This window comes from Hydractinia symbiolongicarpus, chromosome 12, assembly GCF_029227915.1.
Source record: "Hydractinia symbiolongicarpus strain clone_291-10 chromosome 12, HSymV2.1, whole genome shotgun sequence".
Classification (NCBI taxonomy): Eukaryota; Metazoa; Cnidaria; class Hydrozoa; order Anthoathecata; family Hydractiniidae; genus Hydractinia; species Hydractinia symbiolongicarpus.
In genome coordinates this window covers 176,323-248,411 of record NC_079886.1, presented here as the reverse complement: position 1 = coordinate 248,411, position 72,089 = coordinate 176,323, and the positions used below count along the sequence as shown (strand labels likewise).

The 72,089-nt window shown below is 35.5% G+C and overlaps 1 long non-coding RNA gene across 1 annotated transcript; it reads right to left on the bottom strand.

Annotated features, from left to right (window-relative positions):
• Positions 1-26,746: 26,746 nt before the first annotated feature.
• Positions 26,747-32,148, bottom strand: LOC130621852 (uncharacterized). Its single transcript, XR_008980944.1, has 3 exons — positions 31,992-32,148; positions 31,596-31,790; positions 26,747-27,622 (listed from the first exon to the last, which is right to left on the bottom strand). It is a non-coding gene; the product is annotated as an uncharacterized LOC130621852 (long non-coding RNA).
• Positions 32,149-72,089: the final 39,941 nt, after the last annotated feature.

The following is a 72,089-nucleotide window of genomic DNA, read 5'->3' as shown; positions in this document are numbered from 1 at the left end:
TGAGACGCTGAATAAAAGAAGTTTCATCGCCGGGAAACGAAAACCCGCGATTTCCCGTAAAACCCGTACTCGGCCCGTATAGTCAAAAGTAGACAAAAAAGTACCCATGGAGTAAACTGATTTCCCGAATGATTTTTTAAATTATTTTTTCACCACTAAAACGCATGAGACTTGTAGTTTTCAAAAATGTTTTTATTTTTGATGAGACGCTGAATAAAAGAAGTTTAATCGCCCGCATACGAAAACCCGCGATTTCCTGTAAATCCCGGGCTTGGACCCTATAGTCGAATGTATACAAAGAAAGTACCCTGTGAGTAAGCTAATTTTCAGAACAATTTTTTAAATTATTTTTTCACCACTAAAACGCATGAGACTTGTAGTTTTCAAAAATGTTTTCATTTTTGATAAGACGCTGAATAAAAGAAGTTTAATCGCCGGCAAACGAAAACCCACGATTTCCCGTAAATCCGGTACTCGGCCCGTATAGTCAAAAGTATACAAAGAAAGTACTCAAGGAGTAAACTCATTTTCCGAACGATTTTTTAAATTATTTTGTCACCACTAAAACGCATGAGACTTGTAGTTTTCAAAAATGTTTTCATTTTTGATGAGACGCTAAATAAAAGAAGTTTAATCGCCGGCAAACGAAAACCCGCGATTTCCCGTAAATCCCGTACTCCGCCCATATAGTCAAAAGTATACAAAGAAAGTACCCAGCTAGTAAACTCATTTCCCGAACGATTTTTTAAATCATATTTTCATCACTAAAACGCGTGAGACTTGTAGTTTTCAAAAATGTTTTCATTTTTGATGAGACGCTAAATAAAAGAAGTTTAATCGCCGGCAAACGTAAACCCGCGATTTCCCGTAATTCACGGACTCGGCCCGTATAGTCAAAAGTATACAAAGAAAGTACCCAGAGAGTAAATTCATTTCCCGAACGATTTTTTAAATTATTTTTTCACTACTAAAACGCATGAGACTTGTAGTTTTCAAAAATGTTTTCATTTTTGATGAAACGCTAAATTAAAGAAGTTTAATCGCCGGCAAACGAAAACCCTCGATTTCCCGTAAATCCCGTACTCGGCCCGTATAGTCGAATGTATATAAAGGAAGTACCCAGGTAGTAAACTGATTTCCCGAACGATTTTTCAATATATTTCTGCACCACTAAAACGAATGAGACTTGTAGTATTCAAAAATGTTTACATTTTTGATGAGCCGCTGAATAAAAGACGTTTAATCGCCGGCAAACGAAAACCCGCGATTTCCCCTAAATCCGGACACGACCCGTATAATCGAAAGTATACAAAGAAAGTACCCAGGGAGTAAACTCATTTCCCGAACGATTTTTTAAATTATTTTTTCACCACTAACACGCATGAGACTTGTAGTTTTCAAAAATGTTTTCATTTTTGATGAGACGCTGAATAAAAAAAGTTTAATCGCCAGCAAACGAAAACCCGCGATTTCCCCTAAATCCGGACACGACCCGTATAGTCGAATGTACATAAAGAAAGTATCCTGTGAGTAAACTCATTTGCAGAACGATTTTTCAAATTATTTTTTCACCACTAAAACGCATGAGACTTGTAGTTTTCAAAAATGTTTTTATTTTTGAGAAGACGCTGAATAAAAGAAGTTTAATCGCCGGCAAATGAAAACCTGCGATTTCCCGTAAATCCCGTACTCGGTCCGTATAGTCAAAAGTATACAAAGAAAGTACTCAGGGAGTGAACTCATTTCCCGAACGATATTTTAAATTATATTTTCACCACTAAAACGCATGAGACTTAAAGTTTTAAAAAATGTTTTCATTTTTGATGAGACGCTGGATAAAAGAAGTTTAATCGCCGGCAAACGTAAATCCGCGATTTCCTGAAAATCCCGGGTCGGCCCCTATAGTCGAATGTATACAAAGAAAGTACCCTGTGAGTAAACTCATTTTCGGAACGATTTTTTAAATTATTTTTTCACCACTAAAACGCATGAGACTTGTAGTTTTTAAAAATGTTTTCATTTTTGATAAGACGCTGAATAAAAGAAGTTTAATTGCCGGCAAACGAAAACCCGCGATTTCCCGTAATTCCGGGCTTGTCCCATATAGTCGAATGTATAAAAAGAAAGTATCCTGTGAGTAAACTCATTCCCAGAACGATTTTTCAAATTATTTTTTCACCACTAAAACGCATGAGACGCTGAATAAAAGAAGTTTAATCGCCGGCAAACGAAAACCCGCGATTTCCCGTATTTCCCGTACTCGGTCCGTATAGTCAAAAGTATACAAAGAAAGTACTCAGGGAGTAAACTCATTTCCCGAACGATATTTTAAATTATATTTTCTCCACTAAAACGCATGAGCCTTAAAGTTTTAAAAAATGATTTCATTTTTGATGAGACGCAAAATAAAAGAAGTTTAATCGCCGGCAAACGAAAACCCGCGATTTCCCGTAAATCCGAAACACGACCCGTATAGTCAAAAGTATACAAAGAAAGTACTCAGGGAGTAAACTCATTTCCCGAACGATATTTTAAATTATATTTTCACCACTAAAACGCATGAGACTTAAAGTTTTCAAAAATGTTTTCATTTTTGATGAGACGCTAAATAAAACAAGTTTAATCGCCGGCAAACGAAAACCCGCGATTTCCCGTAAATCCCAAACACGACCCGTATAATCAAAATTATACAAAGAAAGTACCCAGGGAATAAACTCATTTCCCGAACGATTTTTTAAATTATTTTTTCATCACTAAAACGCATGAGACTTGTAGTTTTCAAAAATGTTTTCATTTTTGATGAGACGCTAAACAAAAGAAGTTTAATCGCCGGCAAACGAAAACCCGCGATTTCCCGTAAATCCCGTACTCGGCCCGTATAGTCAAAAGTATACAAAGAAAGTACTCAATGAGTAAACTCATTTCCCGAACGATATTTTAAATTATTTTTTCACCACTAAAACGCATGAGACTTGTAGTTTTCAAAAATGTTTTCATTTTTGAGAAGACGCTAAATAAAAGAAGTTTAATCGCCGGCAAACGAAAACCCGCGATTTCCCGTAAATCCTGTACTCGGCCCGTGTAGTCAAAAGTATACAAAGAAAGTACTCAGGGAGTAAACTCATTTCCCGAACGATATTTTAATATATATTTTAACCTTTAAAACGCATGAGACTTAAAGTTTTCAAAAATGTTTTCATTTTTGATGTGACGCTAAATAAAACAAGTTTAATCGCCGGCAAACGAAAACCCGCGATTTCCCGTAAATCCCAAACACGACCCGTATAATCAAAAGTATACAAAGAAAGTACCCAGGGAGTAAACTCATTTCCCGAACGATTTTTTAAATTCTTTTTTCACCACTAAAACGCACGAGACTTGTAGTTTTCAAAAATGTTTTCATTTTTGATGAGACGCTGAATAAAAGAAGTTTAATCGCCGGCAAACGAAAACAAGCGATTTCCCGTAAATCCCGTACTCGGCCCGTATAGTCAAAAGTACACAAAAAAAGTACCCAGGGAGTAAACTGATTTTCCAAATGATTTTTTAAATTATTTTTTCACCACTAAAATGCATGAGACTTGTAGTTTTCAAAAATGTTTTCATTTTTGATGAGACGCTGAATAAAAGAAGTTTAATCGTCGGTAAACGAAAACCCGCGATTTCCCGTAAATCTGGTACTCGGCCCGTATAGTCAAAAGTATACAAATAAAGTACTCAATGAGTAAACTCATTTCCCGAACGACTTTTTAAATTATTTTTTCACCACTAAAACGCATGAGACTTGTAGTTTTCAAAAATGTTTTCATTTTTGATGAAACGCTAAATTAAAGAAGTTTAATCGCCGGCAAACGAAAACCCGCGATTTCCCGTAAATCCCGTACTCGGTCCGCACAGTCAAAAGTACACAAAAAAAGTACCCAGGGTGTAAAATCATTTCCCGAATGATTTTTTAAATTATTTTTTCACCACTAAAACGCATGAGACTTGTAGTCTTCCAAAATGCTTTCATTTTTGATGAGACGCTGAATAAAAGAAGTTTAATCGCCGGCAAACGAAAACCCGCGATTTCCTGTAAATCCCGGGCTTGGCACCTATAGTCGAATGTATACAAAGAAAGTACCCTGTGAGTAAACTCATTTTCAGAACGATTTTTTAAATTATTTTTTCACCACTAAAACCCATTAGACTTGTAGTTTTCAAAAATGTTTTCATTTTTGATGAGACGCTAAATAAAAGAAGTTTAATCGCCGGCAAACCAAAACCCGCGATTTCCCGTAAATCCCGTACTCTGCCCGTATAGTCGAATGTATATAAAGAAAGTACCCAGGGAGTAAACTCATTTCCCAAACGATTTTTTAAATTATTTTTTCACCACTAAAACGCACGAGACTTGTAGTTTTCAAAAATGTTTTCATTTTTGATGAGACGCTGAATAAAAGAAGTTTAATAGCCGGCAAACGAAAACAAGCGATTTCCCGTAAATCCCGTACTCGGCCCGTATAGTCAAAAGTACACAAAAAAAGTACCCAGGGAGTAAACTGATTTTCCAAATGATTTTTTAAATTATTTTTTCACCATTAAAATGCATGAGACTTGTAGTTTTCAAAAATGTTTTCATTTTTGATGAGACGCTGAATAAAAGAAGTTTAATCGTCGGCAAACGAAAACCCGCGATTTCCCGTAAATCTGGTACTCGGCCCGTATAGTCCAAAGTATACAAATAAAGTACTCAATGAGTAAACTCATTTCCCGAACGACTTTTTAAATTATTCTTTCACCACTAAAACGCATGAGACTTGTAGTTTTCAAAAATGTTTTCATTTTTGATGAAACGCTAAATTAAAGAAGTTTAATCGCCGGCAAACGAAAACCCGCGATTTCCCGTAAATCCCGTACTCGGTCCGCACAGTCAAAAGTACACAAAAAAAGTACCCAGGGCAGTAAAATCATTTCCGGAATGATTTTTTAAATTATTTTTTCATCACTAAAACGCATGAGACTTGTAGTCTTCCAAAATGCTTTCATTTTTGATGAGACGCTGAATAAAAGAAGTTTAATCGCCGGCAAACGAAAACCCGCGATTTTCTGTAAATCCCGGGCTTGGCCCCTATCGTCGAATGTATACAAAGAAAGTACCCTGTGAGTAAACTCATTTTCAGAACGATTTTTTAAATTATTTTTTCACCACTAAAACCCATTAGACTTGTAGTTTTCAAAAATGTTTTCATTTTTGATGAGACGCTAAATAAAAGAAGTTTAATCGCCGGCAAACCAAAACCCGCGATTTCCCGTAAATCCCGTACTCGGCCCGCATAGTCAAAAGTATACAAAGAAAGTACCCAGGGAGTAAACTCATTTCCCGAACGATTTTTTAAATTATTTTTTCACCACAAAAGCGCATGGGACTTGTAGTTTTCAAAAATGTTTTCATTTTTGATGAGACGCTAAGTAAAAGAAGTTTAATCGCCGGCAAACGAAAACCCGCGATTTCCCGTAAATCCCGTACTCGGCCCGTATAGTCGAATGTATATAAAGAAAGTACCCAGGGAGTAAACTCATTTCCCAAACGATTTTTTAAATTATTTTTTCACCACTAAAATGCATGAGACTTGTAGTTTTCAAAAATGTTTTCATTTTTGATGAGACGCTAGATAAAAGAAGTTTAATCGCCGGAAAACGTAAACCCGCGATTTCCTGTAAATCCCGGGTCGGCCCCTATAGTCGAATGTATACAAAGAAAGTACCCTGTGAGTAAACTCATATTCAGAACGATTTTTTAAATTATTTTTTCACCACTAAAACGCATGAGACTTGTAGTTTTCAAAAATGTTTTCATTTTTGATAAGACGCTGAATAAAAGAAGTTTAATCGCCAGCAAACGAAAACCCGCGATTTCCCGTAAATCCCGTGCTCGGCCCGTATAGTTAAAAGTACACAAAAAAGTACCCAGGGAGTAAACTGATTTTCCAAATGATTTTTTAAATTATTTATTCACCACTAAAATGCATGAGACTTGTAGTTTTCAAAAATGTTTTCATTTTGGATGAGACGCTAAATAAAAGAAGTTTAATCGCCGGCAAACGAAAACCCGCGGTTTCCCGTAAATCCCGTACTCGGCCCGTATAGTCAAAAGTATACAAAGAAAGTACTCAGGGAGTAAACTCATTTCCCGAACGATATTTTAAATTATATTTTAACCACTAAAACGCATGAGACTTAAAGTTTTCAAAAATGTTTTCATTTTTGATGTGACGCTAAATAAAACAAGTTTAATCGCCGGCAAACGAAAACCCGCGATTTCCCGTAAATCCCAAACACGACCCGTATAATCAAAAGTATACAAAGAAAGTACCCAGGGAGTAAACTCATTTCCCGAACGATTTTTTAAATTCTTTTTTCACCACTAAAACGCACGAGACTTGTAGTTTTCAAAAATGTTTTCATTTTTGATGAGACGCTGAATAAAAGAAGTTTAATCGTCGGCAAACAAAAACCCGCGATTTCCCGTAAATCTGGTACTCGGGCCGTATAGTCAAAAGTATACAAATAAAGTACTCAATGAGTAAACTCATTTCCCGAACGACTTTTTAAATTATTTTTTCACCACTAAAACGCATGAGACTTGTAGTTTTCAAAAATGATTTCATTTTTGATGAGACGCTAAATAAAAGAAGTTTAATCGCCGGCAAACCAAAACCCGCGATTTCCCGTAAATCCCGTACTCGGCCCGTATAGTCAAAAGTATACAAAGAAAGTACCCAGGTAGTAAACTCATTTCCCGAACGATTTTTTAAATTATTTTTTCACCACAAAAGCGCATGGGACTTGTAGTTTTCAAAAATGTTTTCATTTTTGATGAGACGCTAAGTAAAAGAAGTTTAATCGCCGGCAAACGAAAACCCGCGATTTCCCGTAAATCCCGTACTCGGCCCGTATAGTCGAATGTATATAAAGAAAGTACCCAGGGAGTAAACTCATTTCCCAAACGATTTTTTAAATTATTTTTTCACCACTAAAATGCATGAGACTTGTAGTTTTCAAAAATGTTTTCATTTTTGATGAGACGCTAGATAAAAGAAGTTTAATCGCCGGCAAACGTAAACCCGCGATTTCCTGTAAATCCCGGGTCGGCCCCTATAGTCGAATGTATACAAAGAAAGTACCCTGTGAGTAAACTCATATTCAGAACGATTTTTTAAATTATTTTTTCACCACTAAAACGCATGAGACTTGTAGTTTTCAAAAATGTTTTCATTTTTGATAAGACGCTGAATAAAAGAAGTTTAATCGCCAGCAAACGAAAACCCGCGATTTCCCGTAAATCCCGTACTCGGCCCGTATAGTCAAAAGTACACAAAAAAGTACCCAGGGAGTAAACTGATTTTCCAAATGATTTTTTAAATTATTTATTCACCACTAAAATGCATGAGACTTGTAGTTTTCAAAAATGTTTTCATTTTGGATGAGACGCTAAATAAAAGAAGTTTAATCGCCGGCAAACGAAAACCCGCGATTTCCCGTAAATCCCGTACTCGGCCCGTATAGTCAAAAGTATACAAAGAAAGTACTCAATGAGTAAACTCATTTCCCGAACGATTTTTTAAATTATTTTTTCACCACTAAAACGCATGAGACTTGTAGTTTTCAAAAATGTTTTCATTTTTGAGAAGACGCTAAATAAAAGAAGTTTAATCGCCGGCAAACGAAAACCCGCGATTTCCCGTAAATCCCAAACACGACCCGTATAATCAAAAGTATACAAAGAAAGTACCCAGGGAGTAAACTCATTTCCCGAACGATTTTTTAAATTATTTTTTCACCACTAAAACGCATGAGACTTGTAGTTTTTAAAAATGTTTTCATTTTTGATGAGACGCTAAATAAAAGAAGTTTAATCGCCGGCAAACGAAATCCCGCGATTTCCCGTAAATCTTGTACTCGGCCCGTATAGTCAAAAGTACACAAAAAAAGTACCCAGGGAGTAAACTGATTTTCCAAATGATTTTTTAAATTATTTTTTCACCACTAAAATGCATGAGACTTGTAGTTTTTAAAAATGTTTTCATTTTTGATGAGACGCTGAATAAAAGAAGTTTAATCGTCGGCAAACGAAAACCCGCGATTTCCCGTAAATCCGGTAATCGGCCCGTATAGTCAAAAGTATACAAATAAAGTACTCAATGAGTAAACTCATTTCCCGAACGATTTTTTAAATTATTTTTTCACCACTAAAACGCATGAGACTTGTAGTTTTCAAAAATGTTTTCATTTTTGATGAGACGCTAAATAAAAGAAGTTTAATCGCCGGCAAACGAAAACCCGCGATTTCCCGTAAATCCCGTACTCGGCCCGTATAGTCAAAAGTATACAAAGAAAGTACCCGGGGAGTAAACTTATTTCCCGAACGATTTTTTAAATTATTTTTTCACCAATAAAACGCATGAGACTTGTAGTTTTCAAAAATGTTTTCATTTTTGATGAGACGCTAAATAAAAGAAGTTTAATCGCCGGCAAACGAAAACCGGCGATCTCCCGTAAATCCCAAACACGACCCGTATAATCAAAAGTATACAAATAAAGTACTCAATGAGTAAACTCATTTCCCGAACGATTTCTTAAATTATTTTTTCTCCACTAAAACGCATGAGACTTGTAGTTTTCAAAAATGTTTTCATTTTTGAGAAGACGCTAAATAAAAGAAGTTTAATCGCCGGCAAACGAAAACCCGCAATTTCCCGTAAATCCCGTACTCGGCCCGTATAGTCAAAAGTACACAAAAAAGTACCCAGGGAGTAAACTGATTTTCCAAATGATTTTTTAAATTATTTTTTCACCACTAAAATGCATGAGACTTGTAGTTTTCAAAAATGTTTTCATTTTGGATGAGACGCTAAATAAAAGAAGTTTAATCGCCGGCAAACGAAAACCCGCGATTTCCCGTAAATCCCGTACTCGGCCCGTATAGTCAAAAGTATACAAAGAAAGTACTCAATGAGTAAACTCATTTCCCGAACGATTTTTTAAATTATTTTTTCACCACTAAAACGCATGAGACTTGTAGTTTTCAAAAATGTTTTCATTTTTGAGAAGACGCTAAATAAAAGAAGTTTAATCGCCGGCAAACGAAAACCCGCGATTTCCCGTAAATCCCGTACTCGGCCCGTATAGTCAAAAGTATACAAAGAAAGTACTCAGGGAGTAAACTCATTTCCCGAACGATATTTTATATTATATTTTCACCATTAAAACGCATGAGACTTAAAGTTTTCAAAAATGTTTTCATTTTTGATGTGACGCTAAATAAAACAAGTTTAATCGCCGGCAAACGAAAACCCGCGATTTCCCGTAAATCCCAAACACCACCCGTATAATCAAAGGTATACAAAGAAAGTACCCAGGGAGTAAACTCATTTCCCGAACGATTTTTTAAATTATTTTTTCACCACTAAAACGCATGAGACTTGTAGTTTTCAAAAATGTTTTCATTTTTGATGAGACGCTAAATAAAAGAAGTTTAATCGCCGGCAAACGAAAACCCGCGATTTCCCGTAAATCCCGTACTCGGCCCGTATAGTCAAAAGTACACAAAAAAGTACCCAGGGAGTAAACTGATTTTCCAAATGATTTTTTAAATTATTTATTCACCTTTAAAACGCATGAGACTTAAAGTTTTCAAAAATGTTTTCATTTTTGATGTGACGCTAAATAAAACAAGTTTAATCGCCGGCAAACGAAAACCCGCGATTTCCCGTAAATCCCAAACACGACCCGTATAATCAAAAGTATACAAAGAAAGTACCCAGGGAGTAAACTCATTTCCCGAACGATTTTTTAAATTATTTTTTCACCACTAAAATGCATGAGACTTGTAGTTTTTAAAAATGTTTTCATTTTTGATGAGACGCTGAATAAAAGAAGTTTAATCGTCGGCAAACGAAAACCCGCGATTTCCCGTAAATCTGGTACTCGGCCCGTATAGTCAAAAGTATACAAATAAAGTACTCAATGAGTAAACTCATTTCCCGAACGACTTTTTAAATTATTTTTTCACCACTAAAACGCATGAGACTTGTAGTTTTCAAAAATGTTTTCATTTTTGATGAAACGCTAAATTAAAGAAGTTTAATCGCCGGCAAACGAAAACCCGCGATTTCCCGTAAATCCCGTACTCGGTCCGCACAGTCAAAAGTACACAAAAAAAGTACCCAGGGTGTAAAATCATTTCCCGAATGATTTTTTAAATTATTTTTTCACCACTAAAACGCATGAGACTTGTAGTCTTCCAAAATGCTTTCATTTTTGATGAGACGCTGAATAAAAGAAGTTTAATCGCCGGCAAACGAAAACCCGCGATTTCCTGTAAATCCCGGGCTTGGCACCTATAGTCGAATGTATACAAAGAAAGTACCCTGTGAGTAAACTCATTTTCAGAACGATTTTTTAAATTATTTTTTCACCACTAAAACCCATTAGACTTGTAGTTTTCAAAAATGTTTTCATTTTTGATGAGACGCTAAATAAAAGAAGTTTAATCGCCGGCAAACCAAAACCCGCGATTTCCCGTAAATCCCGTACTCGGCCCGTATAGTCGAATGTATATAAAGAAAGTACCCAGGGAGTAAACTCATTTCCCAAACGATTTTTTAAATTATTTTTTCACCACTAAAACGCACGAGACTTGTAGTTTTCAAAAATGTTTTCATTTTTGATGAGACGCTGAATAAAAGAAGTTTAATAGCCGGCAAACAAAAACCCGCGATTTCCCGTAAATCTGGTACTCGGGCCGTATAGTCAAAAGTATACAAATAAAGTACTCAATGAGTAAACTCATTTCCCGAACGACTTTTTAAATTATTTTTTCACCACTAAAACGCATGAGACTTGTAGTTTTCAAAAATGTTTTCATTTTTGATGAGACGCTGAATAAAAGAAGTTTAATCGTCGGCAAACGAAAACCCGCGATTTCCCGTAAATCTGGTACTCGGCCCGTATAGTCCAAAGTATACAAATAAAGTACTCAATGAGTAAACTCATTTCCCGAACGACTTTTTAAATTATTCTTTCACCACTAAAACGCATGAGACTTGTAGTTTTCAAAAATGTTTTCATTTTTGATGAAACGCTAAATTAAAGAAGTTTAATCGCCGGCAAACGAAAACCCGCGATTTCCCGTAAATCCCGTACTCGGTCCGCACAGTCAAAAGTACACAAAAAAAGTACCCAGGGTGTAAAATCATTTCCCGAATGATTTTTTAAATTATTTTTTCATCACTAAAACGCATGAGACTTGTAGTCTTCCAAAATGCTTTCATTTTTGATGAGACGCTGAATAAAAGAAGTTTAATCGCCGGCAAACGAAAACCCGCGATTTCCTGTAAATCCCGGGCTTGGCCCCTATAGTCGAATGTATACAAAGAAAGTACCCTGTGAGTAAACTCATTTTCAGAACGATTTTTTAAATTATTTTTTCACCACTAAAACCCATTAGACTTGTAGTTTTCAAAAATGTTTTCATTTTTGATGAGACGCTAAATAAAAGAAGTTTAATCGCCGGCAAACCAAAACCCGCGATTTCCCGTAAATCCCGTACTCGGCCCGCATAGTCAAAAGTATACAAAGAAAGTACCCAGGGAGTAAACTCATTTCCCGAACGATTTTTTAAATTATTTTTTCACCACAAAAGCGCATGGGACTTGTAGTTTTCAAAAATGTTTTCATTTTTGATGAGACGCTAAGTAAAAGAAGTTTAATCGCCGGCAAACGAAAACCCGCGATTTCCCGTAAATCCCGTACTCGGCCCGTATAGTCGAATGTATATAAAGAAAGTACCCAGGGAGTAAACTCATTTCCCAAACGATTTTTTAAATTATTTTTTCACCACTAAAATGCATGAGACTTGTAGTTTTCAAAAATGTTTTCATTTTTGATGAGACGCTAGATAAAAGAAGTTTAATCGCCGGAAAACGTAAACCCGCGATTTCCTGTAAATCCCGGGTCGGCCCCTATAGTCGAATGTATACAAAGAAAGTACCCTGTGAGTAAACTCATATTCAGAACGATTTTTTAAATTATTTTTTCACCACTAAAACGCATGAGACTTGTAGTTTTCAAAAATGTTTTCATTTTTGATAAGACGCTGAATAAAAGAAGTTTAATCGCCAGCAAACGAAAACCCGCGATTTCCCGTAAATCCCGTGCTCGGCCCGTATAGTTAAAAGTACACAAAAAAGTACCCAGGGAGTAAACTGATTTTCCAAATGATTTTTTAAATTATTTATTCACCACTAAAATGCATGAGACTTGTAGTTTTCAAAAATGTTTTCATTTTGGATGAGACGCTAAATAAAAGAAGTTTTATCGCCGGCAAACGAAAACCCGCGATTTCCCGTAAATCCCGTACTCGGCCCGTATAGTCAAAAGTATACAAAGAAAGTACTCAGGGAGTAAACTCATTTCCCGAACGATATTTTAAATTATATTTTAACCACTAAAACGCATGAGACTTAAAGTTTTCAAAAATGTTTTCATTTTTGATGTGACGCTAAATAAAACAAGTTTAATCGCCGGCAAACGAAAACCCGCGATTTCCCGTAAATCCCAAACACGACCCGTATAATCAAAAGTATACAAAGAAAGTACCCAGGGAGTAAACTCATTTCCCGAACGATTTTTTAAATTATTTTTTCACCACTAAAACGCATGAGACTTGTAGTTTTTAAAAATGTTTTCATTTTTGATGAGACGCTAAATAAAAGAAGTTTAATCGCCGGCAAACGAAAACCCGCGATTTCCCGTAAATCTTGTACTCGGCCCGTATAGTCAAAAGTACACAAAAAAAGTACCCAGGGAGTAAACTGATTTTCCAAATGATTTTTTAAATTATTTTTTCACCACTAAAATGCATGAGACTTGTAGTTTTTAAAAATGTTTTCATTTTTGATGAGACGCTGAATAAAAGAAGTTTAATCGTCGGCAAACGAAAACCCGCGATTTCCCGTAAATCCGGTATTCGGCCCGTATAGTCAAAAGTATACAAATAAAGTACTCAATGAGTAAACTCATTTCCCGAACGATTTTTTAAATTATTTTTTCACCACTAAAACGCATGAGACTTGTAGTTTTCAAAAATGTTTTCATTTTTGATGAGACGCTAAATAAAAGAAGTTTAATCGCCGGCAAACGAAAACCCGCGATTTCCCGTAAATCCCGTACTCGGCCCGTATAGTCAAAAGTATACAAAGAAAGTACCCAGGGAGTAAACTTATTTCCCGAACGATTTTTTAAATTATTTTTTCACCAATAAAACGCATGAGACTTGTAGTTTTCAAAAATGTTTTCATTTTTGATGAGACGCTAAATAAAAGAAGTTTAATCGCCGGCAAACGAAAACCGGCGATCTCCCGTAAATCCCAAACACGACCCGTATAATCAAAAGTATACAAATAAAGTACTCAATGAGTAAACTCATTTCCCGAACGATTTCTTAAATTATTTTTTCTCCACTAAAACGCATGAGACTTGTAGTTTTCAAAAATGTTTTCATTTTTGAGAAGACGCTAAATAAAAGAAGTTTAATCGCCGGCAAACGAAAACCCGCGATTTCCCGTAAATCCCGTACTCGGCCCGTATAGTCAAAAGTACACAAAAAAGTACCCAGGGAGTAAACTGATTTTCCAAATGATTTTTTAAATTATTTTTTCACCACTAAAATGCATGAGACTTGTAGTTTTCAAAAATGTTTTCATTTTGGATGAGACGCTAAATAAAAGAAGTTTAATCGCCGGCAAACGAAAACCCGCGATTTCCCGTAAATCCCGTACTCGGCCCGTATAGTCAAAAGTATACAAAGAAAGTACTCAATGAGTAAACTCATTTCCCGAACGATTTTTTAAATTATTTTTTCACCACTAAAACGCATGAGACTTGTAGTTTTCAAAAATGTTTTCATTTTTGAGAAGACGCTAAATAAAAGAAGTTTAATCGCCGGCAAACGAAAACCCGCGATTTCCCGTATATCCCGTACTCGGCCCGTATAGTCAAAAGTATACAAAGAAAGTACTCAGGGAGTAAACTCATTTCCCGAACGATATTTTATATTATATTTTCACCATTAAAACGCATGAGACTTAAAGTTTTCAAAAATGTTTTCATTTTTGATGTGACGCTAAATAAAACAAGTTTAATCGCCGGCAAACGAAAACCCGCGATTTCCCGTAAATCCCAAACACCACCCGTATAATCAAAGGTATACAAAGAAAGTACCCAGGGAGTAAACTCATTTCCCGAACGATTTTTTAAATTATTTTTTCACCACTAAAACGCATGAGACTTGTAGTTTTCAAAAATGTTTTCATTTTTGATGAGACGCTAAATAAAAGAAGTTTAATCGCCGGCAAACGAAAACCCGCGATTTCCCGTAAATCCCGTACTCGGCCCGTATAGTCAAAAGTACACAAAAAAGTACCCAGGGAGTAAACTGATTTTCCAAATGATTTTTTAAATTATTTATTCACCACTAAAATGCATGAGACTTGTAGTTTTCAAAAATGTTTTCATTTTGGATGAGACGCTAAATAAAAGAAGTTTAATCGCCGGCAAACGAAAACCCGCGATTTCCCGTAAATCCCGTACTCGGCCCGCATAGTCAAAAGTATACAAAGAAAGTACTCAATGAGTAAACTCATTTCCCGAACGATTTTTTAAATTATTTTTTCACCACTAAAACGCATGAGACTTGTAGTTTTCAAAAATGTTTTCATTTTTGATGAGACGCTAAATAAAAGAAGTTTAATCGCCGGCAAACGAAAACCCGCGATTTCCCGTAAATCCCGTACTCGGCCCGTATAGTCAAAAGTACACAAAAAAGTACCCAGGGAGTAAACTGATTTTCCAAATGATTTTTTAAATTATTTATTCACCACTAAAATGCATGAGACTTGTAGTTTTCAAAAATGTTTTCATTTTGAATGAGACGCTAAATAAAAGAAGTTTAATCGCCGGCAAACGAAAACCCGCGATTTCCCGTAAATCCCGTACTCGGCCCGTATAGTCAAAAGTATACAAAGAAAGTACTCAATGAGTAAACTCATTTCCCGAACGATTTTTTAAATTATTTTTTCACCACTAAAACGCATGAGACTTGTAGTTTTCAAAAATGTTTTCATTTTTGAGAAGACGCTAAATAAAAGAAGTTTAATCGCCGGCAAACGAAAACCCGCGATTTCCCGTAAATCCCGTACTCGGCCCGTATAGTCAAAAGTATACAAAGAAAGTACTCAGGGAGTAAACTCATTTCCCGAACGATATTTTATATTATATTTTCACCATTAAAACGCATGAGACTTAAAGTTTTCAAAAATGTTTTCATTTTTGATGTGACGCTAAATAAAACAAGTTTAATCGCCGGCAAACGAAAACCCACGATTTCCCGTAAATCCCAAACACCACCCGTATAATCAAAGGTATACAAAGAAAGTACCCAGGGAGTAAACTCATTTCCCGAACGATTTTTTATATTATTTTTTCACCACTAAAACGCATGAGACTTGTAGTTTTCAAAAATGTTTTCATTTTTGATGAGACGCTAAATAAAAGAAGTTTAATCGCCGGCAAACGAAAACCCGCGATTTCCCGTAAATCCCGTACTCCGCCCGTATAGTCAAAAGTACACAAAAAAGTACCCAGGGAGTAAACTCATTTCCCGAACGATATTTTAAATTATATTTTCACCACTAAAACGCATGAGACTTGTAGTTTTCAAAAATGTTTTCATTTTGGATGAGACGCTAAATAAAAGAAGTTTAATCGCCGGCAAACGAAAACCCGCGATTTCCCGTAAATCCCGTACTCGGCCCGCATAGTCAAAAGTATACAAAGAAAGTACTCAATGAGTAAACTCATTTCCCGAACGATTTTTTAAATTATTTTTTCACCACTAAAACGCATGAGACTTGTAGTTTTCAAAAATGTTTTCATTTTTGATGAGACGCTAAATAAAAGAAGTTTAATCGCCGGCAAACGAAAACCCGCGATTTCCCGTAAATCCCGTACTCGGCCCGTATAGTCAAAAGTACACAAAAAAGTACCCAGGGAGTAAACTGATTTTCCAAATGATTTTTTAAATTATTTATTCACCACTAAAATGCATGAGACTTGTAGTTTTCAAAAATGTTTTCATTTTGAATGAGACGCTAAATAAAAGAAGTTTAATCGCCGGCAAACGAAAACCCGCGATTTCCCGTAAATCCCGTACTCGGCCCGTATAGTCAAAAGTATACAAAGAAAGTACTCAATGAGTAAACTCATTTCCCGAACGATTTTTTAAATTATTTTTTCACCACTAAAACGCATGAGACTTGTAGTTTTCAAAAATGTTTTCATTTTTGAGAAGACGCTAAATAAAAGAAGTTTAATCGCCGGCAAACGAAAACCCGCGATTTCCCGTAAATCCCGTACTCAGCCCGTATAGTCAAAAGTATACAAAGAAAGTACTCAGGGAGTAAACTCATTTCCCGAACGATATTTTATATTATATTTTCACCATTAAAACGCATGAGACTTAAAGTTTTCAAAAATGTTTTCATTTTTGATGTGACGCTAAAAAAACAAGTTTAATCGCCGGCAAACGAAAACCCGCGATTTCCCGTAAATCCCAAACACGACCCGTATAATCAAAAGTATACAAAGAAAGTACCCAGGGAGTAAACTCATTTCCCGAACGATTTTTTAAATTATTTTTTCACCACTAAAACGCATGAGACTTGTAGTTTTTAAAAATGTTTTCATTTTTGATGAGACGCTGAATAAAAGAAGTTTAATCGCCGGCAAACGAAAACCCGCGATTTCCCGTAAATCCCGTACTCGGCCCGTATAGTCAAAAGTACACAAAAAAAGTACCCAGGGAGTAAACTGATTTTCCAAATGATTTTTTAAATTATTTTTTCACCACTAAAATGCATGAGACTTGTAGTTTTCAAAAATGTTTTCATTTTTGATGAGACGCTAAATAAAAGAAGTTTAATCGCCGGCAAACGAAAACCCGCGATTTCCCGTAAATCCCGTACTCGGCCCGTATAGTCAAAAGTATACAAAGAAAGTACCCAGGGAGTAAACTCATTTCCCGAACGATTTTTTAAATTATTTTTTCACCAATAAAACGCATGAGACTTGTAGTTTTCAAAAATGTTTTCATTTTTGATTAGACGCTAAATAAAAGAAGTTTAATCGCCGGCAAACGAAAACCTGCGATTTCCCGTAAATCCCGTACTCGGCCCGTATAGTCAAAAGTATACAAAGAAAGTACCCAGGGAGTAAACTCATTTCCCGAACGATTTTTTAAATTATTTTTTCACCACTAAAACGCATGAGACTTGTAGTTTTCAAAAATGTTTTCATTTTTGAGAAGACGCTAAATAAAGGAAGTTTAATCGCCGGCAAACAAAAACCCGCGATTTCCCGTAAATCCCGTAGTCGGCCCGTATAGTCAAAAGTATACAAAGAAAGTACTCAGGGAGTAAACTCATTTCCCGAACGATATTTTATATTATATTTTCACCATTAAAACGCATGAGACTTAAAGTTTTCAAAAATGTTTTCATTTTTGATGTGACGCTAAAAAAACAAGTTTAATCGCCGGCAAACGAAAACCCGCGATTTCCCGTAAATCCCGTACTCGGCCCGTATAGTCAAAAGTACACAAAAAAGTACCCAGGGAGTAAACTGATTTTCCAAATGATTTTTTAAATTATTTTTTCACCACTAAAATGCATGAGACCTGTAGTTTTCAAAAATGTTTTCATTTTGGATGAGACGCTAAATAAAAGAAGTTTAATCGCCGGCAAACGAAAACCCGCGATTTCCCGTAAATCCCGTACTCGGCCCGTATAGTCAAAAGTATACAAAGAAAGTACTCAATAAGTAAACTCATTTCCCGAACGATTTTTTAAATTATTTTTTCACCACTAAAACGCATGAGACTTGTAGTTTTCAAAATTGTTTTCATTTTTGAGAAGACGCTAAATAAAAGAAGTTTAATCGCCGGCAAACGAAAACCCGCGATTTCCCGTAAATCCCGTACTCGGCCCGTATAGTCAAAAGTATACAAAGAAAGTACTCAGGGAGTAAACTCATTTCCCGAACGATATTTTATATTATATTTTCACCATTAAAACGCATGAGACTTAAAGTTTTCAAAAATGTTTTCATTTTTGATGTGACGCTAAATAAAACAAGTTTAATCGCCGGCAAACGAAAACCCGCGATTTCCCGTAAATCCCAAACACGACCCGTATAATCAAAAGTATACAAAGAAAGTACCCAGGGAGTAAACTCATTTCCCGAACGATTTTTTAAATTATTTTTTCACCACTAAAATGCATGAGACTTGTAGTTTTTAAAAATGTTTTCATTTTTGATGAGACGCTGAATAAAAGAAGTTTAATCGCCGGCAAACGAAAACCCGCGATTTCCCGTAAATCCCGTACTCGGCCCGTATAGTCAAAAGTACACAAAAAAAGTACCCAGGGAGTAAACTGATTTTCCAAATGATTTTTTAAATTATTTTTTCACCACTAAAATGCATGAGACTTGTAGTTTTCAAAAATGTTTTCATTTTTGATGAGACGCTGAATAAAAGAAGTTTAATCGTCGGGAAACGAAAACCTGCGATTTCCCGTAAATCCGGTAATCGGCCCGTTTAGTCAAAAGTATACAAATAAAGTACTCAAGGAGTAAACTCATTTCCCGAACGATTTTTTAAATTATTTTTTCACCACTAAAACGCATGAGACTTGTAGTTTTCAAAAATGTTTTCATTTTTGCTGAGACGCTAAATAAAAGAAGTTTAATCGCCGGCAAACGAAAACCCGCGATTTCCCGTAAATCCCGTACTCGGCCCGTATAGTCAAAAGTATACAAAGAAAGTACCCAGGGAGTAAACTCATTTCCCGAACGATTTTTTAAATTATTTTTTCACCACTAAAACGCATGAGACTTGTAGTTTTCAAAAATGTTTTCATTTTTGAGAAGACGCTAAATAAAGGAAGTTTAATCGCCGGCAAACAAAAACCCGCGATTTCCCGTAAATCCCGTAGTCGGCCCGTATAGTCAAAAGTATACAAAGAAAGTAATCAGGGAGTAAACTCATTTCCCGAACGATATTTTAAATTATATTTTCACCACTAAAACGCATGAGACTTAAAGTTTTCAAAAATGTTTTCATTTTTGATGAGACGCTAAATAAAACAACTTTAATCGCCGGCAAACGAAAACCCGCGATCTCCCGTAAATCCCAAACACGACCCGTATAATCAAAAGTATGCAAAGAAAGTACCCAGGGAGTAAACTCATTTCCCGAACGATTTTTTAAATTATTTTTTCACCACTAAAACGCATGAGACTTGTAGTTTTCAAAAATGTTTTCATTTTTGATGAGACGCTAAATAAAAGAAGTTTAATCGCCGGCAAACGAAAACCCGCGATATCCCGTAAATCCCGTACTCGGCCCGTATAGTCAAAAGTATACAAAGAAAGTACCCAGGGAGTAAACTGATTTCCCGAACGATTTTTTAAATTATTTTTTCACCACTAAAACGCATGAGACTTGTAGTTTTCAAAAATGTTTTCATTTTTGAGAAGACGCTAAATAAAGGAAGTTTAATCGCCGGCAAACAAAAACCCGCGATTTCCCGTAAATCCCGTAGTCGGCCCGTATAGTCAAAAGTATACAAAGAAAGTAATCAGGGAGTAAACTCAATTCCCGAACGATTTTTTAAATTATTTTTTCACCACTAAAACGCATGAGACTTGTAGTTTTCAAAAATGTTTTCATTTTTGATGAGACGCTAAATAAAAGAAGTTTAATCGCCGGCAAACGAAAACCCGCGTTTTCCCGTAAATCCCGTACTCGGCCCGTATAGTCAAAAGTATACAAATAAAGTACTCAATGAGTAAACTCATTTCCCGAACGATTTTTTAAATTATTTTTTCACCACTAAAACGCATGAGCCTTGTAGTTTTCAAAAATGTTTTCATTTTTGATGAGACGCTAAATAAAAGAAGTTTCATCGCCGCCAAACGAAAACCCGCGATTTCCCGTAAATCCCGTACTCGGCCCGTATAGTCAAAAGTATACAAAGAAAGTACCCAGGGAGTAAACTCATTTCCCGAACGATTTTTTAAATTATTTTTTCACCAATAAAACGCATGAGACTTGTAGTTTTCAAAAATGTTTTCATTTTTGAGAAGACGCTAAATAAAGGAAGTTTAATCGCCGGCAAACAAAAACCCGCGATTTCCCGTAAATCCCGTAGTCGGCCCGTATAGTCAAAAGTATACAAAGAAAGTAATCAGGGAGTAAACTCATTTCCCGAACGATATTTTAAATTATATTTTCACCACTAAAACGCATGAGACTTAAAGTTTTCAAAAATGTTTTCATTTTTGATGAGACGCTAAATAAAACAACTTTAATCGCCGGCAAACGAAAACCCGCGATCTTCCGTAAATCCCAAACACGACCCGTATAATCAAAAGTATGCAAAGAAAGTACCCAGGGAGTAAACTCATTTCCCGAACGATTTTTTAAATTATTTTTTCACCACTAAAACGCATGAGACTTGTAGTTTTCAAAAATGTTTTCATTTTTGATGAGACGCTAAATAAAAGAAGTTTAATCGCCGGCAAACGAAAACCCGCGATATCCCGTAAATCCCGTACTCGGCCCGTATAGTCAAAAGTATACAAAGAAAGTACGCAGGGAGTAAACTGATTTCCCGAACGATTTTTTAAATTATTTTTTCACCACTAAAACGCATGAGACTTGTAGTTTTCAAAAATGTTTTCATTTTTGAGAAGACGCTAAATAAAGGAAGTTTAATCGCCGGCAAACAAAAACCCGCGATTTCCCGTAAATCCCGTAGTCGGCCCGTATAGTCAAAAGTATACAAAGAAAGTAATCAGGGAGTAAACTCAATTCCCGAACGATTTTTTAAATTATTTTTTCACCACTAAAACGCATGAGACTTGTAGTTTTCAAAAATGTTTTCATTTTTGATGAGACGCTAAATAAAAGAAGTTTAATCGCCGGCAAACGAAAACCCGCGTTTTCCCGTAAATCCCGTACTCGGCCCGTATAGTCAAAAGTATACAAATAAAGTACTCAATGAGTAAACTCATTTCCCGAACGATTTTTTAAATTATTTTTTCACCACTAAAACGCATGAGCCTTGTAGTTTTCAAAAATGTTTTCATTTTTGATGAGACGCTAAATAAAAGAAGTTTCATCGCCGCCAAACGAAAACCCGCGATTTCCCGTAAATCCCGTACTCGGCCCGTATAGTCAAAAGTATACAAAGAAAGTACCCAGGGAGTAAACTCATTTCCCGAACGATTTTTTAAATTATTTTTTCACCAATAAAACGCATGAGACTTGTAGTTTTCAAAAATGTTTTCATTTTTGATGAGACGCTAAATAAAAGAAGTTTAATCGCCGGCAAACGAAAACCTGCGATTTCCCGTAAATCCCGTACTCGGCCCGTATAGTCAAAAGTATACAAAGAAAGTACCCAGGGAGTAAACTCATTTCCCGAACGATTTTTTAAATTATTTTTTCACCACTAAAACGCATGAGACTTAAAGTTTTCAAAAATGTTTTCATTTTTGATGTGACGCTAAATAAAACAAGTTTAATCGCCGGCAAACGAAAACCCGCGATTTCCCGTAAATCCCAAACACCACCCGTATAATCAAAGGTATACAAAGAAAGTACCCAGGGAGTAAACTCATTTCCCGAACGATTTTTTAAATTATTTTTTCACCACTAAAACGCATGAGACTTGTAGTTTTCAAAAATGTTTTCATTTTTGATGAGACGCTAAATAAAAGAAGTTTAATCGCCGGCAAACGAAAACCTGCGATTTCCCGTAAATCCCGTACACAAAAAAGTACCCAGGGAGTAAACTCATTTCCCGAACGATATTTTAAATTATATTTTCACCACTAAAACGCATGAGACTTGTAGTTTTCAAAAATGTTTTCATTTTGGATGAGACGCTAAATAAAAGAAGTTTAATCGCCGGCAAACGAAAACCCGCGATTTCCCGTAAATCCCGTACTCGGCCCGCATAGTCAAAAGTATACAAAGAAAGTACTCAATGAGTAAACTCATTTCCCGAACGATTTTTTAAATTATTTTTTCACCACTAAAACGCATGAGACTTGTAGTTTTCAAAAATGTTTTCATTTTTGATGAGACGCTAAATAAAAGAAGTTTAATCGCCGGCAAACGAAAACCCGCGATTTCCCGTAAATCCCGTACTCGGCCCGTATAGTCAAAAGTACACAAAAAAGTACCCAGGGAGTAAACTGATTTTCCAAATGATTTTTTAAATTATTTATTCACCACTAAAATGCATGAGACTTGTAGTTTTCAAAAATGTTTTCATTTTGAATGAGACGCTAAATAAAAGAAGTTTAATCGCCGGCAAACGAAAACCCGCGATTTCCCGTAAATCCCGTACTCGGCCCGTATAGTCAAAAGTATACAAAGAAAGTACTCAATGAGTAAACTCATTTCCCGAACGATTTTTTAAATTATTTTTTCACCACTAAAACGCATGAGACTTGTAGTTTTCAAAAATGTTTTCATTTTTGAGAAGACGCTAAATAAAAGAAGTTTAATCGCCGGCAAACGAAAACCCGCGATTTCCCGTAAATCCCGTACTCAGCCCGTATAGTCAAAAGTATACAAAGAAAGTACTCAGGGAGTAAACTCATTTCCCGAACGATATTTTATATTATATTTTCACCATTAAAGCGCATGAGACTTAAAGTTTTCAAAAATGTTTTCATTTTTGATGTGACGCTAAAAAAACAAGTTTAATCGCCGGCAAACGAAAACCCGCGATTTCCCGTAAATCCCAAACACGACCCGTATAATCAAAAGTATACAAAGAAAGTACCCAGGGAGTAAACTCATTTCCCGAACGTTTTTTTAAATTATTTTTTCACCACTAAAACACATGAGACTTGTAGTTTTTAAAAATGTTTTCATTTTTGATGAGACGCTGAATAAAAGAAGTTTAATCGCCGGCAAACGAAAACCCGCGATTTCCCGTAAATCCCGTACTCGGCCCGTATAGTCAAAAGTACACAAAAAAAGTACCCAGGGAGTAAACTGATTTTCCAAATGATTTTTTAAATTATTTTTTCACCACTAAAATGCATGAGACTTGTAGTTTTCAAAAATGTTTTCATTTTTGATGAGACGCTAAATAAAAGAAGTTTAATCGCCGGCAAACGAAAACCCGCGATTTCCCGTAAATCCCGTACTCGGCCCGTATAGTCAAAAGTATACAAAGAAAGTACCCAGAGAGTAAACTCATTTCCCGAACGATTTTTTAAATTATTTTTTCACCAATAAAACGCATGAGACTTGTAGTTTTCAAAAATGTTTTCATTTTTGATTAGACGCTAAATAAAAGAAGTTTAATCGCCGGCAAACGAAAACCTGCGATTTCCCGTAAATCCCGTACTCGGCCCGTATAGTCAAAAGTATACAAAGAAAGTACCCAGGGAGTAAACTCATTTCCCGAACGATTTTTTAAATTATTTTTTCACCACTAAAACGCATGAGACTTGTAGTTTTCAAAAATGTTTTCATTTTTGAGAAGACGCTAAATAAAGGAAGTTTAATCGCCGGCAAACAAAAACCCGCGATTTCCCGTAAATCCCGTAGTCGGCCCGTATAGTCAAAAGTATACAAAGAAAGTACTCAGGGAGTAAACTCATTTCCCGAACGATATTTTATATTATATTTTCACTATTAAAACGCATGATACTTAAAGTTTTCAAAAATGTTTTCATTTTTGATGTGACGCTAAAAAAACAAGTTTAATCGCCGGCAAACGAAAACCCGCGATTTCCCGTAAATCCCGTACTCGGCCCGTATAGTCAAAAGTACACAAAAAAGTACCCAGGGAGTAAACTGATTTTCCAAATGATTTTTTAAATTATTTATTCACCACTAAAATGCATGAGACTTGTAGTTTTCAAAAATGTTTTCATTTTGAATGAGACGCTAAATAAAAGAAGTTTAATCGCCGGCAAACGAAAACCCGCGATTTCCCGTAAATCCCGTACTCGGCCCGTATAGTCAAAAGTATACAAAGAAAGTACTCAATGAGTAAACTCATTTCCCGAACGATTTTTTAAATTATTTTTTCACCACTAAAACGCATGAGATTTGTAGTTTTCAAAAATGTTTTCATTTTTGAGAAGACGCTAAATAAAAGAAGTTTAATCGCCGGCAAACGAAAACCCGCGATTTCCCGTAAATCCCGTACTCAGCCCGTATAGTCAAAAGTATACAAAGAAAGTACTCAGGGAGTAAACTCATTTCCCGAACGATATTTTATATTATATTTTCACCATTAAAACGCATGAGACTTAAAGTTTTCAAAAATGTTTTCATTTTTGATGTGACGCTAAAAAAACAAGTTTAATCGCCGGCAAACGAAAACCCGCGATTTCCCGTAAATCCCAAACACGACCCGTATAATCAAAAGTATACAAAGAAAGTACCCAGGGAGTAAACTCATTTCCCGAACGATTTTTTAAATTATTTTTTCACCACTAAAACGCATGAGACTTGTAGTTTTTAAAAATGTTTTCATTTTTGATGAGACGCTGAATAAAAGAAGTTTAATCGCCGGCAAACGAAAACCCGCGATTTCCCGTAAATCCCGTACTCGGCCCGTATAGTCAAAAGTACACAAAAAAAGTACCCAGGGAGTAAACTGATTTTCCAAATGATTTTTTAAATTATTTTTTCACCACTAAAATGCATGAGACTGGTAGTTTTCAAAAATGTTTTCATTTTTGATGAGACGCTAAATAAAAGAAGTTTAATCGCCGGCAAACGAAAACCCGCGATTTCCCGTAAATCCCGTACTCGGCCCGTATAGTCAAAAGTATACAAAGAAAGTACCCAGGGAGTAAACTCATTTCCCGAACGATTTTTTAAATTATTTTTTCACCAATAAAACGCATGAGACTTGTAGTTTTCAAAAATGTTTTCATTTTTGATTAGACGCTAAATAAAAGAAGTTTAATCGCCGGCAAACGAAAACCTGCGATTTCCCGTAAATCCCGTACTCGGCCCGTATAGTCAAAAGTATACAAAGAAAGTACCCAGGGAGTAAACTCATTTCCCGAACGATTTTTTAATTTATTTTTTCACCACTAAAACGCATGAGACTTGTAGTTTTCAAAAATGTTTTCATTTTTGAGAAGACGCTAAATAAAGGAAGTTTAATCGCCGGCAAACAAAAACCCGCGATTTCCCGTAAATCCCGTAGTCGGCCCGTATAGTCAAAAGTATACAAAGAAAGTACTCAGGGAGTAAACTCATTTCCCGAACGATATTTTATATTATATTTTCACTATTAAAACGCATGAGACTTAAAGTTTTCAAAAAAGTTTTCATTTTTGATGTGACGCTAAAAAAACAAGTTTAATCGCCGGCAAACGAAAACCCGCGATTTCCCGTAAATCCCGTACTCGGCCCGTATAGTCAAAAGTACACAAAAAAGTACCCAGGGAGTAAACTGATTTTCCAAATGATTTTTTAAATTATTTTTTCACCACTAAAATGCATGAGACCTGTAGTTTTCAAAAATGTTTTCATTTTGGATGAGACGCTAAATAAAAGAAGTTTAATCGCCGGCAAACGAAAACCCGCGATTTCCCGTAAATCCCGTACTCGGCCCGTATAGTCAAAAGTATACAAAGAAAGTACTCAATAAGTAAACTCATTTCCCGAACGATTTTTTAAATTATTTTTTCACCATTAAAACGCATGAGACTTGTAGTTTTCAAAATTGTTTTCATTTTTGAGAAGACGCTAAATAAAAGAAGTTTAATCGCCGGCAAACGAAAACCCGCGATTTCCCGTAAATCCCGTACTCGGCCCGTATAGTCAAAAGTATACAAAGAAAGTACTCAGGGAGTAAACTCATTTCCCGAACGATATTTTATATTATATTTTCACCATTAAAACGCATGAGACTTAAAGTTTTCAAAAATGTTTTCATTTTTGATGTGACGCTAAATAAAACAAGTTTAATCGCCGGCAAACGAAAACCCGCGATTTCCCGTAAATCCCGTACTCGGCCCGTATAGTCAAAAGTACACAAAAAAAGTACCCAGGGAGTAAACTGATTTTCCAAATGATTTTTTAAATTATTTTTTCACCACTAAAATGCATGAGACTTGTAGTTTTCAAAAATGTTTTCATTTTTGATGAGACGCTGAATAAAAGAAGTTTAATCGTCGGCAAACGAAAACACGCGATTTCCCGTAAATCCGGTAATCGGCCCGTATAGTCAAAAGTATACAAATAAAGTACTCAATGAGTAGGCTGTTCAGGTCAAATTTTTCTATGCGCCGCTCGACCTTCTAGCCGTATGCAACGTTTTCTACATTTCTATACGGTTTCAACGAGGGGTCGCGCAACTCCTAACTCCAAGCCATTCTCTAGTTATTGTTATTTTTATGATAGATAGTATAGCCCTTTTTTGTTGCGTTTTTCGGCCAATTTCGCAACAAAACACGGCACAAAGACGGGGGTCATGTATAGGTTTTTTTTCACAATTTCTATCTTTAAAAATCAATAACTCCAGATTGAGACATGGTAAGAACTTAAAATTTTTACAGTAGATAGTATATTTGTAAAAGAAAAAATATATTAATTTTTGATGGTTTATTTTTAGAAATGACGTAATGATGACGTCATAGCTCAAATATTACTACAAATTGCTCTAAAAGCGCAAGAAAGTATACAACAACCAGTAAACAATTTTATAAACTGTAATCTTAACGTTAAACAAAGTTCATTAGAGTGTACGAAATTTCGGACAAGGGTGTAAATTTGCAGACCAGATAGAAAAAATGACGTCATAGTTGAAAAAATCTTTCCAAATTGATGAAAATGCAAAAAAGTTCACAGGAACATAATAAAACACCACAAATTAGTAACTATTCAAAAATTATACAAACACTCTTAAGGAGTACAAATATCTGACAAGAGTGTAATTTGCAGACCAGATAGAAAAAATGACGTCATAGTTGAAAAAATCTTTCCAAATTGATGAAAATGCGAAAAAAATTCACAGGAACATAATAAAACACCACAAATTAGTAACTATTCAAAAATTTTACAAACACTCTTGAAGAGTACAAAATATTTGACAAGAGTGTAATTTGCAGACCAGATAGTAAAAATGATGCTGTAGCTCAAAAATAACATAAAATCAATGTATAAAAGCAAAACAATTATACAATAACCGGCAAAAATGTTTATAAACTGTAATCTTAACATTGAGAGACTTCATAGAAATGTACGAAATTTATATTTTTGCAGACCAGCCAGAGAAAATAACGTAATAGCTGAAAAGATATTTCAAATTTAAGGAAATGTAAAAAGAAAGTCCACAGGAACCACTGTAAAACACTAAGTTGGTAACTATAAAACTTTGACAAACACTCTTAAAGCTTGCAAAATATTTGACAGAGTATAAATATGCAGACCAGATGAAAATGGAACAACTGCACCTTTTAGCACCTAAATAAAAAAAAGAACGCAAAATATTAAGCTACCATAAGTGCTAAATGTTTTAATAGAACAATATATACCACATGTCACAAGTTGACAAAACAATGATCCTCAAAGGAAGAAGTTTTTGCCATAAAAAAGTTCCACGGTTTGAACGAAATACATTACCACAAAAATTTCTTCCCTCAAATATATAACTATACTATAACTAACTATATTCTAAGATAACATAATAACGTCTCCCTTCTCAAAATCTAAAATTATTGGAAAACTCCAAACTGTCTCAGGTTCTGACTCATATACTACATTAAACAACGTGCGTTTAGGATTGGAATGTCGTTTTGCTACACTTAGAATTTCCCCTTTACACCAATATGCATCCTCTTCATCTTCTTCCTTTAAATGATGCCGTATGTGTAAACCAACTAAACAATCAGGGTCTTTGATGAAGGAAGGGAGTTTGTTGCTTTTTTGTTGTTCAGACAGTTTTTTCATCCTTTCTTTCTTGATCTTTTCCATCAGTTCCTTTTTTTGGGTTGCAACTACTTCATCTCTATCTTCCTTCGACTTCAGGTTATCCTTTGTTACCTTTTCTGCAGATGATGAAAATGTTACATGCATGATTTTAACAAAGTTTTCAAGAAGCTCTTCCCAAGACAAATCAACTCTTTTGTTTCCACTCTGTTTTGTTTTGTTAAACAATTTGGAATTGCATTTGAAAGGCATAACATGCCTGTAAAAATTCATTTGCGCTAGCAAAACTTCTGCACGTTTTTGTGATGATATATCCATGATGTTTTTTTTCAGTTCATCAACAGATATCCAAGCCTGGACATTTAGCTCAAGCAATTTGTTAAAAGCTTCCACTTTCTTCAATGCTATTTTCTCTTCAGCTTTCTTTTTCATATCTTGTTTAGCAAGCAATTTCCTTTTCCTCTCCTCCAACAGTTCTTTTCTCCTTGATTTATACTTCGCCTTCATTTTTTCCACATTATGTCTGGCTGATTCCATCATACTTTTTTTCTCATCATAAGACTTCTGTTCAAACCAATCAAGTGTTTTGTTACGCGACCACATGGTTAAAGCCTGCAATGTTTCAACATTGGCACTTGGCTTCGTTTTCACTAACAAATCCAAAATTGCAAAGTCACTTTCAGAAGCCTTATTGGTTACTGGTACAATTGATGACGTCTCCTTTATTATCTGACTGGGGCTCCAGTACTTTCCTCCAGGCAGTTGATCCTTACATTGACGCTCTAAGATGATGAGAATTGCATGGCAAATAATTTCAAGGGCTTGCTGTGTTAGAATATCCAATTCATCATCACCTGTATCCTCAAATAGCTTGATAAATAATTCATCTTTGTTGTGTACAATAATACCATCCTCTTGGAAAATATGACTGCCAGATAGAAGTGATGAACAATTGTTGCAGAGTGCAGATAGTTTGACTTTAAGTTGTAACAGGTATGGATTTATTTCGAGGATACTTTCACAAGACTCTATTAATCGCCACAATGGACCAGTCAATAATTTATCAATAATGCCAAGTGCTCTGACTTCACTAAGAAACAACTTATTTGATACGTCTTCATTTACAGCTTTCAGTAAATTATTAGGATCAGGCCATGATGAAAGAAAAGATACGACTGCATCACGATGGTAATATAATGCAGCAGCGTTATAAAACAATATGTTAAAACGATTTCCAATAAATGGTACAAAGTAAGATTTCTGATTGCGACCAGCTAAAAACGAGTTAAAATACGATGCTACTCCACATTCGTCACTTCCACGCACATGAAAAGCTTTACAAGCTGTACGCACTAATCTAGAAGCAGAAGATTCTTTTGCACTATTGAAGGCAAATACTGTTTCATAGTCATCACAGAGGACCATTCTCTCAAATGAATGCAGAACTTTATCTGCCTCTGAGGCAAAATTTGCCAGAAGATGTAATTTGCAAAAGAAATTTCCCATATCGGTCATGTCCGTTTTTTGTGTTTCGCTTAAATAATTCCAGTTTTCTACAACATTTGGTAATAATTTTTCCCTTAAAGATTTCAGTTGTGAGTTAAATAAAGGATTAATAGGGCCAAGATCCGACATTGTAGATTTGATTGATGTGACAAGCCGGGAAAAATTTGCATCCTTGTCACATTCTTTCAGAATGTCACACATGTCATCAATTGTGTCAGTAAAATTTTTCATTACTATTGCCGCATCGCCACCTGCAACTTCTGATAATCCAAATGTTAAAGTTTTTCCTTTCGATGTTGTAATCTGAAAATTTTGATAATGTTTATGGTATTTTGATGTACCATCTCCATGTAAACAATTACCAAACGCCTCCTTGTCATTATCAATCATTGCTTCTGCAACCTGTAATTGTGCTAAAATTAATGCTTCTTGCATTAAATGACTTTTTAAACCTTGTGAAGGCAACCTGTCAACCCTTTTTTTTGCAAGTTTTTCAAGTACAACCTTGATCACATCATTTACCTTTCCCATGCTGACATTCAAGGAAAGTAATTCCATAACAACTTCTCTTATTTCGTCTGAATAACGACCACCTTCAAATGTTACAATTTCATTGTCGTTTAATAACGAAACGAGCATTTGCAAATCACGATTTTCTTCAGTAAGTTGCTTCATGTTTGTACAGAGTTTGTCATAATCACTTTTTAAACACTTCATATCATTCACTTCTTTGTGGTCAATCAATTTTTTCTGGTTTTCAATTTTTAACAACAAACTGTGCGTCTTTCTTTTCAGTTTTGCTTTCTCATTCCGCAGATCATCAACTATAGTTTCACTGTTTTCTAATTTATCATTGAGTCTGTTCAAGTTTACTTTCATGTCATCCAACTCATCACTTTTATTCTCAGTACCAGATATCAATTCAGCTATTTCTGATTCCATTTTATTAATTTTATCATCTCTGTTTTTAATTTTCTTTGATAAATTTCTCAATTTATCTGCCCTCGCTTTGCTATTATCTTTAAATTTCAATTCCACATTTCTAAGTTTTTCCTCTACTTCAAGATAATTGTTCTTTATACGACGATATTCTGCTGTCAACTTATTTTCATCCTTCATTGCTACAAATAACTCGTTACTAAGTTTCTTAACCTCTTTGACTTGTGTGTTGTATTGAATTTCTAATTCTTGAAAATTTTCGCACTTTCTTTTTAAACTTTTGTTTTCCTCCTTTAATTGTTTCATTTTCTCTTTAAACAAAACTTCATTTCTAGAACTAGCCGCATCAATAGATCGCTGATGTGGGGTAATTTGCACTGGAACACTAAACTCAGCTTCCAACAAAGTTTCTATAGCAGAATTAGCTTTCCTTTTTTTCAGACCATTTACTTTCTCTACTAGTCTTTTAACTTTTGTATATAACGCTTTTTCTGGACATGTTATTTCAACACCAAGTAAAACAAATCCATCACTTACTTCTTTAATGCTTTTTTCATTCAATGAAGAAAAAAGATCATAAACTTGTTTATTTTTAATACTCATTTTTAAAGCTGAAAATATATCAAGCGAAACTGCACTAATAATTTTATTGTCTAACATAAGCTGCAAAACTTTTAACCAATGCATATTATTTTTAAAATACCATTCCTACCTAGACTGTGTATTATCTGCCTTTCTAGTTTACGTCAGCAATTATGATATAGCTATACATACTAAACAATGGAATATTTACAAAAATAACATTATATAATCATTATCTCTTCAATTATTATCTAAATCTTGCTTTTTAAAACAGTATAAGCTAGCTATAAAGTAACCTACTCTGACTCTTAGCTAACTTTAGGCCTGGAAAGTTGGAAGAGAGGCGTTTTTGTAAAAAAGAATAATGGTAAACAGTAAACAGTTTGCAAGTAACAAATTGGTATCTGGAATCAACAAATTTCCAAGCCTAATACTTTAAGTGTTTAAAAACCAAATCACACTAGTAGTAAGCAAAATATACCTTTATCTATTAACCACACAGTGGTATGGAATAATTAAACACAACATCACACACTCCATCTTCTGGTCCACTACTTCGGCTAATATATATATAGCTAGGTAGCTAGCTAGCTTTGGTGCTTTAGTTTAGTAGCTGTGTCTAATGTTAACTGGAATATCTAGCACATAGCCATGATTAATAGCCATCATTCCAAGACTATAAATTATATAATAAAATAAAATAAATAAAAAGTCGAAATTCGTTGTTGCACTGCAGCAAGTCACATAGAACTTTAAGACGGGGGTTCGATATAAACAAAAAATGCTTTTTCTCCAGATTTGTCATGCAGGAAAGTTAGGAATAAGAATAGAAATTGAAAGTATATTTTTAATATAAACTAATTTCAAGTGAGACTACCTGATACGTCATGCACTTTCCTCTGTTTGCGCCAAGTTTACATTTCCCTCGTCGAAATCTGAATACACTGTTGGTCGTTTAAACAAGTCTCATTCAAAAAAACAAATTTAAGGTACTTAACAATCACTATCTGCCCATACACCATCTGTCTTAAGCGAAATAGGTGCCGAATTCGACGATTTAAAATAAGTGCCATCACGCGTAATAACAAAATACGCGTTGCCGTGTGCGAGCTTGTTTTAAGCTGAATTTCCGAACACGGCAAAAAGTCACGTGACTGAACAGCCTACAATGAGTAAACTCATTTCCCGAACGATTTTTTAAATTATTTTTTCACCACTAAAACGCATGAGACTTGTAGTTTTCAAAAATGTTTTCATTTTTGCTGAGACGCTAAATAAAAGAAGTTTAATCGCCGGCAAACGAAAACCCGCGATTTCCCGTAAATCCCGTACTCGGCCCGTATAGTCAAAAGTATACAAAGAAAGTACCCAGGGAGTAAACTCATTTCCCGAACGATTTTTTAAATTATTTTTTCACCACTAAAACGCATGAGACTTGTAGTTTTCAAAAATGTTTTCATTTTTGAGAAGACGCTAAATAAAGGAAGTTTAATCGCCGGCAAACAAAAACCCGCGATTTCCCGTAAATCCCGTAGTCGGCCCGTATAGTCAAAAGTATACAAAGAAAGTAATCAGGGAGTAAACTCATTTCCCGAACGATATTTTAAATTATATTTTCACCACTAAAACGCATGAGACTTAAAGTTTTCAAAAATGTTTTCATTTTTGATGAGACGCTAAATAAAACAACTTTAATCGCCGGCAAACGAAAACCCGCGATCTCCCGTAAATCCCAAACACGACCCGTATAATCAAAAGTATGCAAAGAAAGTACCCAGGGAGTAAACTCATTTCCCGAACGATTTTTTAAATTATTTTTTCACCACTAAAACGCATGAGACTTGTAGTTTTCAAAAATGTTTTCATTTTTGATGAGACGCTAAATAAAAGAAGTTTAATCGCCGGCAAACGAAAACCCGCGATATCCCGTAAATCCCGTACTCGGCCCGTATAGTCAAAAGTATACAAAGAAAGTACCCAGGGAGTAAACTGATTTCCCGAACGATTTTTTAAATTATTTTTTCACCACTAAAACGCATGAGACTTGTAGTTTTCAAAAATGTTTTCATTTTTGAGAAGACGCTAAATAAAGGAAGTTTAATCGCCGGCAAACAAAAACCCGCGATTTCCCGTAAATCCCGTAGTCGGCCCGTAAAGTCAAAAGTATACAAAGAAAGTAATCAGGGAGTAAACTCAATTCCCGAACGATTTTTTAAATTATTTTTTCACCACTAAAACGCATGAGACTTGTAGTTTTCAAAAATGTTTTCATTTTTGATGAGACGCTAAATAAAAGAAGTTTAATCGCCGGCAAACGAAAACCCGCGATTTCCCGTAAATCCCGTACTCGGCCCGTATAGTCAAAAGTATACAAATAAAGTACTCAATGAGTAAACTCATTTCCCGAACGATTTTTTAAATTATTTTTTCACCACTAAAACGCATGAGACTTGTAGTTTTCAAAAATGTTTTCATTTTTGATGAGACGCTAAATAAAAGAAGTTTAATCGCCGGCAAACGAAAACCTGCGATTTCCCGTAAATCCCGTACTCGGCCCGTATAGTCAAAAGTATACAAAGAAAGTACCCAGGGAGTAAACTCATTTCCCGAACGATTTTTTAAATTATTTTTTCACCACTAAAACGCATGAGACTTGTAGTTTTCAAAAATGTTTACATTTTTGATGAGACGCTGAATAAAAAAAGTTTAATCGCCGGCAAACGAAAACCCGCGATTTCCCGTAAATCCGGTATTCGACCCGTATAGTCAAAAGTATACAAAGAAAGTTTCCAGGTAGTAAACTCATTTCCCGAACGATTTTTTAAATTATATTTTCACCACTAAAACGCATGAGACTTGTAGTTTTCAAAAATGTTTTCATTTTTGATGAGACGCTAAATAAAAGAAGTTTAATCGCCGGCAAAAAAAAACCCGCGATTTCCCGTAAATCCCGTACTCGGCCCGTATAGTCAAAAGTACACAAAGAAAGTACTCAGGGTGTAAACTAATTTCCCGAAAGATATTTTAAATTATTTTTTCACCACTAAAACGCATGAGACTTGTAGTTTTCAAAAATGTTTTCGTTTTTGATGAGACGCTAAATAAAACAAGTTTAATCGTCGGCAAACGGAAACCCGCGACTTCCCGTAAATCCCGGACACGACCCGTTAAATCAAAAGTATACAAAGAAAGTACCCAGGTAGTAAACTCATTTCCCGAACGATTTTTTAAATTATTTTTTCACCACTAAAACGCATGAGACTTGTAGTTTTCAAAAATGTTTTCATTTTTGATCAGACGCTGAATGAAAGAAGTTTAATCGCCGGCAAACGAAAACCCGCGATTTCCCGTAAATCCCGGACACGACCCGTATAATCAAAAGTATACAAAGAAAGTACCCAGGGAGTAAACTTATTTCCCGAACGATTTTTTAAATTATTTTTTCACCACTAAGACGCATGAGACTTGTAGTTTTCAAAAATGTTTTCATTTTTGATGAGACGCTAAATAAAAGAAGTTTAATCGCCGGCAAACGAAAATTCGCGATTTCCCGTAAATCCCGGGCTTGGCCCGTATAGTCGAATGTATATAAAGAAAGCACCATTTGAGTAAACTCATTTCCAGAACGATTTTTCAAATTTTTTTTTCACCACTAAATTGAATGAAACTTGTAGTATTCAAAAATGTTTACATTTTTGATGAGACGCTCAATAAAAGACGTTTAATCGCCGGCAACGAAACCCGCGATTTCCCCTAAATCCCGGACACGACCCGTTAAATCAAAAGTATACAAAGAAAGTACCCAGGGAGTAAACTCATTTCCCGAACGATTTTTTAAATTATTTTTTCACCACTAAAACGCATGAGACTTGTAGTTTTCAAAAATGTTTTCATTTTTGATGAGACGCTGAATAAAAGAAGTTTAATCGCCGGCAAACGAAAACCCGCGATTTCCCGTAAATCCCGTACTCGGCCCGTATAGTCAAAAGTACACAAAAAAAGTACCCAGGGAGTAAACTTATTTCCCAAATGATTTTTTAAATTATTTTTTCACCACTAAAACGCATGAGACTTGTAGTTTTCAAAAATGTTTTCATTTTTGATGAGACGCTGAATAAAAGAAGTTTAATCGCCGGCATACGAAAACCCGCGATTTCCCGTAAATCCCGGACACGACCCGTATAATCAAAAGTATACAAAGAAAGTACCCAGGGAGTAAACTCATTTCCCGAACGATTTTTTAAATTATTTTTTCACCACTAAAACGCATGAGAATTGTAGTTTTCAAAAATGTTTTCATTTTTGATGAGACGCTGAATAAAAGAAGTTTAATCGCCGGCAAACGAAAACCCGCGATTTCCTGTAAATCCCGTACTCGGCCCGTATAGTCAAAAGTATACAAAGAAAGTACCCAGGTAGTAAACTCATTTCCCGACCGATTTTTTAAATTATTTTTTCACCACTAAAACGCATGAGACTTGTAGTTTTCAAAAATGTTTTCATTTTTGATGAGACGCTGAATAAAAGAAGATTCATCGCCGGCAAACCAAACCCGCGATTTCCTGTAAATCCCGGGCTGGCCCCTATAGTCTGATGTATACAAAGAAAGTACCCTGTGAGTAAATTCATTTTCAGAACGATTTTTTAAATTATTTTTTCACCACTAAAACGCATGAGACTTGTAGTTTTCAAAAATGTTTTCATTTTTGATAAGACGCTGTATAAAAAAAGTTTAATCGCCGGCAAACGAAAACCCGCGATTTCCCGTAAATCCGGTACTCGACCCGTATAATCAAAAGTATACAAAGAAAGTACCCAGGGAGTAAACTTATTTCCTGAACGATTTTTAAATTATTTTTTCACCACTAAAACGCATGAGACTTTTAGTTTTCAAAAATGTTTTCATTTTTGATGAGACGATAAATAAAAGAAGTTTAATCGCCGGCAAACCAAAATCCGCGATTTCCCGTAAATCCCGGGCTTGGCCCGTATAGTCGAATGTATATAAAGAAAGTACCCTGTGAGTAAACTCATTTCCAGAACGATTTTTCAAATTATTTTTTCACCACTAAAACGAATGGAACTTGTAGTATTCAAAAATGTTTACATTTTTGATGAGACGCTGAACAAAAGACGTTTAATCGCCGGCAAACGAAAACCCGCGATTTCCCCTTAATCCCGGACACGACCCGTATAATCGAAAGTATACAAAGAAAGTACCCAGGGAGTAAACTCATTTTCAGAACGATTTTTTAAATTATTTTTTCACCACTAAAACGCATCAGACTTGCAGTTTTCAAAAATGTTTTCATTTTTGATAAGACGCTGAATAAAAGAAGTTTAATCGCCGGAAAACGAAAACCCGCGATTTCCCGTAAATCCGGTACTCGGCCCGTATAGTCAAAAGTATACAAAGAAAGTACCCAGGGAGTAAACTCATTTCCCGAACGATTTTTAAATTATTTTTTCACCACTAAAACGCATGAGACTTGTAGTATTAAAAAATGTTTACATTTTTGATGAGACGCCGAATGAAAGCAGTTTAATCGCCGACAACCGAAAACCCGCTTTTCCCGTAAATCCCTGGTTCGGCCCGTATAGTTGAATGTATACAAAGAAAGTACCCTGTGAATAAACTCATTTTAGGACGATTTTTTAAATTATTTTTTCACCACTAAAACGCATGAGACTTTTAGTTTTCAAAAATGTTTTCATTTTTGATGAGACGCTGTATAAAAGAAGTTTAATCGCCGGCAAACGTAAACCCGCGATTTCCTGTAAATCCCGGGTCGGCCCCTATAGTCGAATGTATACAAAGAAAGTACCCTGTGAGTAAACTCATTTTCAAAACGATTTTTTAAATTATTTTTTCACCACTAAAACGCATGAGACTTGCAGTTTTCAAAAATGTTTTCATTTTTGATAAGACGCTGAATAAAAGAAGTTTAATCGCCGGCAAACGAAAACCCGCGATTTCCCGTAAATCCGGTACTCGGCCCGTATAGTCAAAAGTATACAAATAAAGTATTCAATGAGTAAACTCATTTTCCGAACGATTTTTTAAATTATTTTTTCACCACTAAAACGCATGAGACTTGTAGTTTTCAAAAATGTTCTCATTTTTGATATGACGCTAAATAAAAGAAGTTTAATCGCCGGCAAATGAAAACCTGCGATTTCCCGTAAATCCCGTACTCGGTCCGTATAGTCAAAAGTATACAGAGAAAGTACCCAGGGAGTAAACTCATTTCCCGAACGATATTTTAAATTATATTTTCACCACTAAAACGCATGAGACTTAAAGTTTTCAATAATGTTTTCATTTTTGATGAGACGCTGTATAAAAGAAGTTTAATCGCCGGCAAACGTAAACCCGCGATTTCCTGTAAATCCCGGGTCGGCCCCTATAGTCGAATGTATACAAAGAAAGTACCCTGTGAGTAAACTCATTTTCAAAACGATTTTTTAAATTATTTTTTCACCACTAAAACGCATGAGACTTGCAGTTTTCAAAAATGTTTTCATTTTTGATAAGACGCTGAATAAAAGAAGTTTAATCGCCGGCAAACGAAAACCCGCGATTTCCCGTAAATCCGGTACTCGGCCCGTATAGTCAAAAGTATACAAATAAAGTATTCAATGAGTAAACTCATTTTCCGAACGATTTTTTAAATTATTTTTTCACCACTAAAACGCATGAGACTTGTAGTTTTCAAAAATGTTCTCATTTTTGATATGACGCTAAATAAAAGAAGTTTAATCGCCGGCAAACGAAAACCCGCGATTTCCCATAAATCCCGTACTCGGACCGTATAGTCAAAAGTTTACAAAGAAAGTACCCAGGGAGTAAACTCATTTCCCGAACGATTTTTTAAATTATTTTTTCACCACTAAAACGCATGAGACTTGTAGTATTAAAAAATGTTTACATTTTTGATGAGACGCCGAATGAAAGCAGTTTAATCGCCGGCAAACGAAAACCCGCGATTTCCCGTAAATCCGGTACTCGGCCCGTATAGTCAAAAGTATACAAATAAAGTATTCAATGAGTAAACTCATTTTCCGAACGATTTTTTAAATTATTTTTTCACCACTAAAACGCATCAGACTTGAAGTTTTCAAAAATGTTTTCATTTTTGATAAGACGCTGAATAAAAGAAGTTTAATCGCCGGCAAACGAAAATCCGCGATTTCCCGTAAATCCGGTACTCGGCCCGTATAGTCAAAAGTATACAAAGAAAGTACCCAGGGAGTAAACTCATTTCCCGAACGATTTTTAAATTATTTTTTCACCACTAAAACGCATGAGACTTGTAGTATTAAAAAATGTTTACATTTTTGATGAGACGCCGAATGAAAGCAGTTTAATCGCCGACAACCGAAAACCCGCTTTTCCCGTAAATCCCTGGTTCGGCCCGTATAGTTGAATGTATACAAAGAAAGTACCCTGTGAATAAACTCATTTTAAGAACGATTTTTTAAATTATTTTTTCACCACTAAAACGTATGAGACTTGTAGTTTTCCAAAATGTTTTAATTTTTGATGAGACGCTGAATAAAAGAAGTTTAATCGCCGGCAAACGAAAACCCGCGATTTCCTGTAAATCCCGGGCTTGGCTCCTATAGTCGAATGTATACAAAGAAAGTACCCTGTGAGTAAACTCATTTTCAGAACGATTTTTAAATTATTTTTTCACCACTAAAACCCATGAGACTTGTAGTTTTCAAAAATGTTTTCATTTTTGATGAGACGCTAAATAAAAGAAGTTTAATCGCCGGCAAACAAAAACACGCGATTTCCCGTAATTCCCGTACTCGGCCCGTATAGTCAAAAGTATACAAAGAAAGTACCCAGGGAGTAAACTCATTTCCCGAACAATTTTTTAATTTATTTTTTCTTCACTAAAACGCATGAGACTTGTAGTTTTCAAAAATGTTTTCATTTTTGATGAGACGCTAAATAAAAGAAGTTTAATCGCCGGCAAACAAAAACACGCGATTTCCCGTAATTCCCGTACTCGGCCCGTATAGTCAAAAGTATGCAAAGAAAGTACCCAGGGAGTAAACTCATTTCCCGAACGATTTTTTAATTTATTTTTTCTTCACTAAAACGCATGAGACTTGTAGTTTTTAAAAATGTTTTCATTTTTGATGAGACGCTAAATAAAAGAAGTTTAATCGCTGGCAAACGAAAACCCGCGATTTCCCGTAAATCCCGTACTCAGTCCGTATAGTCGAATGTATATAAAGAAAGTACCCAGAGAGTAAAGTCATTTCCCGAACGATTTTTTAAATTATTTTTTCACCACTAACACGCATGAGACTTGTAGTTTTCAAAAATGTTTTTATTTTTGATGAAACGCTAAATTAAAGAAGTTTAATCGCCGGCAAACGAAAACCCTCGATTTCCCGTAAATCCCGTACTCAGCCCGTATAGTCGAATGTATATAAAGGAAGTACCCAGGGAGTAAACTGATTTCCCGAACGATTTTTCAATATATTTCTGCACCACTAAAACGAATGAGACTTGTAGTATTCAAAAATGTTTACATTTTTGATGAGACGCTGAATAAAAGACGTTTAATCGCCGGCAAACGAAAACCCGCGATTTCCCCTAAATCCCGGACACGACCCGTATAATCGAAAGTATACAAAGAAAGTACCCAGGAAGTAAACTCATTTCCCGAACGATTTTTTAAATTATTTTTTCACCACTAACACGCATGAGACTTGTAGTTTTCAAAATGTTTTTATTTTTGATGAAACGCTAAATTAAAGAAGTTTAATCGCCGGCAAACGAAAACCCGCGATTTCCCGTAAATCCCGTACTCGGTCCGTATAGTCAAAAGTATACAAAGAAAGTACTCTGGGAGTAAACTCATTTCCCGAACGATATTTTAAATTATATTTTCACCACTAAAACGCATGAGACTTAAAGTTTTAAAAAATGTTTTCATTTTTGATGAGACGATAAATAAAACAAGTTTAATCGCCGGCAAACGAAAACCCGCGATTTCCCGTAAATCCCAAACACGACCCGTATAATCAAAAGTATAGAAAAAAAGTACCCAGGGAGTAACCTCATTTACCGAACGATTTTTTAAATTATTTTTTAACCACTAAAATGCATGAGACTTGCAGTTTTTAAAAATGTTTTCATTTTTGATGAGACGCTGGATAAAAGGAGTTTAATCGCCGGCAAACGTAAACCCGCGATTTCCTGTAAATCCCGGGTCGGCCCCTATAGTCGAATGTATACAAAGAAAGTACCCTGTGAGTAAACTCATTTTCAGAACGATTTTTTAAATTATTTTTTCACCACTAAAACGCATGAGACTTGTAGTTTTCAAAAATGTTTTCATTTTTGATGAGACGCTGAATAAAAAAAGTTTAATTACCGGCAAACGAAAACCCGCGATTTCCTGTAAATCACGTACTCGGCCCGTATAGTCAAAAGTATACAAAAAAAAGTACCCAGACAGTAAATTCATTTCCCGAACGATTTTTTAAATTATTTTTTCACCACTAAAACGCATCAGACTTGTAGTTTTCAAAAATATTTTCATTTTTGATGAGACGCTAAATAAAAGAAGTTTAATCGCCGGCAAACGAAAACCCACGATTTCCCGTAAATCCTGTACTCGGCCCGTATAGTCAAAAGTATACAAAGAAAGTACTCAAGGAGTAAATTCATTTCCCGAACGATTTTTTAAATTATTTTTTCACCACTAAAACGCATCAGACTTGTAGTTTTCAAAAATATTTTCATTTTTGATGAGACGCTGAATAAAAGAAGTTTAATCGCCGGCAAACGAAAACCCGCGATTTCCCGTAAAACCCGTACTCGGCCCGTATAGTCAAAAGTAGACAAAAAAGTACCCATGGAGTAAACTGATTTCCCGAATGATTTTTTAAATTATTTTTTCACCACTAAAACGCATGAGACTTGTAGTTTTCAAAAATGTTTTCATTTTTGATGAGACGCTGACTAAAAGAAGTTTAATCGCCCGCATACGAAAACCTGCGATTTCCTGTAAATCCCGGGCTTGGACCCTATAGTCGAATGTATACAAAGAAAGTACCCTGTGAGTAAGCTAATTTTCAGAACGATTTTTTAAATTATTTTTTCACCACTAAAACGCATGAGACTTGTAGTTTTCAAAAATGTTTTCATTTTTGATAAGACGCTGAATAAAAGAAGTTTAATCGCCGGCAAACGAAAACCCACGATTTCCCGTAAATCCGGTACTCGGCCCGTATAGTCAAAAGTATACAAAGAAAGTACTCAAGGAGTAAACTCATTTTCCGAACGATTTTTTAAATTATTTTGTCACCACTAAAACGCATGAGACTTGTAGTTTTCAAAAATGTTTTCATTTTTGATGAGACGCTAAATAAAAGAAGTTTAATCGCCGGCAAACGAAAACCCGCGATTTCCCGTAAATCCCGTACTCCGCCCATACAGTCAAAAGTATACAAAGAAAGTACCCAGCTAGTAAACTCATTTTCCGAACGATTTTTTAAATCATATTTTCATCACTAAAACGCGTGAGACTTGTAGTTTTCAAAAATGTTTTCATTTTTCATGAGACGCTAAATAAAAGAAGTTTAATCGCCGGCAAACGTAAACCCGCGATTTCCCGTAATTCCCGGACTCGGCCCGTATAGTCAAAAGTATACAAAGAAAGTACCCAGAGAGTAAATTCATTTCCCGAACGAATTTTTAAATTATTTTTTCACCACTAAAACGCATGAGACTTGTAGTTTTCAAAAATGTTTTCATTTTTGATGAGACGCTGAATAAAAGAAGTTTAATCGCCCGCATACGAAAACCCGCGATTTCCTGTAAATCCCGGGCTTGGCCCCTATAGTCGAATGTATACAAAGAAAGTACCCTGTGAGTAAGCTAATTTTCAGAACGATTTTTTAAATTATTTTTTCACCACTAAAACGCACGAGACTTGTAGTTTTCAAAAATGTTTTCATTTTTGATAAGACGCTGAATAAAAGAAGTTTAATCGCCGGCAAACGAAAACCCACGATTTCCCGTAAATCTGGTACTCGGCCCGTATAGTCAAAAGTATACAAAGAAAGTACTCAAGGAGTAAACTCATTTTCCAAACGATTTTTTAAATTATTTTTTCACCACTAAAACGCATGAGACTTGTAGTTTTCAAAAATGTTTTCATCTTTGATGAGACGCTAAATAAAAGAAGTTTAATCGCCGGCAAACGAAAACCCACGATTTCCCGTAAATCCTGTACTCGGCCCGTATAGTCAAAAGTATACAAAGAAAGTACTCAAGGAGTAAATTCATTTCCCGAACGATTTTTTAAATTATTTTTTCACCACTAAAACGCATCAGACTTGTAGTTTTCAAAAATATTTTCATTTTTGATGAGACGCTGAATAAAAGAAGTTTCATCGCCGGCAAACGAAAACCCGCGATTTCCCGTAAAACCCGTACTCGGCCCGTATAGTCAAAAGTAGACAAAAAAGTACCCATGGAGTAAACTGATTTCCCGAATGATTTTTTAAATTATTTTTTCACCACTAAAACGCATGAGACTTGTAGTTTTCAAAAATGTTTTTATTTTTGATGAGACGCTGAATAAAAGAAGTTTAATCGCCCGCATACGAAAACCCGCGATTTCCTGTAAATCCCGGGCTTGGACCCTATAGTCGAATGTATACAAAGAAAGTACCCTGTGAGTAAGCTAATTTTCAGAACGATTTTTTAAATTATTTTTTCACCACTAAAACGCATGAGACTTGTAGTTTTCAAAAATGTTTTCATTTTTGATAAGACGCTGAATAAAAGAAGTTTAATCGCCGGCAAACGAAAACCCACAATTTCCCGTAAATCCGGTACTCGGCCCGTATAGTCAAAAGTATACAAAGAAAGTACTCAAGGAGTAAACTCATTTTCCGAACGATTTTTTAAATTATTTTGTCACCACTAAAACGCATGAGACTTGTAGTTTTCAAAAATGTTTTCATTTTTGATAAGACGCTGAATAAAAGAAGTTTAATCGCCGGCAAACGAAAACCCACGATTTCCCGTAAATCCGGTACTCGGCCCGTATAGTCAAAAGTATACAAAGAAAGTACTCAAGGAGTAAACTCATTTTCCGAACGATTTTTTAAATTATTTTGTCACCAATAAAACGCATGAGACTTGTAGTTTTCAAAAATGTTTTCATTTTTGATGAGACGCTGAATAAAAGAAGTTTAATCGCCCGCATACGAAAACCCGCGATTTCCTGTAAATCCCGGGTTTGGACCCTATAGTCGAATGTATACAAAGAAAGTACCCTGTGAGTAAGCTAATTTTCAGAACGATTTTTTAAATTATTTTTTCACCACTAAAACGCATGAGACTTGTAGTTTTCAAAAATGTTTTCATTTTTGATAAGACGCTGAATAAAAGAAGTTTAATCGCCGGCAAACGAAAACCCACGATTTCCCGTAAATCCGGTACTCGGCCCGTATAGTCAAAAGTATACAAAGAAAGTACTCAAGGAGTAAACTCATTTTCCGAACGATTTTTTAAATTATTTTGTCACCACTAAAACGCATGAGACTTGTAGTTTTCAAAAATGTTTTCATTTTTGATGAGACGCTAAATAAAAGAAGTTTAATCGCCGGCAAACGAAAACCCGCGATTTCCCGTAAATCCCGTACTCCGCCCATACAGTCAAAAGTATACAAAGAAAGTACCCAGCTAGTAAACTCATTTTCCGAACGATTTTTTAAATCATATTTTCATCACTAAAACGCGTGAGACTTGTAGTTTTCAAAAATGTTTTCATTTTTGATGAGACGCTAAATAAAAGAAGTTTAATCGCCGGCAAACGTAAACCCGCGATTTCCCGTAATTCCCAGACTCGGCCCGTATAGTCAAAAGTATACAAAGAAAGTACCCAGAGAGTAAATTCATTTCCCGAACGATTTTTTAAATTATTTTTTCACCACTAAAACGCATGAGACTTGTAGTTTTCAAAAATGTTTTCATTTTTGATGAAACGCTAAATTAAAGAAGTTTAATCGCCGGCAAACGAAAACCCTCGATTTCCCGTAAATCCCGTACTCGGCCCGTATAGTCGAATGTATATAAAGGAAGTACCCAGGGAGTAAACTGATTTCCCGAACGATTTTTCAATATATTTCTGCACCACTAAAACGAATGAGACTTGTAGTATTCAAAAATGTTTACATTTTTGATGAGCCGCTGAATAAAAGACGTTTAATCGCCGGCAAACGAAATCCCGCGATTTCCCCTAAATCCGGACACGACCCGTATAATCGAAAGTATACAAAGAAAGTACCCAGGGAGTAAACTCATTTCCCGAACGATTTTTTAAATTATTTTTTCACCACTAACACGCATGAGACTTGTAGTTTTCAAAAATGTTTTCATTTTTGATGAGACGCTGAATAAAAGAAGTTTAATCGCCAGCAAACGAAAACCCGCGATTTCCCGTAAATCCCGGGCTTGGCCCGTATAGTCGAATGTACATAAAGAAAGTATACTGTGAGTAACTCATTTGCAGAACGATTTTTCAAATTATTTTTTCACCACTAAAACGCATGAGACTTGTAGTTTTCAAAAATGTTTTTATTTTTGAGAAGACGCTGAATAAAAGAAGTTTAATCGCCGGCAAATGAAAACCTGCGATTTCCCGTAAATCCCGTACTCGGTCCGTATAGTCAAAAGTATACAGAGAAAGTACCCAGGGAGTAAACTCATTTCCCGAACGATATTTTAAATTATATTTTCACCACTAAAACGCATGAGACTTAAAGTTTTAAAAAATGTTTTCATTTTTGATGAGACGCTGGATAAAAGAAGTTTAATCGCCGGCAAACGTAAATCCGCGATTTCCTGAAAATCCCGGGTCGGCCCCTATAGTCAAATGTACACAAAGAAAGTACCCTGTGAGTAAACTCATTTTCGGAACGATTTTTTAAATTATTTTTTCACCACTAAAACGCATGAGACTTGTAGTTTTTAAAAATGTTTTCATTTTTGATAAGACGCTGAATAAAAGAAGTTTAATTGCCGGCAAACGAAAACCCGCGATTTCCCGTAATTCCGGGCTTGTCCCATATAGTCGAATGTATAAAAAGAAAGTATCCTGTGAGTAAACTCATTCCCAGAACGATTTTTCAAATTATTTTTTCACCACTAAAACGCATGAGACGCTGAATAAAAGAAGTTTAATCGCCGGCAAACGAAAACCCGCGATTTCCCGTATTTCCCGTACTCGGTCCGTATAGTCAAAAGTATACAAAGAAAGTACTCAGGGAGTAAACTCATTTCCCGAACGATATTTTAAATTATATTTTCACCACTAAAACGCATGAGACTTAAAGTTTTAAAAAATGATTTCATTTTTGATGAGACGCTAAATAAAAGAAGTTTAATCGCCGGCAAACGTAAACCCGCGATTTCCCGTAATTCCCGGACTCGGTCCGTATAGTCAAAAGTATACAAAGAAAGTACCCAGAGAGTAAATTCATTTCCCGAACGATTTTTTAAATTATTTTTTCACCACTAAAACGCATGAGAATTGTAGTTTTCAAAAATGTTTTCATTTTTGATGAAACGCTAAATTAAAGAAGTTTAATCGCCGGCAAACGAAAACCCTCGATTTCCCGTAAATCCCGTACTCGGCCCGTATAGTCGAATGTATATAAAGGAAGTACCCAGGGAGTAAACTGATTTCCCGAACGATTTTTCAATATATTTCTGCACCACTAAAACGAATGAGACTTGTAGTATTCAAAAATGTTTACATTTTTGATGAGCCGCTGAATAAAAGACGTTTAATCGCCGGCAAACGAAAACCCGCGATTTCCCCTAAATCCGGACACGACCCGTATAATCGAAAGTATACAAAGAAAGTACCCAGGGAGTAAACTCATTTCCCGAACGATTTTTTAAATTATTTTTTCACCACTAACACGCATGAGACTTGTAGTTTTCAAAAATGTTTTCATTTTTGATGAGACGCTGAATAAAAGAAGTTTAATCGCCAGCAAACGAAAACCCGCGATTTCCCGTAAATCCCAGGCTTGGCCCGTATAGTCGAATGTACATAAAGAAAGTATCCTGTGAGTAAACTCATTTGCAGAACGATTTTTCAAATTATTTTTTCACCACTAAAACGCATGAGACTTGTAGTTTTCAAAAATGTTTTTATTTTTGAGAAGACGCTGAATAAAAGAAGTTTAATCGCCGGCAAATGAAAACCTGCGATTTCCCGTAAATCCCGTACTCGGTCCGTATAGTCAAAAGTATACAAAGAAAGTACTCAGGGAGTGAACTCATTTCCCGAACGATATTTTAAATTATATTTTCACCACTAAAACGCATGAGACTTAAAGTTTTAAAAAATGTTTTCATTTTTGATGAGACGCTGGATAAAAGAAGTTTAATCGCCGGCAAACGTAAATCCGCGATTTCCTGAAAATCCCGGGTCGGCCCCTATAGTCAAATGTATACAAAGAAAGTACCCTGTGAGTAAACTCATTTTCGGAACGATTTTTTAAATTATTTTTTCACCACTAAAACGCATGAGACTTGTAGTTTTTAAAAATGTTTTCATTTTTGATAAGACGCTGAATAAAAGAAGTTTAATTGCCGGCAAACGAAAACCCGCGATTTCCCGTAATTCCGGGCTTGTCCCATATAGTCGAATGTATAAAAAGAAAGTATCCTGTGAGTAAACTCATTCCCAGAACGATTTTTCAAATTATTTTTTCACCACTAAAACACATGAGACGCTGAATAAAAGAAGTTTAATCGCAGGCAAACGAAAACCCGCGATTTCCCGTATTTCCCGTACTCGGTCCGTATAGTCAAAAGTATACAAAGAAAGTACTCAGGGAGTAAACTCATTTCCCGAATGATATTTTAAATTATATTTTCACCACTAAAACGCATGAGACTTAAAGTTTTAAAAAATGATTTCATTTTTGATGAGAAGCTAAATAAAAGAAGTTTAATCGCCGGCAAACGAAAACCCGCGATTTCCAGCAAATCCGAAACACGACCCGTATAGTCAAAAGTATACAAAGAAAGTACTCAGGGAGTAAACTCATTTCCCGAACGATACTTTAAATTATATTTTCACCACTAAAACGCATGAGACTTAAAGTTTTCAAAAATGTTTTCATTTTTGATGAGACGCTAAATAAAACAAGTTTAATCGCCGGCAAACGAAAACCCGCGATTTCCCGTAAATCCCAAACACGACCCGTATAATCAAAAGTATACAAAGAAAGTACCCAGGGAGTAAACTCGTTTCCCGAACGATTTTTTAAATTATTTTTTCATCACTAAAACGCATGAGACTTGTAGTTTTCAAAAATGTTTTCATTTTTGATGAGACGCTGAATAAAAGAAGTTTAATCGTCGGCAAACGAAAACCCGCGATTTCCCGTAAATCTGGTACTCGGCCCGTATAGTCAAAAGTATACAAATAAAGTACTCAATGAGTAAACTCATTTCCCGAACGACTTTTTAAATTATTTTTTCACCACTAAAACGCATGAGACTTGTAGTTTTCAAAAATGTTTTCATTTTTGATGAAACGCTAAATTAAAGAAGTTTAATCGCCGGCAAACGAAAACCCGCGATTTCCCGTAAATCCCGTACTCGGTCCGCACAGTCAAAAGTACACAAAAAAAAAACTCAGGGTGTAAAATCATTTCCCGAATGATTTTTTAAATTATTTTTTCACCACTAAAACGCATGAGACTTGTAGTCTTCCAAAATGCTTTCATTTTTGATGAGACGCTGAATAAAAGAAGTTTAATCGCCGGCAAACGAAAACCCGCCATTTCCTGTAAATCCCGGGCTTGGCCCCTATAGTTGAATGTATACAAAGAAAGTACCCTGTGAGTAAACTCATTTTCAGAACGATTTTTTAAATTATTTTTTCACCACTAAAACCCATTAGACTTAAAGTTTTCAAAAATGTTTTCATTTTTGATGTGACGCTAAATAAAACAAGTTTAATCGCCGGCAAACGAAAATCCGCGATTTCCCGTAAATCCCGTACTCGGCCCGTATAGTCAAAAGTATACAAAGAAAGTACTCAATGAGTAAACTCATTTCCCGAACGACTTTTTAAATTATTTTTTCACCACTAAAACGCATGAGACTTGTAGTTTTTAAAAATGTTTTCATTTTTGAGAAGACGCTAAATAAAAGAAGTTTAATCGCCGGCAAACGAAAACCCGCGATTTCCCGTAAATCCCGTACTCGGCCCGTATAGTCAAAAGTATACAAAGAAAGTACTCAGGGAGTAAACTCATTTCCCGAACGATATTTTAAATTATATTTTAACCACTAAAACGCATGAGACTTAAAGTTTTCAAAAATGTTTTCATTTTTGATGTGCTGCTAAATAAAACAAGTTTAATCGCCGGCAAACGAAAACCCGCGATTTCCCGTAAATCCCGTACTCGGCCCGTATAGTCAAAAGTACACAAAAAAAGTACCCAGGGAGTAAACTGATTTTCCAAATGATTTTTTAAATTATTTTTTCACCACTAAAATGCATGAGACTTGTAGTTTTCAAAAATGTTTTCATTTTTGATGAAACGCTAAATTAAAGAAGTTTAATCGCCGGCAAACGAAAACCCGCGATTTCCCGTAAATCCCGTACTCGGTCCGCACAGTCAAAAGTACACAAAAAAAAAACTCAGGGTGTAAAATCATTTCCCGAATGATTTTTTAAATTATTTTTTCACCACTAAAACGCATGAGACTTGTAGTCTTCCAAAATGCTTTCATTTTTGATGAGACGCTGAATAAAAGAAGTTTAATCGCCGGCAAACGAAAACCCGCCATTTCCTGTAAATCCCGGGCTTGGCCCCTATAGTTGAATGTATACAAAGAAAGTACCCTGTGAGTAAACTCATTTTCAGAACGATTTTTTAAATTATTTTTTCACCACTAAAACCCATTAGACTTAAAGTTTTCAAAAATGTTTTCATTTTTGATGTGACGCTAAATAAAACAAGTTTAATCGCCGGCAAACGAAAATCCGCGATTTCCCGTAAATCCCGTACTCGGCCCGTATAGTCAAAAGTATACAAAGAAAGTACTCAATGAGTAAACTCATTTCCCGAACGACTTTTTAAATTATTTTTTCACCACTAAAACGCATGAGACTTGTAGTTTTTAAAAATGTTTTCATTTTTGAGAAGACGCTAAATAAAAGAAGTTTAATCGCCGGCAAACGAAAACCCGCGATTTCCCGTAAATCCCGTACTCGGCCCGTATAGTCAAAAGTATACAAAGAAAGTACTCAGGGAGTAAACTCATTTCCCGAACGATATTTTAAATTATATTTTAACCACTAAAACGCATGAGACTTAAAGTTTTCAAAAATGTTTTCATTTTTGATGTGCTGCTAAATAAAACAAGTTTAATCGCCGGCAAACGAAAACCCGCGATTTCCCGTAAATCCCGCACTCGGCCCGTATAGTCAAAAGTACACAAAAAAAGTACCCAGGGAGTAAACTGATTTTCCAAATGATTTTTTAAATTATTTTTTCACCACTAAAATGCATGAGACTTGTAGTTTTCAAAAATGTTTTCATTTTTGATGAGACGCTGAATAAAAGAAGTTTAATCGTCGGCAAACGAAAACCCGCGATTTCCCGTAAATCTGGTACTCGGCCCGTATAGTCAAAAGTATACAAATAAAGTACTCAATGAGTAAACTCATTTCCCGAACGACTTTTTAAATTATTTTTTCACCACTAAAACGCATGAGACTTGTAGTTTTCAAAAATGTTTTCGTTTTTGATGAAACGCTAAATTAAAGAAGTTTAATCGCCGGCAAACGAAAACCCGCGATTTCCCGTAAATCCCGTACTCGGTCCGCACAGTCAAAAGTACACAAAAAAAAAACCCAGGGTGTAAAATCATTTCCCGAATGATTTTTTAAATTATTTTTTCACCACTAAAACGCATGAGACTTGTAGTCTTCCAAAATGCTTTCATTTTTGATGAGACGCTGAATAAAAGAAGTTTAATCGCCGGCAAACGAAAACCCGCCATTTCCTGTAAATCCCGGGCTTGGCCCCTATAGTTGAATGTATACAAAGAAAGTACCCTGTGAGTAAACTCATTTTCAGAACGATTTTTTAAATTATTTTTTCACCACTAAAACCCATTAGACTTAAAGTTTTCAAAAATGTTTTCATTTTTGATGTGACGCTAAATAAAACAAGTTTAATCGCCGGCAAACGAAAACCCGCGATTTCCCGTAAATCCCGTACTCGGCCCGTATAGTCAAAAGTATACAAAGAAAGTACTCAATGAGTAAACTCATTTCCCGAACGACTTTTTAAATTATTTTTTCACCACTAAAACGCATGAGACTTGTAGTTTTCAAAAATGTTTTCATTTTTGATGAAACGCTAAATTAAAGAAGTTTAATCGCCGGCAAACGAAAACCCGCGATTTCCTGTAAATCCCGAGCTTGGCCCCTATAGTCGAATGTATACAAAGAAAGTACCCTGTGAGTAAACTCATTTTCAGAACGATTTTTTAAATTATTTTTTCACCACAAAAACGCATGGGACTTGTAGTTTTCAAAAATGTTTTCATTTTTGATGAGACGCTAAGTAAAAGAAGTTTAATCGCCGGCAAACGAAAACCCGCGATTTCCCGTAAATCCCGTACTCGGCCCGTATAGTCGAATGTATATAAAGAAAGTACCCAGGGAGTAAACTCATTTCCCAAACGATTTTTTAAATTATTTTTTCACCACTAAAACGCATGAGACTTGTAGTTTTTAAAAATGTTTTCATTTTTGAGAAGACGCTAAATAAAAGAAGTTTAATCGCCGGCAAACGAAAACCCGCGATTTCCCGTAAATCCCGTACTCGGCCCGTATAGTCAAAAGTATACAAAGAAAGTACTCAGGGAGTAAACTCATTTCCCGAACGATATTTTAAATTATATTTTAACCACTAAAACGCATGAGACTTAAAGTTTTCAAAAATGTTTTCATTTTTGATGTGACGCTAAATAAAACAAGTTTAATCGCCGGCAAACGAAAACCCGCGATTTCCCGTAAATCCCGTACTCGGCCCGTATAGTTAAAAGTACACAAAAAAAGTACCCAGGGAGTAAACTGATTTTCCAAATGATTTTTTAAATTATTTTTTCACCACTAAAATGCATGAGACTTGTAGTTTTCAAAAATGTTTTCATTTTTGATGAGACGCTGAATAAAAGAAGTTTAATCTTCGGCAAACGAAAACCCGCGATTTCCCGTAAATCTGGTACTCGGCCCGTATAGTCAAAAGTATACAAATAAAGTACTCAATGAGTAAACTCATTTCCCGAACGACTTTTTAAATTATTTTTTCACCACTAAAACGCATGAGACTTGTAGTTTTCAAAAATGTTTTCATTTTTGATGAAACGCTAAATTAAAGAAGTTTAATCGCCGGCAAACGAAAACCCGCGATTTCCCGTAAATCCCGTACTCGGTCCGCACAGTCAAAAGTACACAAAAAAAGTACCCAGGGTGTAAAATCATTTCCCGAATGATTTTTTAAATTATTTTTTCACCACTAAAACGCATGAGACTTGTAGTCTTTCAAAATGCTTTCATTTTTGATGAGACGCTAAATAAAAGAAGTTTAATCGCCGGCAAACCAAAACCCGCGATTTCCCGTAAATCCCGTACTCGGCCCGTATAGTCAAAAGTATACAAAGAAAGTACCCAGGGAGTAAACTCATTTCCCGAACGATTTTTTAAATTATTTTTTCACCACAAAAACGCATGGGACTTGTAGTTTTCAAAAATGTTTTCATTTTTGATGAGACGCTAAGTAAAAGAAGTTTAATCGCCGGCAAACGAAAACCCGCAATTTCCCGTAAATCCCGTACTCGGCCCGTATAGTCGAATGTATATAAAGAAAGTACCCAGGGAGTAAACTCATTTCCCAAACGATTTTTTAAATTATTTTTTCACCACTAAAACGCATGAGACTTGTAGTTTTTAAAAATGTTTTCATTTTTGAGAAGACGCTAAATAAAAGAAGTTTAATCGCCGGCAAACGAAAACCCGCGATTTCCCGTAAATCCCGTACTCGGCCCGTATAGTCAAAAGTATACAAAGAAAGTACTCAGGGAGTAAACTCATTTCCCGAACGATATTTTAAATTATATTTTAACCACTAAAACGCATGAGACTTAAGGTTTTCCAAAATGTTTTCATTTTTGATGTGACGCTAAATAAAACAAGTTTAATCGCCGGCAAACGAAAACCCGCGATTTCCCGTAAATCCCGTACTCGGCCCGTATAGTTAAAAGTACACAAAAAAAGTACCCAGGGAGTAAACTGATTTTCCAAATGATTTTTTAAATTATTTTTTCACCACTAAAATGCATGAGACTTGTAGTTTTCAAAAATGTTTTCATTTTTGATGAGACGCTGAATAAAAGAAGTTTAATCTTCGGCAAACGAAAACCCGCGATTTCCCGTAAATCTGGTACTCGGCCCGTATAGTCAAAAGTATACAAATAAAGTACTCAATGAGTAAACTCATTTCCCGAACGACTTTTTAAATTATTTTTTCACCACTAAAACGCATGAGACTTGTAGTTTTCAAAAATGTTTTCATTTTTGATGAAACGCTAAATTAAAGAAGTTTAATCGCCGGCAAACGAAAACCCGCGATTTCCCGTAAATCCCGTACTCGGTCCGCACAGTCAAAAGTACACAAAAAAAGTACCCAGGGTGTAAAATCATTTCCCGAATGATTTTTTAAATTATTTTTTCACCACTAAAACGCATGAGACTTGTAGTCTTTCAAAATGCTTTCATTTTTGATGAGACGCTGAATAAAAGAAGTTTAATCGCCGGCAAACGAAAACCCGCGATTTCCTGTAAATCCCGGGCTTGGCCCCTATAGTCGAATGTATACAAAGAAAGTACCCTGTGAGTAAACTCATTTTCAGAACGTATTTTTAAATTATTTTTTCACCACTAAAACCCATTAGACTTGTAGTTTTCAAAAATGTTTTCATTTTTGATGAGACGCTAAATAAAAGAAGTTTAATCGCCGGCAAACCAAAACCCGCGATTTCCCGAAAATCCCGTACTCGGCCCGTATAGTCAAAAGTATACAAAGAAAGTACCCAGGGAGTAAACTCATTTCCCGAACGATATTTTAAATTATATTTTAACCACTAAAACGCATGAGACTTAAAGTTTTCAAAAATGTTTTCATTTTTGATGTGACGCTAAATAAAACAAGTTTAATCGCCGGCAAACGAAAACCCGCGATTTCCCGTAAATCCCGTACTCGGCCCGTATAGTCAAAAGTACACAAAAAAAGTACCCAGGGAGTAAATTGATTTTCCAAATGATTTTTTAAATTATTTTTTCACCACTAAAATGCATGAGACTTGTAGTTTTCAAAAATGTTTTCATTTTTGATGAGACGCTGAATAAAAGAAGTTTAATCTTCGGCAAACGAAAACCCGCGATTTCCCGAAAATCTGGTACTCGGCCCGTATAGTCAAAAGTATACAATTAAAGTACTCAATGAGTAAACTCATTTCCCGAACGACTTTTTAATTTATTTTTTCACCACTAAAACGCATGAGACTTGTAGTTTTCAAAAATGTTTTCATTTTTGATGAAACGCTAAATTAAAGAAGTTTAATCGCCGGCAAACGAAAACCCGCGATTTCCCGTAAATCCCGTACTCGGTCCGCACAGTCAAAAGTACACAAAAAAAGTACCCAGGGTGTAAAATCATTTCCCGAATGATTTTTTAAATTATTTTTTCACCACTAAAACGCATGAGACTTGTAGTCTTCCAAAATGCTTTCATTTTTGATGAGACGCTGAATAAAAGAAGTTTAATCGCCGGCAAACGAAAACCCGCGTGTTCCTGTAAATCCCGGGCTTGGCCCCTATAGTCGAATGTATACAAAGAAAGTACCCTGTGAGTAAACTCATTTTCAGAACGATTTTTTAAATTATTTTTTCACCACTAAAACCCATTAGACTTGTAGTTTTCAAAAATGTTTTCATTTTTGATGAGACGCTAAATAAAAGAAGTTTAATCGCCGGCAAACCAAAACCTGCGATTTCCCGTAAATCCCGTACTCGGCCCGTATAGTCAAAAGTATACAAAGAAAGTACCCAGGGAGTAAACTCATTTCCCGAACGATTTTTTAAATTATTTTTTCACCACAAAAACGCATGGGACTTGCAGTTTTCAAAAATGTTTTCATTTTTGATGAGACGCTAAGTAAAAGAAGTTTAATCGCCGGCAAACGAAAACCCGCGATTTCCCGTAAATCCCGTACTTAGCCCGTATAGTCGAATGTATATAAAGAAAGTACCCAGGGAGTAAACTCATTTCCCAAACGATTTTTTAAATTATTTTTTCACCACTAAAACGCATGAGACTTAAAGTTTTCAAAAATGTTTTCATTTTTGATGTGACGCTAAATAAAAGAAGTTTAATCGCCGGCAAACGAAAACCCGCGATTTCCCGTAAATCCCAAACACGACCCGTATAATCAAAGGTATACAAAGAAAGTACCCAGGGAGTAAACTCATTTCCCGAACGATTTTTTAAATTATTTTTTCACCACTAAAACGCATGAGACTTGTAGTTTTTAAAAATGTTTTCATTTTTGATGACACGCTGAATAAAAGAAGTTTAATCGCCGGCAAACGAAAACCCGCGATTTCCCGTAAATCCCGTACTCGGCCCGTATAGTCAAAAGTATACAAATAAAGTACTCAATGAGTAAACTCATTTCCCGAACGACTTTTTAATTTATTTTTTCACCACTAAAACGCATGAGACTTGTAGTTTTCAAAAATGTTTTCATTTTTGATGAAACGCTAAATTAAAGAAGTTTAATCGCCGGCAAACGAAAACCCGCGATTTCCCGTAAATCCCGTACTCGGTCCGCACAGTCAAAAGTACACAAAAAAAGTACCCAGGGTGTAAAATCATTTCCCGAATGATTTTTTAAATTATTTTTTCACCACTAAAACGCATGAGACTTGTAGTCTTCCAAAATGCTTTCATTTTTGATGAGACGCTGAATAAAAGAAGTTTAATCGCCGGCAAACGAAAACCCGCGATTTCCTGTAAATCCCGGGCTTGGCCCCTATAGTCGAATGTATACAAAGAAAGTACCCTGTGAGTAAACTCATTTTCAGAACGATTTTTTAAATTATTTTTTCACCACTAAAACCCATTAGACTTGTAGTTTTCAAAAATGTTTTCATTTTTGATGAGACGCTAAATAAAAGAAGTTTAATCGCCGGCAAACCAAAACCCGCGATTTCCCGTAAATCCCGTACTCGGCCCGTATAGTCAAAAGTATACAAAGAAAGTACCCAGGGAGTAAACTCATTTCCCGAACGATTTTTTAAATTATTTTTTCACCACAAAAACGCATGGGACTTGTAGTTTTCAAAAATGTTTTCATTTTTGATGAGACGCTAAGTAAAAGAAGTTTAATCGCCGGCAAACGAAAACCCGCGATTTCCCGTAAATCCCGTACTCGGCCCGTATAGTCGAATGTATATAAAGAAAGTACCCAGGGAGTAAACTCATTTCCCAAACGATTTTTTAAATTATTTTTTCACCACTAAAACGCATGAGACTTAAAGTTTTCAAAAATGTTTTCATTTTTGATGTGACGCTAAATAAAAGAAGTTTAATCGCCGGCAAACCAAAACCCGCGATTTCCCGTAAATCCCGTACTCGGCCCGTATAGTCAAAAGTATACAAAGAAAGTACCCAGGGAGTAAACTCATTTCCCGAACGATTTTTTAAATTATTTTTTCACCACAAAAACGCATGGGACTTGTAGTTTTCAAAAATGTTTTCATTTTTGATGAGACGCTAAGTAAAAGAAGTTTAATCGCCAGCAAACGAAAACCCGCGATTTCCCGTAAATCCCGTACTCGGCCCGTATAGTCGAATGTATATAAAGAAAGTACCCAGGGAGTAAACTCATTTCCCAAACGATTTTTTAAATTATTTTTTCACCACTAAAACGCATGAGACTTAAAGTTTTCAAAAATGTTTTCATTTTTGATGTGACGCTAAATAAAAGAAGTTTAATCGCCGGCAAACGAAAACCCGCGATTTCCCGTAAATCCCAAACACGACCCGTATAATCAAAGGTATACAAAGAAAGTACCCAGGGAGTAAACTCATTTCCCGAACGATTTTTTAAATTATTTTTTCACCACTAAAACGCATGAGACTTGTAGTTTTTAAAAATGTTTTCATTTTTGATGACACGCTGAATAAAAGAAGTTTAATCGCCGGCAAACGAAAACCCGCGATTTCCCGTAAATCCCGTACTCGGCCCGTATAGTCAAAAGTACACAAAAAAAGTACCCAGGGAGTAAACTGATTTTCCAAATGATTTTTTAAATTATTTTTTCACCACTAAAATGCATGAGACTTGTAGTTTTCAAAAATGTTTTCATTTTTGATGAGACGCTGAATAAAAAAAGTTTAATCGTCGGCAAACGAAAACTCGCGATTTCCCGTAAATCCGGTAATCGGCCCGTATAGTCAAAAGTATACAAATAAAGTACTCAATGAGTAAACTCATTTCCCGAACGATTTTTTAAATTATTTTTTCACCACTAAAACGCATGAGACTTGTAGTTTTCAAAAATGTTTTCATTTTTGATGAGACGCTAAATAAAAGAAGTTTAATCGCCGGCAAACGAAAACCCGCGATTTCCCGTAAATCTCGTACTCGGCCCGTATAGTCAAAAGTACACAAAAAAGTACCAAGGGTGTAAACTAATTTTCCAAATGATTTTTTAAATTATTTATTCACCACTAAAATGCATGAGACTTGCAGTTTTCAAAAATGTTTTCATTTTGGATGAGACGCTAAATAAAAGAAGTTTAATCGCCGGCAAACGAAAACCCGCGATTTCCCGTAAATCCCGTACTCGGCCCGTATAGTCAAAAGTATACAAAGAAAGTACTCAATGAGTAAACTCATTTCCCGAACGATTTTTTAAATTATTTTTTCACCACTAAAACGCATGAGACTTGTAGTTTTCAAAAATGTTTTCATTTTTGATGAGACGCTAAAAAAAAGAAGTTTAATCGCCGGCAAACGAAAACCCGCGATTTCCCGTAAATCCCGTACTCGGCCCGTATAGTCAAAAGTACACAAAAAAGTACCCAGGGAGTAAACTGATTTTCCAAATGATTTTTTAAATTATATTTTAACCACTAAAACGCATGAGACTTAAAGTTTTCAAAAATGTTTTCATTTTTGATGTGACGCTAAATAAAACAAGTTTAATCGCCGGCAAACGAAAACCCGCGATTTCCCGTAAATCCCGTACTCGGCCCGTATAGTCAAAAGTATACAAAGAAAGTACTCAATGAGTAAACTCATTTCCCGAACGATTTTTTAAATTATTTTTTCACCACTAAAACGCATGAGACTTGTAGTTTTCAAAAATGTTTTCATTTTTGATGAGACGCTAAATAAAAGAAGTTTAATCGCCGGCAAACGAAAACCCGCGATTTCCCGTAAATCCCGTACTCGGCCCGTATAGTCAAAAGTACACAAAAAAGTACCCAGGGAGTAAACTGATTTTCCAAATGATTTTTTAAATTATATTTTAACCACTAAAACGCATGAGACTTAAAGTTTTCAAAAATGTTTTCATTTTTGATGTGACGCTAAATAAAACAAGTTTAATCGCCGGCAAACGAAAACCCGCGATTTCCCGTAAATCCCGTACTCGGCCCGTATAGTCAAAAGTACACAAAAAAAGTACCCAGGGAGTAAACTGATTTTCCAAATGATTTTTTAAATTATTTTTTCACCACTAAAATGCATGAGACTTGTAGTTTTCAAAAATGTTTTCATTTTTGATGAGACGCTGAATAAAAGAAGTTTAATCTTCGGCAAACGAAAACCCGCGATTTCCCGAAAATCTGGTACTCGGCCCGTATAGTCAAAAGTATACAAATAAAGTACTCAATGAGTAAACTCATTTCCCGAACGACTTTTTAAATTATTTTTTCACCACTAAAACGCATGAGACTTGTAGTTTTCAAAAATGTTTTCATTTTTGATGAAACGCTAAATTAAAGAAGTTTAATCGCCGGCAAACGAAAACCCGCGTTTTCCCCTAAATCCCGTACTCGGTCCGCACAGTCAAAAGTACACAAAAAAAGTACCCAGGGTGTAAAATCATTTCCCGAATGATTTTTTAAATTATTTTTTCACCACTAAAACGCATGAGACTTGTAGTCTTCCAAAATGCTTTCATTTTTGATGAGACGCTGAATAAAAGAAGTTTAATCGCCGGCAAACGAAAACCCGCGATTTCCTGTAAATCCCGGGCTTGGCCCCTATAGTCGAATGTATACAAAGAAAGTACCCTGTGAGTAAACTCATTTTCAGAACGATTTTTTAAATTATTTTTTCACCACTAAAACCCATTAGACTGGTAGTTTTCAAAAATGTTTTCATTTTTGATGAGACGCTAAATAAAAGAAGTTTATTCGCCGGCAAACCAAAACCCGCGATTTCCCGTAAATCCCGTACTCGGCCCGTATAGTCAAAAGTATACAAAGAAAGTACCCAGGGAGTAAACTCATTTCCCGAACGATTTTTTAAATTATTTTTTCACCACAAAAACGCATGGGACTTGTAGTTTTCAAAAATGTTTTCATTTTTGATGAGACGCTAAGTAAAAGAAGTTTAATCGCCGGCAAACGAAAACCCGCGATTTCCCGTAAATCCCGTACTCGGCCCGTATAGTCGAATGTATATAAAGAAAGTACCCAGGGAGTAAACTCATTTCCCAAACGATTTTTTAAATTATTTTTTCACCACTAAAACGCATGAGACTTAAAGTTTTCAAAAATGTTTTCATTTTTGATGTGACGCTAAATAAAAGAAGTTTAATCGCCGGCAAACGAAAACCCGCGATTTCCCGTAAATCCCAAACACGACCCGTATAATCAAAGGTATACAAAGAAAGTACCCAGGGAGTAAACTCATTTCCCGAACGATTTTTTAAATTATTTTTTCACCACTAAAACGCATGAGACTTGTAGTTTTTAAAAATGTTTTCATTTTTGATGACACGCTGAATAAAAGAAGTTTAATCGCCGGCAAACGAAAACCCGCGATTTCCCGTAAATCCCGTACTCGGCCCGTATAGTCAAAAGTACACAAAAAAAGTACCCAGGGAGTAAACTGATTTTCCAAATGATTTTTTAAATTATTTTTTCACCACTAAAATGCATGAGACTTGTAGTTTTCAAAAATGTTTTCATTTTTGATGAGACGCTGAATAAAAGAAGTTTAATCTTCGGCAAACGAAAACCCGCGATTTCCCGAAAATCTGGTACTCGGCCCGTATAGTCAAAAGTATACAAATAAAGTACTCAATGAGTAAACTCATTTCCCGAACGACTTTTTAAATTATTTTTTCACCACTAAAACGCATGAGACTTGTAGTTTTCAAAAATGTTTTCATTTTTGATGAAACGCTAAATTAAAGAAGTTTAATCGCCGGCAAACGAAAACCCGCGTTTTCCCCTAAATCCCGTACTCGGTCCGCACAGTCAAAAGTACACAAAAAAAGTACCCAGGGTGTAAAATCATTTCCCGAATGATTTTTTAAATTATTTTTTCACCACTAAAACGCATGAGACTTGTAGTCTTCCAAAATGCTTTCATTTTTGATGAGACGCTGAATAAAAGAAGTTTAATCGCCGGCAAACGAAAACCCGCGATTTCCTGTAAATCCCGGGCTTGGCCCCTATAGTCGAATGTATACAAAGAAAGTACCCTGTGAGTAAACTCATTTTCAGAACGATTTTTTAAATTATTTTTTCACCACTAAAACCCATTAGACTTGTAGTTTTCAAAAATGTTTTCATTTTTGATGAGACGCTAAATAAAAGAAGTTTATTCGCCGGCAAACCAAAACCCGCGATTTCCCGTAAATCCCGTACTCGGCCCGTATAGTCAAAAGTATACAAAGAAAGTACCCAGGGAGTAAACTCATTTCCCGAACGATTTTTTAAATTATTTTTTCACCACAAAAACGCATGGGACTTGTAGTTTTCAAAAATGTTTTCATTTTTGATGAGACGCTAAGTAAAAGAAGTTTAATCGCCGGCAAACGAAAACCCGCGATTTCCCGTAAATCCCGTACTCGGCCCGTATAGTCGAATGTATATAAAGAAAGTACCCAGGGAGTAAACTCATTTCCCAAACGATTTTTTAAATTATTTTTTCACCACTAAAACGCATGAGACTTAAAGTTTTCAAAAATGTTTTCATTTTTGATGTGACGCTAAATAAAAGAAGTTTAATCGCCGGCAAACGAAAACCCGCGATTTCCCGTAAATCCCAAACACGACCCGTATAATCAAAGGTATACAAAGAAAGTACCCAGGGAGTAAACTCATTTCCCGAACGATTTTTTAAATTATTTTTTCACCACTAAAACGCATGAGACTTGTAGTTTTTAAAAATGTTTTCATTTTTGATGACACGCTGAATAAAAGAAGTTTAATCGCCGGCAAACGAAAACCCGCGATTTCCCGTAAATCCCGTACTCGGCCCGTATAGTCAAAAGTACACAAAAAAAGTACCCAGGGAGTAAACTGATTTTCCAAATGATTTTTTAAATTATTTTTTCACCACTAAAATGCATGAGACTTGTAGTTTTCAAAAATGTTTTCATTTTTGATGAGACGCTGAATAAAAAAAGTTTAATCGTCGGCAAACGAAAACCCGCGATTTCCCGTAAATCCGGTAATCGGCCCGTATAGTCAAAAGTATACAAATAAAGTACTCAATGAGTAAACTCATTTCCCGAACGATTTTTTAAATTATTTTTTCACCACTAAAACGCATGAGACTTGTAGTTTTCAAAAATGTTTTCATTTTTGATGAGACGCTAAATAAAAGAAGTTTAATCGCCGGCAAACGAAAACCCGCGATTTCCCGTAAATCCCGTACTAGGCCCGTATAGTCAAAAGTACACAAAAAAGTACCCAGGGTGTAAACTGATTTTCCAAATGATTTTTTAAATTATTTATTCACCACTAAAATGCATGAGACTTGCAGTTTTCAAAAATGTTTTCATTTTGGATGAGACGCTAAATAAAAGAAGTTTAATCGCCGGCAAACGAAAACCCGCGATTTCCTGTAAATCCCGGGCTTGGCCCCTATAGTCGAATGTATACAAAGAAAGTACCCTGTGAGTAAACTCATTTTCAGAACGATTTTTTAAATTATTTTTTCACCACTAAAACCCATTAGACTTGTAGTTTTCAAAAATGTTTTCATTTTTGATGAGACGCTAAATAAAAGAAGTTTAATCGCCGGCAAACGAAAACCCGCGATTTCCCGTAAATCCCGTACTCGGCCCGTATAGTCAAAAGTACACAAAAAAAGTACCCAGGGAGTAAACTGATTTTCCAAATGATTTTTTAAATTATTTTTTCACCACTAAAATGCATGAGACTTGTAGTTTTCAAAAATGTTTTCATTTTTGATGAGACGCTAAATAAAAGAAGTTTAATCGCCGGCAAACGAAAACCCGCGATTTCCCGTAAATCCCGTACTCGGCCCGTATAGTCAAAAGTACACAAAAAAGTACCCAGGGAGTAAACTGATTTTCCAAATGATTTTTTAAATTATTTTTTCACCACTAAAATGCATGAGACTTGTAGTTTTCAAAAATGTTTTCATTTTTGATGAGACGCTGAATAAAAGAAGTTTAATCTTCGGCAAACGAAAACCCGCGATTTCCCGAAAATCTGGTACTCGGCCCGTATAGTCAAAAGTATACAAATAAAGTACTCAATGAGTAAACTCATTTCCCGAACGACTTTTTAAATTATTTTTTCACCACTAAAACGCATGAGACTTGTAGTTTTCAAAAATGTTTTCATTTTTGATGTGACGCTAAATAAAACAAGTTTAATCGCCGGCAAACGAAAACCCGCGATTTCCCGTAAATCCCGTACTAGGCCCGTATAGTCAAAAGTACACAAAAAAGTACCCAGGGTGTAAACTGATTTTCCAAATGATTTTTTAAATTATTTATTCACCACTAAAATGCATGAGACTTGCAGTTTTCAAAAATGTTTTCATTTTGGATGAGACGCTAAATAAAAGAAGTTTAATCGCCGGCAAACGAAAACCCGCGATTTCCTGTAAATCCCGGGCTTGGCCCCTATAGTCGAATGTATACAAAGAAAGTACCCTGTGAGTAAACTCATTTTCAGAACGATTTTTTAAATTATTTTTTCACCACTAAAACCCATTAGACTTGTAGTTTTCAAAAATGTTTTCATTTTTGATGAGACGCTAAATAAAAGAAGTTTAATCGCCGGCAAACCAAAACCCGCGATTTCCCGTAAATCCCGTACTCGGCCCTTATAGTCAAAAGTATACAAAGAAAGTACCCAGGGAGTAAACTCATTTTCCGAACGATTTTTTAAATTATTTTTTCACCACAAAAACGCATGGGACTTGTAGTTTTCAAAAATGTTTTCATTTTTGATGAGACGCTAAGTAAAAGAAGTTTAATCGCCGGCAAACGAAAACCCGCGATTTCCCGTAAATCCCGTACTCGGCCCGTATAGTCGAATGTATATAAAGATATTACCCAGGGAGTAAACTCATTTCCCAAACGATTTTTTAAATTATTTTTTCACCACTAAAACGCATGAGACTTAAAGTTTTCAAAAATGTTTTCATTTTTGATGTGACGCTAAATAAAAGAAGTTTAATCGCCGGCAAACCAAAACCCGCGATTTCCCGTAAATCCCGTACTCGGCCCGTATAGTCAAAAGTATACAAAGAAAGTACCCAGGGAGTAAACTCATTTCCCGAACGATTTTTTAAATTATTTTTTCACCACAAAAACGCATGGGACTTGTAGTTTTCAAAAATGTTTTCATTTTTGATGAGACGCTAAGTAAAAGAAGTTTAATCGCCGGCAAACGAAAACCCGCGATTTCCCGTAAATCCCGTACTCGGCCCGTATAGTCGAATGTATATAAAGAAAGTACCCAGGGAGTAAACTCATTTCCCAAACGATTTTTTAAATTATTTTTTCACCACTAAAACGCATGAGACTTAAAGTTTTCAAAAATGTTTTCATTTTTGATGTGACGCTAAATAAAAGAAGTTTAATCGCCGGCAAACGAAAACCCGCGATTTCCCGTAAATCCCAAACACGACCCGTATAATCAAAGGTATACAAAGAAAGTACCCAGGGAGTAAACTCATTTCCCGAACGATTTTTTAAATTATTTTTTCACCACTAAAACGCATGAGACTTGTAGTTTTTAAAAATGTTTTCATTTTTGATGACACGCTGAATAAAAGAAGTTTAATCGCCGGCAAACGAAAACCCGCGATTTCCCGTAAATCCCGTACTCGGCCCGTATAGTCAAAAGTATACAAATAAAGTACTCAATGAGTAAACTCATTTCCCGAACGATTTTTTAAATTATTTTTTCACCACTAAAACGCATGAGACTTGTAGTTTTCAAAAATGTTTTCATTTTTGATGAGACGCTAAATAAAAGAAGTTTAATCGCCGGCAAACGAAAACCCGCGATTTCCCGTAAATCCCGTACTCGGCCCGTATAGTCAAAAGTACACAAAAAAGTACCAAGGGTGTAAACTGATTTTCCAAATGATTTTTTAAATTATTTATTCACCACTAAAATGCATGAGACTTGCAGTTTTCAAAAATGTTTTCATTTTGGATGAGACGCTAAATAAAAGAAGTTTAATCGCCGGCAAACGAAAACCCGCGATTTCCCGTAAATCCCGTACTCGGCCCGTATAGTCAAAAGTATACAAAGAAAGTACTCAATGAGTAAACTCATTTCCCGAACGATTTTTTAAATTATTTTTTCACCACTAAAACGCATGAGACTTGTAGTTTTCAAAAATGTTTTCATTTTTGATGAGACGCTAAATAAAAGAAGTTTAATCGCCGGCAAACGAAAACCCGCGATTTCCCGTAAATCCCGTACTCGGCCCGTATAGTCAAAAGTACACAAAAAAGTACCCAGGGAGTAAACTGATTTTCCAAATGATTTTTTAAATTATATTTTAACCACTAAAACGCATGAGACTTAAAGTTTTCAAAAATGTTTTCATTTTTGATGTGACGCTAAATAAAACAAGTTTAATCGCCGGCAAACGAAAACCCGCGATTTCCCGTAAATCCCGTACTCGGCCCGTATAGTCAAAAGTACACAAAAAAAGTACCCAGGGAGTAAACTGATTTTCCAAATGATTTTTTAAATTATTTTTTCACCACTAAAATGCATGAGACTTGTAGTTTTCAAAAATGTTTTCATTTTTGATGAGACGCTGAATAAAAGAAGTTTAATCTTCGGCAAACGAAAACCCGCGATTTCCCGAAAATCTGGTACTCGGCCCGTATAGTCAAAAGTATACAAATAAAGTACTCAATGAGTAAACTCATTTCCCGAACGACTTTTTAAATTATTTTTTCACCACTAAAACGCATGAGACTTGTAGTTTTCAAAAATGTTTTCATTTTTGATGTGACGCTAAATAAAACAAGTTTAATCGCCGGCAAACGAAAACCCGCGATTTCCCGTAAATCCCGTACTCGGCCCGTATAGTCAAAAGTACACAAAAAAAGTACCCAGGGAGTAAACTGATTTTCCAAATGATTTTTTAAATTATTTTTTCACCACTAAAATGCATGAGACTTGTAGTCTTCCAAAATGCTTTCATTTTTGATGAGACGCTGAATAAAAGAAGTTTAATCGCCGGCAAACGAAAACCCGCGATTTCCTGTAAATCCCGGGCTTGGCCCCTATAGTCGAATGTATACAAAGAAAGTACCCTGTGAGTAAACTCATTTTCAGAACGATTTTTTAAATTATTTTTTCACCACTAAAACCCATTAGACTTGTAGTTTTCAAAAATGTTTTCATTTTTGATGAGACGCTAAATAAAAGAAGTTTATTCGCCGGCAAACCAAAACCCGCGATTTCCCGTAAATCCCGTACTCGGCCCGTATAGTCAAAAGTATACAAAGAAAGTACCCAGGGAGTAAACTCATTTCCCGAACGATTTTTTAAATTATTTTTTCACCACAAAAACGCATGGGACTTGTAGTTTTCAAAAATGTTTTCATTTTTGATGAGACGCTAAGTAAAAGAAGTTTAATCGCCGGCAAACGAAAACCCGCGATTTCCCGTAAATCCCGTACTCGGCCCGTATAGTCGAATGTATATAAAGAAAGTACCCAGGGAGTAAACTCATTTCCCAAACGATTTTTTAAATTATTTTTTCACCACTAAAACGCATGAGACTTAAAGTTTTCAAAAATGTTTTCATTTTTGATGTGACGCTAAATAAAAGAAGTTTAATCGCCGGCAAACGAAAACCCGCGATTTCCCGTAAATCCCAAACACGACCCGTATAATCAAAGGTATACAAAGAAAGTACCCAGGGAGTAAACTCATTTCCTGAACGATTTTTTAAATTATTTTTTCACCACTAAAACGCATGAGACTTGTAGTTTTTAAAAATGTTTTCATTTTTGATGACACGCTGAATAAAAGAAGTTTAATCGCCGGCAAACGAAAACCCGCGATTTCCCGTAAATCCCGTACTCGGCCCGTATAGTCAAAAGTACACAAAAAAAGTACCCGGGGAGTAAACTGATTTTCCAAATGATTTTTTAAATTATTTTTTCACCACTAAAATGCATGAGACTTGTAGTTTTCAAAAATGTTTTCATTTTTGATGAGACGCTGAATAAAAAAAGTTTAATCGTCGGCAAACGAAAACCCGCGATTTCCCGTAAATCCGGTAATCGGCCCGTATAGTCAAAAGTATACAAATAAAGTACTCAATGAGTAAACTCATTTCCCGAACGATTTTTTAAATTATTTTTTCACCACTAAAACGCATGAGACTTGTAGTTTTCAAAAATGTTTTCATTTTTGATGAGACGCTAAATAAAAGAAGTTTAATCGCCGGCAAACGAAAACCCGCGATTTCCCGTAAATCCCGTACTAGGCCCGTATAGTCAAAAGTACACAAAAAAGTACCCAGGGTGTAAACTGATTTTCCAAATGATTTTTTAAATTATTTATTCACCACTAAAATGCATGAGACTTGCAGTTTTCAAAAATGTTTTCATTTTGGATGAGACGCTAAATAAAAGAAGTTTAATCGCCGGCAAACGAAAACCCGCGATTTCCCGTAAATCCCGTACTCGGCCCGTATAGTCAAAAGTATACAAAGAAAGTACTCAATGAGTAAACTCATTTCCCGAACGATTTTTTAAATTATTTTTTCACCACTAAAACGCATGAGACTTGTAGTCTTCCAAAATGCTTTCATTTTTGATGAGACGCTGAATAAAAGAAGTTTAATCGCCGGCAAACGAAAACCCGCGATTTCCTGTAAATCCCGGGCTTGGCCCCTATAGTCGAATGTATACAAAGAAAGTACCCTGTGAGTAAACTCATTTTCAGAACGATTTTTTAAATTATTTTTTCACCACTAAAACCCATTAGACTTGTAGTTTTCAAAAATGTTTTCATTTTTGATGAGACGCTAAATAAAAGAAGTTTATTCGCCGGCAAACCAAAACCCGCGATTTCCCGTAAATCCCGTACTCGGCCCGTATAGTCAAAAGTATACAAAGAAAGTACCCAGGGAGTAAACTCATTTCCCGAACGATTTTTTAAATTATTTTTTCACCACAAAAACGCATGGGACTTGTAGTTTTCAAAAATGTTTTCATTTTTGATGAGACGCTAAGTAAAAGAAGTTTAATCGCCGGCAAACGAAAACCCGCGATTTCCCGTAAATCCCGTACTCGGCCCGTATAGTCGAATGTATATAAAGAAAGTACCCAGGGAGTAAACTCATTTCCCAAACGATTTTTTAAATTATTTTTTCACCACTAAAACGCATGAGACTTAAAGTTTTCAAAAATGTTTTCATTTTTGATGTGACGCTAAATAAAAGAAGTTTAATCGCCGGCAAACGAAAACCCGCGATTTCCCGTAAATCCCAAACACGACCCGTATAATCAAAGGTATACAAAGAAAGTACCCAGGGAGTAAACTCATTTCCTGAACGATTTTTTAAATTATTTTTTCACCACTAAAACGCATGAGACTTGTAGTTTTTAAAAATGTTTTCATTTTTGATGACACGCTGAATAAAAGAAGTTTAATCGCCGGCAAACGAAAACCCGCGATTTCCCGTAAATCCCGTACTCGGCCCGTATAGTCAAAAGTACACAAAAAAAGTACCCGGGGAGTAAACTGATTTTCCAAATGATTTTTTAAATTATTTTTTCACCACTAAAATGCATGAGACTTGTAGTTTTCAAAAATGTTTTCATTTTTGATGAGACGCTGAATAAAAAAAGTTTAATCGTCGGCAAACGAAAACCCGCGATTTCCCGTAAATCCGGTAATCGGCCCGTATAGTCAAAAGTATACAAATAAAGTACTCAATGAGTAAACTCATTTCCCGAACGATTTTTTAAATTATTTTTTCACCACTAAAACGCATGAGACTTGTAGTTTTCAAAAATGTTTTCATTTTTGATGAGACGCTAAATAAAAGAAGTTTAATCGCCGGCAAACGAAAACCCGCGATTTCCCGTAAATCCCGTACTAGGCCCGTATAGTCAAAAGTACACAAAAAAGTACCCAGGGTGTAAACTGATTTTCCAAATGATTTTTTAAATTATTTATTCACCACTAAAATGCATGAGACTTGCAGTTTTCAAAAATGTTTTCATTTTGGATGAGACGCTAAATAAAAGAAGTTTAATCGCCGGCAAACGAAAACCCGCGATTTCCCGTAAATCCCGTACTCGGCCCGTATAGTCAAAAGTATACAAAGAAAGTACTCAATGAGTAAACTCATTTCCCGAACGATTTTTTAAATTATTTTTTCACCACTAAAACGCATGAGTCTTGTAGTTTTCAAAAATGTTTTCATTTTTGATGAGACGCTAAATAAAAGAAGTTTAATCGCCGGCAAACGAAAACCCGCGATTTCCCGTAAATCCCGTACTCGGCCCGTATAGTCAAAAGTACACAAAAAAGTACCCAGGGAGTAAACTGATTTTCCAAATGATTTTTTAAATTATTTATTCACCACTAAAATGCATGAGACTTGTAGTTTTCAAAAATGTTTTCATTTTGGATGAGACGCTAAATAAAAGAAGTTTAATCGCCGGCAAACGAAAACCCGCGATTTCCCGTAAATCCCGTACTCGGCCCGTATAGTCAAAAGTATACAAAGAAAGTACTCAATGAGTAAACTCATTTCCCGAACGATTTTTTAAATTATTTTTTCACCACTAAAACGCATGAGACTTGTAGTTTTCAAAAATGTTTTCATTTTTGAGAAGACGCTAAATAAAAGAAGTTTAATCGCCGGCAAACGAAAACCCGCGATTTCCCGTAAATCCCGTACTCAGCCCGTATAGTCAAAAGTATACAAAGAAAGTACTCAGGGAGTAAACTCATTTCCCGAACGATATTTTATATTATATTTTCACCATTAAAACGCATGAGACTTAAAGTTTTCAAAAATGTTTTCATTTTTGATGTGACGCTAAATAAAACAAGTTTAATCGCCGGCAAACGAAAACCCGCGATTTCCCGTAAATCCCAAACACGACCCGTATAATCAAAAGTATACAAAGAAAGTACCCAGGGAGTAAACTCATTTCCCGAACGATTTTTTAAATTATTTTTTCACCACTAAAACGCATTAGACTTGTAGTTTTCAAAAATGTTTTCATTTTTGATGAGACGCTAAATAAAAGAAGTTTAATCGTCGGCAAACGAAAACCCGCGATTTCCTGTAAATCCCGGGCTTGGCCCCTATAGTCGAATGTATACAAAGAAAGTACCCTGTGAGTAAACTCATTTTCAGAACGATTTTTTAAATTATTTTTTCACCACTAAAACCCATTAGACTTGTAGTTTTCAAAAATGTTTTCATTTTTGATGAGACGCTAAATAAAAGAAGTTTATTCGCCGGCAAACCAAAACCCGCGATTTCCCGTAAATCCCGTACTCGGCCCGTATAGTCAAAAGTATACAAAGAAAGTACCCAGGGAGTAAACTCATTTCCCGAACGATTTTTTAAATTATTTTTTCACCACAAAAACGCATGGGACTTGTAGTTTTCAAAAATGTTTTCATTTTTGATGAGACGCTAAGTAAAAGAAGTTTAATCGCCGGCAAACGAAAACCCGCGATTTCCCGTAAATCCCGTACTCGGCCCGTATAGTCGAATGTATATAAAGAAAGTACCCAGGGAGTAAACTCATTTCCCAAACGATTTTTTAAATTATTTTTTCACCACTAAAACGCATGAGACTTAAAGTTTTCAAAAATGTTTTCATTTTTGATGTGACGCTAAATAAAAGAAGTTTAATCGCCGGCAAACGAAAACCCGCGATTTCCCGTAAATCCCAAACACGACCCGTATAATCAAAGGTATACAAAGAAAGTACCCAGGGAGTAAACTCATTTCCTGAACGATTTTTTAAATTATTTTTTCACCACTAAAACGCATGAGACTTGTAGTTTTTAAAAATGTTTTCATTTTTGATGACACGCTGAATAAAAGAAGTTTAATCGCCGGCAAACGAAAACCCGCGATTTCCCGTAAATCCCGTACTCGGCCCGTATAGTCAAAAGTACACAAAAAAAGTACCCGGGGAGTAAACTGATTTTCCAAATGATTTTTTAAATTATTTATTCACCACTAAAATGCATGAGACTTGTAGTTTTCAAAAATGTTTTCATTTTTGATGAGACGCTGAATAAAAAAAGTTTAATCGTCGGCAAACGAAAACCCGCGATTTCCCGTAAATCCGGTAATCGGCCCGTATAGTCAAAAGTATACAAATAAAGTACTCAATGAGTAAACTCATTTCCCGAACGATTTTTTAAATTATTTTTTCACCACTAAAACGCATGAGACTTGTAGTTTTCAAAAATGTTTTCATTTTTGATGAGACGCTAAATAAAAGAAGTTTAATCGCCGGCAAACGAAAACCTGCGATTTCCCGTAAATCCCGTACTAGGCCCGTATAGTCAAAAGTACACAAAAAAGTACCCAGGGTGTAAACTGATTTTCCAAATGATTTTTTAAATTATTTATTCACCACTAAAATGCATGAGACTTGCAGTTTTCAAAAATGTTTTCATTTTGGATGAGACGCTAAATAAAAGAAGTTTAATCGCCGGCAAACGAAAACCCGCGATTTCCCGTAAATCCCGTACTCGGCCCGTATAGTCAAAAGTATACAAAGAAAGTACTCAATGAGTAAACTCATTTCCCGAACGATTTTTTAAATTATTTTTTCACCACTAAAACGCATGAGTCTTGTAGTTTTCAAAAATGTTTTCATTTTTGATGAGACGCTAAATAAAAGAAGTTTAATCGCCGGCAAACGAAAACCCGCGATTTCCCGTAAATCCCGTACTCGGCCCGTATAGTCAAAAGTACGCAAAAAAGTACCCAGGGAGTAAACTGATTTTCCAAATGATTTTTTAAATTATTTATTCACCACTAAAATGCATGAGACTTGTAGTTTTCAAAAATGTTTTCATTTTGGATGAGACGCTAAATAAAAGAAGTTTAATCGCCGGCAAACGAAAACCCGCGATTTCCCGTAAATCCCGTACTCGGCCCGTATAGTCAAAAGTATACAAAGAAAGTACTCAATGAGTAAACTCATTTCCCGAACGATTTTTTAAATTATTTTTTCACCACTAAAACGCATGAGACTTGTAGTTTTCAAAAATGTTTTCATTTTTGAGAAGACGCTAAATAAAAGAAGTTTAATCGCCGGCAAACGAAAACCCGCGATTTCCCGTAAATCCCGTACTCAGCCCGTATAGTCAAAAGTATACAAAGAAAGTACTCAGGGAGTAAACTCATTTCCCGAACGATATTTTATATTATATTTTCACCATTAAAACGCATGAGACTTAAAGTTTTCAAAAATGTTTTCATTTTTGATGTGACGCTAAATAAAACAAGTTTAATCGCCGGCAAACGAAAACCCGCGATTTCCCGTAAATCCCAAACACGACCCGTATAATCAAAAGTATACAAAGAAAGTACCCAGGGAGTAAACTCATTTCCCGAACGATTTTTTAAATTATTTTTTCACCACTAAAACGCATGAGACTTGTAGTTTTTAAAAATGTTTTCATTTTTGATGAGACGCTGAATAAAAGAAGTTTAATCGCCGGCAAACGAAAACCCGCGATTTCCCGTAAATCCCGTACTCGGCCCGTATAGTCAAAAGTACACAAAAAAAGTACCCAGGGAGTAAACTGATTTTCCAAATGATTTTTTAAATTATTTTTTCACCACTAAAATGCATGAGACTTGAAGTTTTCAAAAATGTTTTCATTTTTGATGAGACGCTAAATAAAAGAAGTTTAATCGCCGGCAAACGAAAACCCGCGATTTCCCGTAAATCCCGTACTCGGCCCGTATAGTCAAAAGTATACAAAGAAAGTACCCAGGGAGTAAACTCATTTCCCGAACGATTTTTTAAATTATTTTTTCACCAATAAAACGCATGAGACTTGTAGTTTTCAAAAATGTTTTCATTTTTGATGAGACGCTAAATAAAAGAAGTTTAATCGCCGGCAAACGAAAACCTGCGATTTCCCGTAAATCCCGTACTCGGCCCGTATAGTCAAAAGTATACAAAGAAAGTACCCAGGGAGTAAACTCATTTCCCGAACGATTTTTTAAATTATTTTTTCACCACTAAAACGCATGAGACTTGTAGTTTTCAAAAATGTTTTCATTTTTGAGAAGACGCTAAATAAAGGAAGTTTAATCGCCGGC